Source organism: Ixodes scapularis, unplaced genomic scaffold (genome assembly GCF_016920785.2).
Source record: "Ixodes scapularis isolate PalLabHiFi unplaced genomic scaffold, ASM1692078v2 PGA_scaffold16__2_contigs__length_2301149, whole genome shotgun sequence".
NCBI lineage: Eukaryota > Metazoa > Arthropoda > Arachnida > Ixodida > Ixodidae > Ixodes > Ixodes scapularis.
Genome location: NW_024609842.1, coordinates 1795179 through 1867267, shown reverse-complemented (window position 1 = coordinate 1867267; position 72089 = coordinate 1795179). Strand labels below are relative to the sequence as shown.

General features: G+C 44.8%; 1 protein-coding gene across 2 annotated transcripts; it reads left to right on the top strand.

Annotated features, from left to right (window-relative positions):
* The first annotated feature begins 13222 nt into the window (after positions 1 to 13222).
* On the top strand, positions 13223 to 61809 carry LOC121835642. Of its 2 annotated transcripts, XM_042290071.1 has the most exons (15): positions 13223 to 13300; positions 13498 to 13549; positions 18933 to 19215; positions 32904 to 32999; positions 39025 to 39098; positions 39864 to 40011; positions 42589 to 42657; positions 46313 to 46415; positions 49022 to 49179; positions 51446 to 51544; positions 54022 to 54110; positions 56365 to 56460; positions 60262 to 60336; positions 60430 to 60523; positions 61219 to 61809. In XM_042290071.1, exons 2-15 carry the CDS (start codon positions 13506 to 13508, stop codon positions 61306 to 61308), a joined length of 1518 nt encoding a protein of 505 aa, XP_042146005.1. In that variant the 5' UTR covers positions 13223 to 13300; positions 13498 to 13505; the 3' UTR covers positions 61309 to 61809. The 2 variants fall into 2 exon arrangements, with proteins under 2 accessions (XP_042146005.1, XP_042146004.1); XM_042290070.1 differs by lacking the exon at positions 13223 to 13300 and having other exon boundaries at positions 13426 to 13549.
* The last annotated feature ends 10280 nt before the right edge of the window (positions 61810 to 72089 follow it).

Sequence of the window (72089 nt, the reverse complement as noted above, 5' to 3'; positions counted from 1 at the left end):
TGTGTACCTTTTAAGTGACCAATGTTCGGGATACAAGGGTGCGTTCGATGTCTGGTAACAAGTTCCTTTGTTGTAACTCTAGGTCTCTGTGAAAGTTCAGTGATGGCTATAGTCGGCATTATATTTCTAGGTGTATCAGGATTAGCGGATGCAAAGAAATTAACTGAGTTTAACACGTCCCTGTTTCTGTGTCTTTTCGTTTGACTAAAAGTTTTGCTTTTTGTACCGCAATCTTGAGCATTGAAAAAAAAGTGAAAGCTGCTTACAACTCCCTGTAACGCCGAATTAGAGCGCAGCTCTTGAGGAGGAGGAGGGAAGGGCACTGGGGGGGGGGTTAAACTAACCAGGGGGGTCACGTGACCTTGGAGGTCACGTGACCCCCAATGCCGATGATGTCATCACTGACGTCACTGATGATGTCATCAGTGACGATGACGATGCGGGTACCGATGACGTCATTAGTGACGTCACTGATGACTTCACCAGTGATGATGACGATGACGATGCGAATGTCGGTGACGTCATCAGTGACGTCGCTGATGACGTCATCAGTGATGATGACGATGCGGATGTCGGTAACGTCATCAGCGATGATGACGATGACGATGCGGATGCCGGTGACGTCATCAGTGATGATGACGATGACGATGCGGATGCCGGTGACGTCATCAGTGACGATGACGATGACGATGTGGATGCCGGTGACGACATCAGTGACGTCACTGATGACGTCATCAGTGATGATGACGATGACGATGCGGATGTCGGTAACGTCATCAGTGATGATGACGATGACGATGCGGATGCCGGTGACGTCATCAGTGATGATGACGATGACGATGTGGATGCCGGTGACGTCATCAGTGATGAAGACGATGACGATGTGGATGCCGGTGACGTCATCAGTGATTATGACGTCATCAGTGATGATGACGATGACGATGTGGATGCCGGTGACGTCATCAGTGACGATGACGTCATTGGGGGTCACGCGACATCGGTGGGGGTCACGTGACCTCAGGGGAGTCACGTGACTTCGGGGGGTCACGTGACCTCGGGGGGGTCACGTGCCCCCCCCCCCCCCCCGAGGTCACGTGACCCCGGTGGGGGGCTCGCGCGGTGCATTATGGAACATTTCCCATGATGCACCGGGGTCACGTGACCTCGGGGGGGTCACGTGCCCCCCACGAGGTCACGTGACCCCGGTGGGGGGCTCGCGCGGTGCATTATGGGACATTTCCCATGATGCACCGCGCAATTACGCCGACGCCGACGCCGACGCCGACGCCGACGCCAACGCCGACGCCGACGGCGACGGCGACGCCGACGCCGCTCAAGCCGGAAACGGGCCCCTAAGAGCTGCGCTCTAAAAAGCAAAAACAAACAACCACATTGTCCACTAGCTTTACTGCACCATGCAGACTGTTACTAAACGTGGACCGCACAAAATACGCCCTAAGATAATTAACTAAGAAGTTAACAAGATTCTGCTCTTCGTAGAGATATGGTTTTTCTACTTTTAGAATTTTTCGCTTGCAACTTTAAAAAAATACCCCACTGGACGAAAAAAGGAACACCGCTACTTTTTCCGTTCCAGTAAAAATGTAACGAGTACCCGTTCCACTTCCACCTATGCAAAATGGAACGTCGGCGTTCCTCCATTCCTCCTGAAAGAAACGTGTTCCAGGAACGTCGTTCCTTGGAACGCCGTTCCGTACAACACTGGGGCGTTTTAGCCTGACGGTCTGCAGCTGCTGATTCACGCGCCCCAGTGATACTGGCGCAACGTCACCTCGAATCCCCGTGAACGAGGGGGAGGGGGGGGGGTAGGTTAAAACGCGTCCCAGTGATACACACGCAACGCCTACCGGCCGGCGCAGCAACCGCGTGTTGCTGTCTGTGACGACGCAGCGTTCTTTTGGAGGAGCAGCCAATCCGGCGCGAGCGGCGTTGGCCTGGCCGCGTGTCGCCCACCGTTTGCAAATTCGCAAGTTCCAGCGAATATAGACCTTTGCAAAAATAGCTCTACGGCCGCCGCCAATTTGCGCCTCGGGCGACCCCTATCAGCCAGAACATTCTCCCACCCGCCTGAGCTGTCGAAACCCGTTCAGCACGACTATTGTGCCTTTGGAGTTCGCTGGTTTTTCTTGAAAGATTTTACTTTATTTGCTTGTTCATGGTACTTAACATTTCTTTGTTATCTTCCACTTTGAGAACCAGGGAATACCAGGGCTCGTAGCTTGCTCGGACTTCGCGGGAAACAAACGAGAGCGAACATAATTGAAAACGAGCGTGTTGGGGAATAGAGACGAATACTTGGAAAGATACGACATCAAGGACGAACACTGAGACAGGATTTATTTTCAAGCATGCCGCGACGCGGGCCGCTCGAAGTCCTTCGGTGACTATTTCTGCAGAGATAATGGGGAGTTTTCCTAGATCGCTTTCGCCGTCCCGCAAAGCTCTCCGCAACACGCTACGCTACCTGGAACTCTGCAGTCAAGGCCATCGGCGGGCAGGCGCATTAGTGGCTGATTCCTTGCGGAGGCCTTAGCGGAGTGGGAAACGCGGTCTATGAAAACTCCCTATACTCCGAAAAATCTTCTCGGCTATGTTCCCGGTCTTTGCTAATATTAGCTGATAGGGTCTAGACTATGGAGACGGAATAGACACGTTCGTTCATTTGCTTTGGTGTTGTGCTAAAATAACAGCTCTCGCCAATACGTGCTAAAGACAAGCCGGATTCTCTCCGATTGTCGTGAAGTGACTCGTTGACACTGCATGTGGGATATACAGTGTTATTTGAGATCATTCTGAAATAAATCCGGTTCGGATAACGCTGTACCTTTGGGTACGTACAATATATTGTTTCACTAATGAGACTCGTAGAATGTCATGTTTTGAGCGGGGACTACCCATGCATTTCGACTATCATATGTGGTCAAATCTTTTCGACAGTGAAGACTTCTGTAGAATGATACGCTGATTGTATGTCGTAGAAAAAAGTCAGTGGGAAACAAACATTCCTGTTGCATTCGTTCTATCGCGCACAGACTCACAAAAAATCGCCTTTATTGTTTTTGTTCCCAAAACGTATCGCAATCCTGTCTTAAAAAGCTCGAGAAATTCTATTCTCTAAAGAGCACAAAAGAAACAATAAAACGTTGCAATTTAGATGCCACCAGCGTTAAGAATCGTGCTAACGCAGGCTGCCAGAGCCCACTGACGAGAAACCCCACAGCCCAGCACAATCGGGCAACACTGACGTACACTCCCAAAGCCAGAGATGCGCGCTGTAAAACGCTTCGTTCGAAACTACTGCTGGAAATGCCTATAAAAATCGCTGTGAAAATGAAAAAAAAAATGGCGGTCAAAAAGAGAATGGGTTCGTTATGGGCATAATCATTCATCTGATTCGAAGCGTTTTGTGCGGTCGACTTCAGTATTTCATTGGTCTTTTAAGATGAACGGGCAGCTAGTCAAACATTTGAAAACACATTGTAGCTGCAGGCCACGAAACGCAAGGATGAAAAATATCGTCACCGGCGAGGTCGTTTCGCCATAGGCTCTGCGTTTCAGCAAGATTAGCCTTCCGACAGAAAGTGTGACGCGATGGCAGTCGACTTTTTTGTTTTATGACACACGAGCAGCTAGAACATTTGAGGACATTAATCGTTGACTGGTCGCGCAATGTACGCATGTAAACATTAGCGCCGCGACCACTTTGATAAGCTGCTATGCAGCAGTACGTTTCGTGGATACTAAACGAGGCGCCGCTGGGTTAAACACGATATAAGTTATGTCACGATTTGTTTGATATGGCAAGCGTTGATCGCCAACAAGCAGTACAGTACACACTGTTAGCAAAAATAATACGCCTAGACGTGTAAACCGTTGTCCAATAGCGGACCCGTCAAAACGTGTTCGGTTTACACGCACCCAGGTATGTTGTTCGTCTACACATGAGGTGCCGTGTAAACTTAGCACGATACACCGTGTTTTCCTTCCGCGAAACACGGCTGAGCGTGTTGGCTGAACGTGCTCCTCATAAAACATGGCGGCCAGCCGCCGAGAACAGGCGAGAGACGAGCCCCGCGAGCTGCGCGCCTTTTTGCCAAGTGAGGGCACACAGGACACGCTTGTTCTCGTTCGATGTCTTTTATACACAGTAAAAAGTCTACAAGCGGCGGACATAGCTACCCGCAAAGGTATGTACGTGCGTCGGCGGCGTCGGTAGCCACGACGGGACGCCTAGACAGTTTAACAAATGCCGAACGTTTTATAATAGATAAATGACACGAAGAAGCGAAATATTAGAATCGGGCGACGACTCGCGCCACCTAGGCGTAGCGACGTTGGGCAGCTACAACGCAATTGCTAGACAGACAAACGAATATCGAATTATACATGAATAAATAACTCGAGCAAAATATTTCTAATCGGGCGGTAACTTGAGCCACCTAATAAGAATTTTAGCAGCCTATGAAAAAAAAAAAAAACGCGTCCGTTTGTACGCTGCGAACAATCACGAGTAGACAGTGATCCTACATACATCGCAGACAACACCAGCATCACATATTACACAGCAGCGACATAGCGATATACACAAACACTACAACCGACACTGCACCCGACACTTCCTCCTCGACATTCATTCTCTCACCGCGGCGCATATAAGCTTGACATGTGCGGATGAGCTCTTTGGTTCCTGACCGTAGAAGACACAAAATACGGCGCAATGGACAGACGTGTGTAAGAACTGTTTGCATTTAAAAAAGTATGGAGGCAAAATCTATAATGTTAGTCCGTGGCGACAAATAACGATGTATTAACAATAAGTCTTAAACCGGTCATGAGAAAGTTCAAACTTTTGTTATTTTCTTGCTTGACCAGTGTTTTGAGCAGTCCGACGAGCTTGAATAAGATTGAAAAACAAATTATTGGAATTTTGTCATTATGTGTTTAATAATAAATGGAAATGAACCTTGCACAAAGCATTTTTTTATATATTCTTGTGAAGGACATCTGCCCAACACTTCACTTCCGCTAGTTGCAGTATACGCGTACGGCAGCAGACGCCTACACTTTTGGGCCATTTTAATGCAGTTTGTTGTCGTATGTCCTGTCGGTGTCGAGTGGAGCGGTGGGGCTTGGGAGTTTGTGACCGATGTTATTCATTATCACTGGTGTGGCGTTGATGCGTTTTTTCTTATACCGCCACCACCCCGGAATTTGAAGCTTCACGGGCGCGTGGCACTGCATTATGCTGAATCGCGAGCTCCTTCTCTGTTGACGTCGCTTTCCTGGTACCACTCGTGGATACTGCGAGCGTTTAAACAGTCTGCACCGTCTAGCCTATATCCCAGGGGACGTGCTCGTCCTGTTGAAACTTATTGCTTCCGTCATTTTGGAGTACGCAAGGCAGTTATCTTCCTGCTCTGGTTTCGGTTACAAAAACAAGGCAAAACGCTCGTAGTTCCCGCCCTCAATACACGTTGGAAATCTTCCACACTTTGACACTGGATGAACGAGGATTTACATTTACTTCATAGGTCGCTCTCGCCGCTTCCTCACCGTCGAACAGCAGCATCAGATGGCGAAAAGCCCCGGATGAAAGGCTTGAGCATCAACAGCCCAAGTGCACTCGGTGCCGATGCGAGCAATGCGGCTTTCTGTCAACCGGTAGGCCAGCACAAAACGTGACCGTTTCAACTCCTCGTCGTGACAAGGTGTTGCAGAGAGCAGGGTAAAATACAGCTACACGGACCATCGAAGTAAACGCACTGTTATCGTAAAATCTTGGCTTGTCATTGCGCCTTTGTAAATCATCTTATTCGTTTTGCTGGAGAGACGCAAACGACGGGCATAACAAAATCGTTTGCCTATTCCGCGTATCTCACAAAAGCACTTTCCAAATCACCTAGCGAAAAGTGCGGAATAGGAAGTACGTACCATCCTGACTTCCCAGTCTTTTACCGGCTTTAGAGCAGTTTGTACCTGCTAGTAGTAATGCCGACTGAAACTGATATTTGAAACTAGGGGCAGTGCCAGAGAGAAAAGATATAAAGTTGGGAAAGCTCACTCGCTTTCCCCAGTTTCTCAGCTGTCAAGTGATTGTACCCTAATAAACGCACCGACGCCTCTTCCTAATATAAAGACAAAGCTCTATGTTCACTACGTAAAAAATAATCTAAGTTGATGCATCTGTTGGCAGGTAGGAAATCTTGCCCTAATTTATTCACACCGCATGATGAGCGCAACAAACTCACACGAGATTTACAGAAAAATATCGGTTTTGACTTAAGTTTCCCTGAAATTCAGTATAACCGGTAGTTTGCAGGTCCGAATCATTTACTCGAGCGGTGTGCGTCGCTGTGCAACCTCAGTCCAACAACACGAAGCATAAAAACGGCAGATTTAGGACAACAATCCGGAGTCAATTGTTAAAATAAAACTACGTAATTTTGTTGAAAACGACCGCAGCTTTTTACTCACGTTATGCATCGGGAATGTTCCACATTTTGAAACGGAACGAAGGAAGATCTACTTTTAAAAACCCTGGCTGCGCCGTCCCGGAGCAGCTGAACCGGATCAGCTGACGACCACGGAACTGAACCCGTTGAACCTCTACGCTACAACCAATTTGCGCTCCGTGTTAGTGTGGGTTTCTGTACCTCAAAGCACTGTACCACCGCACGAACGTTTCAGCTCTTTGTCGCATCGCCGTGTTGCACCAAACAGAACGAGATCGCCGAAGCCAACGCAGCGCTGTCGTGAACCTTGGATTGTGGCTGCGCAATCGTGGACCCTCTGACTCCCTGCGCTTTCAAAGCACACACGACGATTACGAATAATACTTTCCATCTTCCGGGAACATCACAGGGGCACTTCTCCCGGTTACGTCTTCGCTACATATGATCGTAAACCGCGGAGCTTCTCGTGTCCTTTCAAACCAAAACAATACCGGCGCCATGTGAAAACGTGCGTTGTCAAGGTTTTCTCTGACCAAACAAAAACAACGAAAGCAAAACCGGCTCTAGCTTCCAGCGTACATCGGCGTTGCGCCGTGGCCAGATTTTTTTTGTCAGCTCTAACTTAAAGATGACCTACAGATGCAGCAGCACTGGTATAATGGTTTAATATGGCGGCCACCACGGAGCGCCGTAAATTCTGAGGAGGGCGCAGAAAAAGCAGCGGCACCTTCCTTCCCCCCCCTCCCCCCTCTGGTGTTACACGGCCGGTTCGCTTGCAGTTGAAGTGTTGAAGACAAGACGAAACCAACTGCAATGTCACGTGAACAAATCGAGGACGCGCTTTTTATATCCATTTTAACTGTTTTGAACGAGTAATTAGACCGATATTTTATTTGTGGTGAAAAAGAAACTATTCTAAAGAGCCGTAAAATAAATACAAACATGGGCGACACGAGGGAAGCAGCATTGCCATCGACCAGAATCAATGGCAGCACGCGACAAGCGAGGCTTCGCCCCGTCCAGCGACAAGGCGTAATTGCTTTCGGCGCATATCTGTCTCCGAGGCATGTTTTTTCCGTGGCATTTGTCTCCACGGTCCTTTCTAGGTGTGTCCCCAAGCATTCCGGTGCTTCGATAGCCGGCAATGGTGCGGTCGTCGCCGGGGTTGATGCGTGTTTTCGAGGTCGGCTACACGGTTATGTGTGTATGATCGAACCATAACACGTGTTTTGACCTCGCATGATTTTTGAATGAATTATCCATTACTCAACGTGTAAATTTATGCCAAAGTGTGTAAACAGCGTGTTTTTTACCGAAAATATTCACCATATACAAAGGACTTGCTAACAGTGCAGGAGACGATAAACGTTCATAGACATTGCGCGAGACGAGGGAACGAACCTTGATCAATGTCCTCATTGGGAAAGCGCCAAAACGTTCAGAAACACAGTGTTGTACCCGTTACTGAAAATAAGTAACGAAATAGCGTTATTCTTTAGCGTGGAAAATATCTAACGCGTTACAGGGCTCCGCTACCAGTTTGCAAATGCAACGAAATGCTGGTAACATTACTTGCCATGACTAACGGACGTTACTTTTACGTTAGTTCGTCGTTACTTTGCGTTTCACTGTTAGTATGTGATAGCTGTTTATAATAAACCGACTTTGTAAACTTCGGCAACGACACACGTGTTCCGAGTAATTACTATTTATTTATTTATTGGTACTCTGCAACGCCGAAGCATTACAGCCAGAGTGGGGTACAGATCACATTTACACGTTGGAAACTCGCACAAACAGCGCAGCCAGCAAACAGTACTATAAATAAATAATTCAAAACGTCACACAATAATAAAATTTTTAATTTCAAAAACTTCAACAATACTAACAAAGAAATTCACATTGCAATCATCAGGTTACTAAAAGATTCACTGTCGGCAGGATGTTGCAACGTATGTCCTCGAAAACCTGACGCTTCGCGAGCGCGATTCGGAAAACTGTCATGTATTTCCTCAACACGTTTATCTAGTCCAGCTTATTAGTCTCGCTTTGGCAGGATGTGTAATGTATATCCACGAAATGTGACGCTTCGCGAGCAAGATTCGGAGAACTCATCCTTGCCCATAGAACCTGCCTGGGAGGAAGAAACCGCTCTGAAAAGAACGACAGGATGCACGCCACCAAGGGACGCAAAATAGACATCTTCATGCAATCAAAGTTAATCTGGTTAAGCAAACATTATTTTAATCCTTCAAAAAGCAACGCCGCATTTCCAGTTAACGACACGTCAGCACTCTCCAACCGCTGGCACAATTGTTTTAGTTCAAAGCGTGGGAACGTCAACACTTTCGAGCATGGCCAGCTTTCTGGGACACGCTGTTTTAGTTCCTGATTTTCACGACACGTGACTTATCAACATTGAGCAAGATAAACGGAGCATTCGAAGCGCGCGACCGTTATCTGAATATCCTCTCCTGTGCATCTCTCCTTTCTGTTGCTGAGAGAAGGAAAATTTATTTGTTTTGATGAGAAGGATGTGACCAGCTGGGGGGGGGGGGGGGGGGGGGGGGGGGGAGAAGGCAAAATCGGAGCGTCGGCAGATTGTTGCCTTCTGAAGGGAAGACTTTTTCCAGCGAGACGGCTGTTCCTTCATGGTACTGCTGCGGTGATCTTAGGACACTTAGGGGGTTCCGCGCAGCGACAGTCTCGCAACTTTTGGGCCATATCGTGGCAACGTTAAAAGTTTCTTCTGGAGAAGTTTGAAATGACGTTACTTAAAGGGATGCTGAACCGAAATCTGGATTCCCCAAAACACGCGGCAAAAGCGTGCGACGAGATGCTACAAACACCAAAACATCACTCATACAGCGATATCTCGAACGGACGACCGTATTTTTCAAAACAAGAGGCGCATTTGGCAGGAATGTTGACGTCATGTTTCTCCGAGAAGGAGAGGGAACGGCCTCGCGTCTTCTCCTCCTCGCCGCCTTGTAGGTGCGAAGCAAAGAGAGGAGGTAACAAGATGTCTTGACGTCACGCGCCTCGTCGTCCTGCTTCAATCTCGACCTCTTTTTTAAAAAATACCGTCGTCCATTTGAGATATCGCCTTACGAGTAGTGTTGTAGGGATTGTAGCGTCCCGCCTACATCTCCTGCTTTGTTTTTTTTAAATCCGAATTTCGGTTCACCATCCCTTTAAAAATAGCTTTGTTCGGGTTCCTCTGCCACTTTTACGTAGTGTACAGAATAAAAATTATTTTGTTTTGAAACAATCATGCGGCCATTTTTAATCAAAAATTAACGAGTAACGGGTAACGCAATTTGATAGAAGACACCTAAACAAAGAACAACATTACTTTACTTGTAAGTCATTTGGGATTCTAACGAGCACGTTAGTACGTCAGTAAAAAAAAATGATGAGCAATTCCCTTCTGTGAAGGTGGATGATCAGCGAAGCTGCTTAGCACACGACACACGTGAGACACAGAATTTAGCGTATGCTCCATTAAAGTTGTCCAATTTAGCAGCGTGGTACCTGCGTCGTTTTGATGCGTTCTCAGCCCCGCGACGTTCGTCGTCTTTTCTGTTTTGCCGCAAGCACTAAAGGTTTTGTGCACGATCTTCATCGGTGGCGTTTTCCGCCCGCCACCGCCGCTGCCATTCTCGGAACCGTTCCCGCCGTTGCTCTTCGTAGGCACGTTGCTCTTCGGGAGTCCGGACTATACCCGACCTCCCCATTATGACGAGATAAGCGAAATAGACCTATCGCTAAATTACCCAGCCATCAAGGAGAATGCGGGGAATGGTGTTCCACGCGCCGCACGTGCCGGCGCCTACAGCAGTAACTGTTCTAAAGCAAAAGCCCAAAAACAAACGGCATCTTGCACGCGCGTTCATCAACGCTTTACTTTGGTCATTTACTTCGGATCTTTTACACGGGGAAGGCGTGCGTGTGCGGCGTGTGCGGCGTGTGCGGCGGTGCGAACGCAGAGTTTTTGGTCACACACAAGAACCATTCATGGAACCTTAGCCATAAACAGCTTCGCTGTAAAACTAACGCGTTACCAGTCTTTGTTACTTGTAACGCGTTGGTTTTAACACTCGGAAACAAGTAACCAGACAAGCAGGCTAAAATTATTTCAGTTTCGTGAATATTATTCAAATCTTTATTTTGTTTATGCGCATATTACAATTCCATGGGCCTAAATCGGGTCTCTGCATTGTCATTTTGCAAAAACGAATATATGGAGAGAAACTCCAAATCGTTCACGTATATTTTGCTCGGTACCAGAAACGTTATATTCACTACGCACGGGCGAAAACTGCGCTCATATGATTGTCCTTTTACATTGGTCCCAAAATAAAGAGGAATCAGTCCATGAAACAGAATACTTTATTTTATGTCAAACTGCGTAATTTTAACTGTTTTTATGCTATGTTTGAAATCGAGAGAACTCAAGATGAAGCAGCGATAGCTCTTCGACCAATACGTTGCGGCACCCCCACGCAATAAAAACAAAACCCTAATAAAACAAAGGTCTTCATCGCGAAATGCATTCGAAGAAACACGCCGGACACAAAGGTAACCATGCAACGCTTTCGGAAAAAAAACGCTGGAGCAGAATTGGCGGAGTCGTTACGCGTACGCACTAACCCCGCGATTAAGTCTCCCTAATGCACACAGTGTAGCTCGTTCTATCCAAAATAAAGCAAAGTTTAACCCACCCCTGTTTACACTGAAGAGCGCTGTGGGTAAATAACGCTGTCGCTGTGGGTAAGTGAATAAATAAATACGGGGTAGTGCTGTCTCGGCAAGCGGGGGGCACTGACAATCATCAGATCGGGTTTTGCGCTTTTACGGCCACTGTGAAGACTAAAGACTGCCCTATGAGAATGATCCAACCATCAAGCACACAGTCCGTGAACAAGATGTTCTCGGTGTCAAGTAGGAGCGAAGCTTCTTGGAGGGGCCAACTTACACCAGTTGGCCTGCCGAACGATCACTGTCGAGCGTTGGATCCTGTGACGAGCGGACGCTGGCCGGGCTTTTTTCGACGTCTTGTTGCCGCTCGGGGTTTAGTGGCCTATCACGTTGCCCGTTCCCCTGTAGAATCCCCGCGTAATATCAGTTCTCGCGATGTTTGTGAGCCTCCGTTCGGCACCTACATTGCGAAACTGCACAGCAAAACAATCCACCTTATATTCGTTTCTGAGGTTGGCCGCAAGGGCGGCGACACGCTAGGTGGAGCTTGCGAATACGCTGCTCGGCGGGCACTGTTTTACTGACCATGCATGACAATGCATGTTATCTAGTTATGAACGACCCGTGAAATTTGTCGGCGGACCGCCGAAAATGGCTCGCGTCGGTATGGAGTGCGGTCGACGGCGCAAAACCGCAAAATGTTCCACTAACAACTATCAAAGTAAAAAAGAAAAAGAAACGATTTAGATTTGGAAATAAAGTTTACAACGCAAAAGTGATCACGACGCGAAGATGTAAAAAAAGGAAATCGGTGTCTAGCCGTCAACGTCATTAAAGCATCTAAGGCTTGTTTCTTAATATTCAATGCGTTATTTCTGATGTCTTGACATTTTCAGATGAGGGCATCACAAAAAGGCGTCACTCAAATAAAAATTACAATATGACGGATGGTGGTCCCCTAAATGTGGCGGGCAATCTCTCGGCCATTGAATTTAGCGGAGTTTGTTGACTTGGTAGATTCCCAATTCCCATTGGCTAGAGTATACAAGCGATCGCGTGACCGTAACGATGATAATCAATGGCGTTCCCGCTGCAAGCCGCGTAGCAAATATCGGTGCATAAACGACTCCTCAAATATTTGCAGTTCCAAAACACGTATATCCGTTTCGACGATTTTTACAGATAAGATTACAATATTTGTGTTTATTACCTAGCCGTGTCAATCGCCCAGCTTTCTTTGTAAATCGCAGTTCCTTAACCTACTACCTTGTGCGCAGTAAGCCTGGTGGCTTTCTTTCTAGAATACATACAGTGATCGGCACACTTATGCGGAACAAGCGAACGGTGTCTTGCATCGCGGGAGTGCTCTCCAGGCGGCAGCAGAACGGCAAGCAATGGAATAGCTCGAGCAGGCAGTGACACAGAAATAGTCAATTATGGTATGGCTGATCGAGTAGAAACATGAAAGGCCTCCTGATTGAGCAACATTATGTTTTCCCACACCACCGAAAGTTGGACTCTTCAAGATGACGACATCCACGAAGTTCTATAGTGTAAAAGCGTTGCGGAGGACAAACCCACAAAATCAAGCAACCCCGGAAGTGCAACGTCACGGCTTACCTTCTCTTCCCAGGGTGCCTTCTTCGCGGCTAATCCAAATAAACCGAGAAAGTGCACCGTCATAATCAGCTTTTTGGTCAGGTTGCCTTCTTTTAGTGTATGTTTGAGCGTTGGCCGGCACTTCGACCCAAGTTCATACTACAGGAGTGCATGCTGCCTGCTATCTCGGCACAATTTATATGATGCTCAAGTGTGAGAGAGAAAAGAGAATAAAAACAAAACAAAAAAACCGATGCAGGCCTGAGGTGGAGAAAGAAGGTGTTATTATCTTGTTTTATCTAGCGCCTCTAACGCTGAGCTTAGATCGCCTAGCCGGCACAATTGCACCCGTGTCCCAGGTCGAGTCTCGCTTTCGGTTCCCCTTTGTCAGGCTCTTTCATTGTGCTGCGTGAAGCAGCCGTTGTCCGTCGGTTACCGGGATAGCGACCCCATGAGATAAGACACGTTTCGCGTGTTGCGCACGTATGTTCTAACTGGACAAAAGAAACGAAGTACGCGACGCATAGGTATGAAAGGTCAACCTGAATCTAAATATTTATCTTTAGCAGCTTATTGTATGTCTTTGTTTCGTATCCAGCTGGCAGTCACCCAAAGTTCGATTCGCTTCTTTTTCCCCCCTTAGATTGGTGCATGCGTTAGACCCCAATGCCTCTGACATGTCCACGATTGTAGAGTTGTTGTTGTTTTGTCTTTCTTCCGGCAGTCTCTCTGATGACGTCGTCGTCGCCGCCTGCAAAGTGGAGACCGCTGGAGTGGTAAGTCCCACTTTTTTTTACGTTTTAAATAAATTACGATAAAAGGTAGTTATGCCGGCTATACTTCTGAGCTAAGTCTTCTGTAGAATTTATATTTTGATTATGCGCGTTTACTACTACTCAAAATACGCATTGAAACAATCGCCTTGACACTCGCCAATGTCTGGCACGTAATCTGTTGGACGAGAGGCACAAAAGGGTCTACTTTCCTAGTAGCGACACTTATATTTCCCTCCCTCTCTTTTTGGTAAAGTCACTACAGTCGAGCGACGGACTAATCTTTGCGATTTACCTGTAGCGTTTCACTGATAAATTGTTGCAGGGTATGCGTCCATAGGCATTTCATTTTTGTATTCATTCATTTATAATTCCTTATGAACCCCGGCATGAAGATGAGGAAAAATATTAAAACATAGTATAAAAATAATGTAAAAAATATTGACATTGGCAAACAGAAAAAAAAAAACAGAAAAATAGTGAAAAAGATTTAGGATGTAAACCAAGCGGCGGCCATATATGAGAGCAAGACTGCTTACAAAATATAATAATAATAATAATAATAATAATAATGTTTATTTTTTGCATGTATCATACTTGGTAGAAATACGGGTCTGTCAAAGCCAGTTGAATGACTTGTGGGACAGCACCCTTCACTTCATGAGTACAAAATGTCCCTCTGATTTGTAGTTCCCGACTCAAGCACTGTTACCACGCTATGGTACTGACAATGATAATTAAAGAAAGAAAAGAGAGAAAAAGATCACGTTTGTTAGCGTTCACGCAAAACACACACAGGGTCACGCACACACAGGCACACAAATTCACGATGTTTTGCTGAGATCTTGAAGTGCTCGTTTTAGTTTCTTCAGGGAGTCCGAATCATAAACGTCGTCTGGTAGGCTGTTGAAAATCGCTGGTACATAAAAGGCCCGAACCTTCTTCCCATATTTTGTTGTGACAAAAGGTACCTTAAATCGTTCTGTGTGTCTAAGTGATCTAGTAGCCACATGGGGTATCTTATATATATCGTTCCAAAAGTACTTAAGGACTACAGTCTGAACCAAAAAAGCCCTGAAGAAGGGCAAACCTAAGTTGGCGAGGTTTTCCTCTTCGGTTTGCAACGCTGGTCCATAGACAATGCTTCTAAAAATGCCTTTTAAAATTGTGTCTAATTTTTTGTACCAGACTTCAGAGCTGTGTCCAAAAATTGTTATACCATACCGCAAAATTCCGTATACTAATGCTTGAGCTATTGTTTTTTTTGTCGAACTAGGTATTAAGGATCGTGTATTGTACAGCAAACAGGACACACTTCGCAGTCTTCTGCAAAGCTGTGAGAGATGACTGTTCCATGACAAATCACTATCAAATTCTATCCCAAGATATTTAACCCTATCAACGTAAGTTACAGGACTGCAGTTGCAAGAAATACACCCAGACGTGTGCATGAAAAGCGGATGGTTGGACGTTAGAATTTTCAGGGGATTATGAAAACAGGCAAGCTTGGTTTTTGATACATTTATCGTTAGACAATTTGCTTTAAACCAGTCGTGTAAACGGCAAGTGTCGTTTTGCAGCGAAGAGATTGCAGTAGCCGGATTAAGGTGGACCGAGAGCAAAACCGTGTCATCCGCGTATTGGAAAAGGCTACAACCGGAGATTGCTTTGGACATGTCATTAACAAAGATGTTGAAAAGGAGAGGCGATAAAACAGATCCTTGTGGAACCCCGGCCTTTAAGTCAATTTTGGAGCTTCGGTTATTGGCTGTAGAAACTACTTGTGTCCGACCAGTTAAAAAATTTTGTAGTAAAGAAAAGAAAGGACCGCGGAATCCAAGGTTGGATAATTTTTTCAGCAGAATGCTATGACTTACAGTATCAAATGCCTTGGAAACATCAATAAAGAGCGCGCAGGCGACTTGATTCTTCTCGAAAGCGAGATGCAATTCATCTGTGAAGTTCTCTAACAGCGGTTGGGTGCCACGCCCACTAACGAAGCCATATTGTCTAGGCGAAATATTGTCAAACCTATCAAGGAATGCCGTCATAGTTTCGAGAATATGTTTTTCCAATATTTGTATTCTGCAAGGTAAAATTGAAATTGGGCGATAGTTGTCAAGTTTGTTGCGTTCTCCTCCTTTAAATAGAGGCTTCACTAGTGCGCTCTTCAAAGTGTCGGGGATGGATCCGGAAGAAATAAAACCATTTAGCATATAGAGGACCACATGTTTTATGGAATCATAATTCCTTTTTAGATCCTCCGCACTGATGCGATCTACTCCAGGCGCCTTGTTTGCCTTGAAGCTGAAAAGCTGGGATCGAAGGTCAGGCTCGGTCATTTGGGGAAGGAAAGCCGAGGCGGAGTTTGAATCTGAAGCACATGTTGCAAATAGAGAAGTGTCACGGGCTACTCCAGAGAACGTAGCAAAGAATTTATTAAAATCTTCTACCAATTTCTTAGTATCGTGGCCAAAAACTGTTTCAAGTATGTCATCAATCGACCTCTTCACACCTTTGCCTCGCAACTGGTTTACCAAACACCATGTCTGTGAAATATTTGATCGGGCTTTAAAAAACGCTTTACGGAAGTATATTCTTTTCGCTGAACGAATAAGCGCGTTTACGCGGTTTCGCATAATGCGGAATTCTTCCTTCAACTGGGCATTTCTTGGAGACCGGCGACAACGAGCCCAAAGAGCATCTTTCAGTTTTATAGATGACAGAATATCATCCGTTAACCAATCATGGTCGTTTCGACGCCGCCTTACAGTAATAATTTTTCTAGCTTGCCACCTAAAAAGGCGGAACTGCTCACTAAACCTAGTGTAGACGTCGTTGAAGTCTTGAATATGCAATAGATTATTCCAATCGTATTTTCGTACCAACTTATCAAATCGTGCGCGATCAATTATTTCTATATTTTGTGTTACAGCCGTCGGCGGCCTAAGAGTGAGCTGTGATACAAGTTGGCAAGCCACATAGTAATGGTCAGCAAGCTTCTGCTCTATTATGGCCGATTTTGTTGCTATGTTCTGAGCGCGTACATTGATATGGTCTAGGCATGATTTGACAATATGATCACCTAAATGTTCTTCTCGTGTGGGGCCAAGCACCCCCCCCCTCCCCGAGGTCACATAATAATAATAATAATAATAATAATAATAATAATCTTTATTTTGGGGTGCCCAAAAACAACCACATTGGTCTTCTTATTGGTGCACCAACACAACAAGCAAAATGAGCAAGCAAGTACATAGGCTCAAAATATTTACTAAAAAGATAAAACATTCAAGACAAACATAATGCTAAGGGGCTAGAATAATATCATCTAAATCGCGACGGTACATAGAAATTGATGCAGATATATCAAGGTGGCGTGGAGCGAAGGTATTATATAATGACTGAATCCGTAAGAGAGGTGAGGTGTTACATGGCGAGCGAACATCAAAACAAACAAAGTGTCTAGTTATTCAGACTCGGATGAGCAGTGATAGAGTGCAGGTGAGTTGGTAATGAATCGACATCTTGTAGACCCTGAGTCGAAGTGAACATTTGGTTGTCTTCGTCCGTTTTTTAGAGCGCAGCTCTTAGGCGCCCGTTTCTGGCTTGAGCGGCGTCGGCGTCGCCGTCGGCGTAACCGCGCGGTGCATTATGAGTAAATGACCCCGCTAAATTTAGCGGAAAAATTTTCCCGCTATATGTAGCGGAACAATTTCCGCTCTAAATCTAGAGGAAAAATTCCCCCGCTAAATCTAATGGAAAGATTTCTCTGCTAGATCTAGTGGAACATTTTCCCCGCTAAATCTAGCGGAAAAATTTCTCCGCTAAATCTAGCAGAAAAAATTTTCTGGGGGGTCACGTGACTCCCCAACGCGAGCTCACGTGACACGTCCTAAGGTCACGTGACCCCCCCACCCCCTCCCCGAGGTCACATAACCCCCCCCCCCCCCTCAGTACCCTTCCCTCCTCCTCCTCAGGAGCTGCGCTCTAATTCGGCATTACAGGGAGTAAAACGGCTTTCACTTTTTTTATTCTTCCCTATCTCAGGGGCTCATGTCAAAATATTATGAAATAGTACAGCATTTAAAAAACAAATATATTCTAACTCGAGACTCATGTGATAGTATGCTAGCTGCAATGCCACTTTCTGTTCGGTTTATGAGAGGGAGATTTGTTAGAACGATCCAAAAACCATGCGGCCTAAGTGGTGGGAAAAAAAAGGAAAGCGGTTTACAACTCCCTGTAACGCCGAGTTAGAGTGCAGCTCTTGAGGAGGAGGAGGGAAGGGTACTGAGTATCGCGTGTTCTTGGGGGAGGGGGGTCACGTGACCTTGGTGGGGTCATGTGACCTCGGGGGGGGGGGGGGGTTACGTGACCCCCCAGGTCACGTGGGGGGTCATGTGACCTGGGGAAGGTCACGTGACCTCGGCGGGGGGTCACATGACCCCCAGTTTACGTGACCCCCAGAGACATTTTCCCGCTAGATTTAGCGGGAAAACTTTTCCGCTAGATGTAGCGGGGAAATATTTCCGCTAAATTTAGCGAGGAAAATTTTCCGCTAGATGTAGCGGGGAAATATTTCCGCTAAATTTAGCGAGGAAAATTTTCCGCTAGATTTAGCGAGGAAAATTTTCCGCTAGATTTAGCGGGTCAATCTCCCCCCCCCCCCCTCCCACACACACACACACAGTACGTGCGACAGCGGATAGAAATCAAGGATCTACGTCTTCAGTGCACTCCGCGTGCACCATATTCAAAAGGACCGAGCACCGAGCGAGTTTGTTCAGCTTGATTCACTCGAAGCAGGTCTCGGCAGAGTTAACTCCGTACAGGGAATGAGCTAAAAGCGGCGCCGCACCCCTGACTTCGGAGTCTCCAACAATATGTTTTCTTCCGAGTCACCCACGCTTTGGTAAAGCGTTGATGCAAGTGATTTGAACGCGGGGTATCTCATGCCGAAAATCAGGAAGTTGATTTTAATTTTGTCGCCACTATTATGCGAATAAAAACATATTGCGGTTACCTTTTTGCCTCTGCCTTGTATATAGTTCCTGACAGCCTAAGGAGCTTAGGGTGCGGTGTGTCTCGTGCACCTTGTTATCGGTCCGTAGTCGATCAGGTTAGGCCATTAGGAGATAAAAACTTGGAAGGACGAAGCACATATCAATGACCCTGAGCATATCAAGCCGCACCCTTTGCTTCTTGAGCTCTCCGTGAAAGATAAGTGTTCGGAGGACAACTGATAATCTACGGGTAAGTAAGCTCAGGCCGATTAAACTTAGCCAACAATATATACTTCAGATGAGATATTGTTACACACAAACAAATTTACTTTGCACAACTTCTGCCTCACAAGCTTTCACTAATCCTAAGCTTACCGCAGTCTGGAAAAGAAGACACGGGAGAAAGACGTGCCACCCAATCCCCAGCTGGACAGGCTTTTGGAAAGGATGGACCCGAATCCCACTGGTATAACGACGTCAGCCGCGCAAAATGGGACGTTCGTAGGACTCCAACGAGACGTCGACACCCATTTCATGACTGGCTCCAAGATGTACGAAGTTCTTGCTGCACTCAAGAGGATGGCTTGGATTGTACCGTTAGCGTACACTTATCTGTGGACAGCCGCCATCTTTGCCATGTTCCCGCCATTTTATCCGGGGTTGGTGAGTAAACGAACTATTTTTATGTCGACTTAAGAGGGTAGTGCAACGATGTTGGGTTGTGATGTTGGTCACTTTACGCAAGCTTGCTAGCACTAGTGTGACCCAAATAACGAGTTTCACCGAGAAAAAAATAGTAGTACAGATGTAGCGTTAGCGCTCCGTTCAAGATGCCAAAGTTTTAGGACTAACCTGTATCTTGTTCAAACGTTATGAGCAATAGTATAAACGTTTGAATGAGAAATAATGGCCGACGAGGTCCACGAATACCTGGGGCTGAATGGCGTCAACAATAGAGAGCAGGCCCCGCTGCAGGATTATTACTTTTGAATAAGATAACGTTTTTTTCTGAAACTTTGGCGATTGATCCCGACCGCGAGCACTACATTTGGGCAAACTGAGCGTTTGGCGATGGGTATTTTACTTTGACCATGAAATAAAAACCTTGCAATTATTATCGGGGTCGCGCTATTCTACATCGCATGCAACGCCCGTGAGCAAGAACCTTTGTTTTCACAGTGTAATTTTAAGAATAAAAGCGGACCCTTCCTTTCAGTCTCTCCTTCACGGCGCTTGATGACGTAGTCATGGGAATTGCACTGTTGGCGTATTCACGGGGAGTACCTTATGGTAACAGTATTTTACAGCGGCTCATATATACTACAATAGCACTGCGTGAGCACTCTATTTGGGCTCGCGAGAAAGAATGGCACGACTAGCATTCGGGTGGTGGTTTGTGTCCCATCGCCGCATGCCATTAAGAAAATAGTGAAATCCAAGACTTTCAGAAATTCAACACGTTCCTTGTGCTCTGCTAAAGTGTGTTCATCGTAGGCAGTATTTATCGTAGCCAGCGGGTGGCTACGATGAACATTGGCGGTGAATAATCGGTTGCAGGCCACGCGACCACCTGTTCTGGATGGAAGTTTGCCGGGGAGGAGGGGGGGGGGGGTGTTACGCTGCTCGTTTTTTATAATACTTTCTTCGCGAGTGCCATTGAGTTGAGAAAAAAAAACTAACTAGTGTGTGTTCTAGGTTATTGACGTCAAGAAATATTTCTAAGTTGTATTTACGTAAAGTACAAAAGTCGTTGCCCCTCCGCTTTGAGCTTGCATCGTATATGTAGTCCTCGGCTAAACAACATACATAAAAAAATCCACTTATCTAAGGTTATCTTTGGATGGCAGAAAGCCGTCTGACAGTAACGTCTTTTTAGCTTTGGGTGTGCCTGACAATGGACGACATTAGATAAGACAAATGTTCTTGCTTTTTGTGATATTGATTAAACCTTGTGAGTAAGGAACACACTAAAAAAAAGGTGGGTGTAGCCCTTACACTCCTTGTCACATATACGACACCCCTAAACTTCGGTTGGGCGTAAAGCGCACTGACGTTCAACCGACGCAAATAACTTTCAGAAGCGGCTTGATAGCTGAGTTGTGCAACTTACTAAAATATTACGCAAGTGTACCTGACTGTAAAAAAAGTTATAGGCGTTTTCTTGGCCCTACTGTAAAACCTCAGCGTTTTCTTTCTATACTCTTTGATGCTTACTTTAGTTGTTTAATGTCTTATATCTCACCGTCATCAAACCTCTCGTAAAAGTTATGGCCGTCAGCTTGATGTCAGTGCGCTGTACGGCGAACTGAAGTTTTGGGGTGTCGTATATGTGACAAGGGGTGTAAGGGCTGCACCCTTTTTTGTTAGAGTGAAGGGCAGAGTTTTACATCTATGGCTGATATATTTCCCCGTATATTAGGTACAATCTAAATGTGCAGTTTATGAATTGTATGTTGTGTCTGTGTGTTTTTTCTATTCCGCACCCTCTTAAGCAGGGCACAGTACATTCTGACGACCTCCTGCATTCGTGCTGCCCTGCTAAGCTTTCGCAGCTCCAATAATCTGCCTTCATGTACTCAACTAAACCAATAAACCAATAAGAAGTGCGATCGGTATCATCAAAAATCTACCCATTTCACTGCGAAGAAAAGAAAAAAGTGAACTCCCATTCGCTATTGACATCATTGGGGCGCAGTTCAGCTGCCCAAATGTAATGGCTGAGCTGCTAATAGGAAGGTAAACGATTGATTCTTGAAAAGCATCTCAGCGTGTGGTGTGCACTCAAGACGTCCTGAGCGCGCGACACAAAAAAAAAAAAAAAAAAAAAAAATTAACCTCGATTGTTTACTTTCCCGCAAAACACTAAAGAGAGTCAATCACTTTAAGGATGAAACGGAGCGAATGACCAAAGTGGCAATGTGTTCATAGTTAACGAAAAGCAGTCTTCGCCGTGATGTTGAACATGGTGAAACGCCATGCTCAGTGCGACAGCGCAGGCATCTTTTCTTATTTGTTTTCTAAGTGTAACGACATTATCAGCTTCAGATTGTAAGAGTGCTTGGCAAACAGTCAAGTGAACATCTTTCACAAAGTCCAGGCAAACTAGGCCGGGTTTTCTTTTGTTTGTTCCAGATAAAGTTTATTACGTTTGTGACCATAAAAAGGGGGAGCATGTTAATGACCACGTGGCGCCTACCTCTGCCTAGGTAACCAGGACTGCTCAGCTAGGCCTGCCACTGCATTCCTCTGCTCCAAGTTGTTATCTGCTAAAACATTTAGACGTTTTATTTGCATAGGATGGATACGTTTTTTGTTTTTTTTTTATGACGCCGCAGCAGCTCTGTAGAAGGCGTTTTACGTTACGGGTCAGATTAAGGGCTGCAGCAGGTCACATCACCGTTGCAAAAACTTCACGGTGGTTTGTAATTCATGTTGTCAACGACAGCAGCCGTCGGCACGTGTGCGCGAAAACTGCGAACGCATGTCGCAACCGGTCCACGCCCATCGGCGTGTGACGTCGCCTAGGTAGGCTGCGTGGACACAAACAAGAAAAAGAAGGAGACTCGAGATGAAGGAGTTTCGGTGGAAGATACCCGTCTTGGTGACGGGCGGCTGTCAAATTGATAAACTGCTAGTTTTTTTTGTTTTTATTTTAGGAAAATGGGAGACGAGATTTTGTTTGACTACAAACAAGCTCAGAAATGGGACCGAGATGCCCCGACTTGAGAAGCAGTTCGGATTGAAGGCTACAACTTAAGTAGCATTCTAGGAATGCTCGCTTAACTCGACATCCTCAACGACAGCTTGTTCCACATAAATCACGAAGTCGAAAAGACGTAAGCTAACGACAGGAGGACAAGGGCAGGGGACCACACAACAGGATGATCCGACGACCACATATGTTTTTAGTTGTGCGGAGGTGCGCGACGAACACCCCAACCACGACGATCACCAACACGACAATTTTACGACGGAGGCCTGGGACACCGCGACATCGACCGTCCACGGCCTGGTTCCGGACGGTGCAACGTCCGCAGTCGTTGGCTTTCAAGTACTCATGTAGGCCGCGATACAAACTGCGGTATGCGAGGCCTTTCAAGGAGCGGTCCAGCTTTTCCAAATGCCTTAGTCGCCTCAACGTCACCCACCAACGGAGCTTGGAGCGTCAAGGATGTGCGGCTGACTACGACCAGCGCCCGGTTGGTGCCAGTATATGAATTATCATCGAACACCCAGCCTACGGTGGAAGCCTGGCTCAACAAGGTTGACAATCTAGCTGCGGCCTATGAATGGAGTGATCGACAAACGACCTGATTTGTTCTAAGTTTCACGGCGTCGCAGAAACATGGTATGACGGTTTGGCCTCTCTTCAACGAATCCAGGACGAGTGGAAAGTGGAAAGGAAAAAGGCCTTTCCGTCGGCATCGAGTTTTCAACAAGTCTTTAGGGACATAGAGAAAAGATAGAAAAGATGCCACGAGACCATCGAAGCGTACTTTTATGACAAGCTGGCGAAAGCATGACGCTGCAACCTGGATGACGGGACGAGCATCCAGTACCTGATCACTGGACTAGAAGACGAAGATTAAGTGCGGACCCTGAACGTGCGAGATTACGTCACCCCAGACGAGCTACTTCGGTGCATGAAGCGACTGAATGAACGAGTTGATGTCATCAAACAGACCCGGGCCAAAACCTTACATCAACCGCCGACTGATCAACGTCTAAATCGCACTTCAGACAACAACGAGCAGGCGACCAGGGCTCCACGAAAAAAATTCAACGAAACTGGCGAGCCACTTTGTTTTTATTCCTTGACTTACGGGCACTCAGCGAAACCTCGGCGAAAACCGAGATGCGCCAATTGTGGGACATCTGGTCATGAGGCGACGGACTGCTTTAAAATAATTAATTCAACGAACACGAGCGACAAGAAATCAGCCGTTCTAAGCCAACAAGGTAACAAGAGGTGCGACGGCAAGGCACGAAATGAGAAGTATTTCATGCAAGCGATCCTAAACAACAAGCCAATCAAAGCTTTCGTCGACATGGAAAGCCAGTGCGTAACGTTACGAGAAAGCGAAGCGCAGTCGATGAACGTGACCTACGAACCGCTTTATCGTCCATTCAAATCAACGGGTCTAGCTCTGGAAAAACGACGCCTTTAGGCAGTTTCCAAGCAACATTGACTGTCAGCCTAGCCAAGACCAATGTCAAGGTGCACGTGGTGCGCGACGCAGTGCATGTTGTTTCGTTGCTTTAAGACAACCTTTTACTGAATAGTCGCATATTATTGTAGTACGTCGCGAGCACAAACTGCGCATTTTTGAAACTGTGACAGGTCTGATTATGTGGACGGGACTTTGGCCAGTCTTAAGATACCGACCCTGCCTTCACAACGCTTAAGCCTCCGGGTCAAAGAAGCGGTCGTAATTCCTCCTAGCTACGTCGGGATTATTGCAGTCCGCTCCGGAGAAGGGACACAAAAGACTCACGGAGACGTCTCCATTGATGGCACTATCCACTAATCGCTTGGGCATTACGTCCCAGCCTGGGTTTTGAGAAGAAACGAACTGGAAGAACTGTACATCGCCGTAACTAACATATCGGTCACGCCGCTGATCGTCGCTGAAGACGAGCAGATCGCTAGAAGAACATGCTGCACGGAAGGACACGCCAACATCAACCTCGATGCGTACGTAAACTAGAGCGAAAGGAAGCCGACAAGCATGATTGCTACAGAGGACGTAGATGTCGGTCCACCCGTTTTTGACACGCAAAAGAAGCACACTCTTAGAAAAAAGGGTATGGATAGTCCTCCCTTAGGGGAGGAGCGGTCTTGTAACCTATGTTCCTTTAGAAAGGGAGACACGTTCGTCCCTGAAGCAAGTGAGCAAAGTTCCTCCGTCGCTTGCATCTCAATATGGCGGCCGCGAATCGAGCAAATCGAGCCCAATAAGGCTTGACGAGGACGCTACGTCTCTTGTACGGGGCGAGAGCAGCAGCAAATAAAAGCGTAACACGAGCTTTCCGCAAACTGTGTTTATTTCCGAAGCCAGATTCCCCCCACAGGTACAGAAACTTGCGTTTCGAAAGCAGTTACTCACTCTTCTCGTCGACAGCACTGCGATGTTAAACGGAGACAGCCGATAACCAGTTACTTCGCGCACTTTGCGTCTTACCTTTGGTGTTCCTCGAGTCACAATTCCTTCTTCAACCGCATATCACATAGAAGGGCAAACTCCGTCCGCGAAACCAAAAGCCGCTCTCGAAAGAACAAACTCGAAGCCGCTGTTTATCGTGTGGCGTGAAAAGTTAAATCGCTAGCCACCAGATGGCGGGGTCAAGCAGAGTAATTGCTTGAGACTACGGCCTCCATGGCCCACATAGGCCGTCTGTTGAGGCAACAAAGAGACAATTAGAGGACTGGTGGAGAAAGATCTACCTAAGGGGGCAATAACACGCAAATGCACCCAGGCTTGGGCATGCATATTGTTCGAGCCCGCCCGATCTAAAGGGAACAGCCGCATCATCATCATCATCATCATTGCAAGTAGCTAGGCTAGATGGCGCTAGGTACCGCCCAATTCATGTTCTACAAAAAAGAATTTGCTCTCCTTAGGCTACTACTGCGCTTGGGGACCCTCTAGTGTACGCAGTATACACACATTACGCTTATTAGGCTTATTACAAGCATCAGGTGAACATACATGGAGCACATACACGGCACACACAAATATCAATACAACGGAACACCACACTAACCCGAACACTACACCCGTGCTCTGCGTTTTCGTCTTTTATACTGGTCGTTTTGAACGTACGGAACTTTTCGGTGACTCCCTAAGCAATAAAAAATATTCCAAGCATGTTGATTTTTTCCCAGCAATCTCATACCTCTGAGAGTATTTTGAATGGCTCAAGGGATTAATCTCTTATTAAAAAGTAAACGCTCGATCATGCCGTAATTATTTGAAAGCCAATAAATCAAGCCGCTCCAATGCGGTTCGAAGCCATGAGTTTGTTTCCCCACACGGCACGCCGTAGCCTGTATTTCTATTGGTTTTTCTATTTATGATGTTCGCGCAAAGCTGCAATTGCCGTCTTGAGTTAATCTCTGTAGAGCGGATATTCACTCAGCTGGAAGTGATGCTTCACGGGCTCAGAAATCGCTTTTCGATCAACTTGAATGCAGTCAAAGCCGCGACTTGCGGCAGGTGTTAAGTGTACGGAGCTACGCCGTGGCGAGGCCGAAAACTTATAGCGCTCATCCCAGCGCGCCACTTGGAGGGCAGTTTCTCCAGGAACCGTAGTATATTTAAACAGCAAAATAAAGGGTAGTTTTTTTTTTCTCGATTTTACCTACTATTGTTTTTAATGGCGAAATTCCATACTGTAAATATACGTACTTTCCGTCACGATTTCGTACTGTTCAGTCCTTGCCCCAGAGCGCAATCGCTCTCGGGGACGAGACAATTCCCACAGTCACATTGGCCACTGTACGATAGCGATAGGAGCTTCTACAGTTCAGACCAGCGTTCCAACATGACTATCCGCACGTTGATCGATTGCACGTAATCCCTCAAGTGGTATTAAACTTTTTAATGTAAAGCGGAATGTCAACCTGCGACACCCCGCCCCCTCCGATCACGGTCCGACCAACGGCATCAATGCCCGACAGTTTACGTCATCTCATCTTGTTGTTACACCACTGATACGTGAACACACGGTCACATCGGCGATAATTCCAGTCTTCTGTTCACAACCCACAACACTGCCATCACGATGTTGCAGCTATGTTGCTGACACGCACAAATACAGAACCACGTTGAACGCCGGTTGCACTCGGCATCGGAAAACAGAACCGAACTCAGGACGCAAGGCACCCAGGCAGCCGGCAGCAAAACCTGCCTGTCTTGGACGCAGTTCCTGCGGTTTCCATAACGTCGAAAACGTCGACACAGTTCCCCGTGGTTTCGCTACTGTCGTTCCGCACCGCGCGAGTCCCGCAATCCGGAGACGGCCATCCTGGCCATACCCCAGTGTACGTGGCGCTGCTGGCACTGCTCCGGAACTTCGCTGTTTCTAGCGGCTTCGTTTGCTTGTTTGACAAAATAAGTGGTAAAAACGTCAATGCTACCGAAATGTTTAACACGCTTGGACTAGAAGACGGAATTACAGGCGGCCTTCGCTGCCACTGAATTTTAATCAACTCAACATTAATTTATTAAACAACGTGCGCGACGTGCTCGAAAAACGAAACCGGAAGGAAGATGCGTCGGGAGGGCGAAAGCTTTCTCCTGTCTGCCTGGAGAAGGAGGAAAACGTCTCGTTCCTCCCTTCTTCTCCTGTCCGCTTGGGGGCGCGTCATTAGAAGGGAGGAAGAGGCGCCGTTGCTACTTTTTTCCTACATTTTTTCTTAGAGTGCACTCGTCACCACGATTAATGAGTACCGCGACTGCTTCGCTACATCCCTATCGGAAGTTGGGTGCGCGATGGGAACAGGAATGAAAATAGGGTTGACAGCAGACACTCCGCTGACGTACCGCTCATACCGTCTACCGTACTCTGAGAGGGAGACTGTTCGGGCAGTGATCGATAAACTAAAAGAGACTGAAGTTGTAATGGACTCTACTTCTGACTACGCGAGTCCCTTCCTAGTGGTCACGAAAAAGAACGGAGAGAGGCGACTACGTGTTGACATTCGCGCTCTCAAGAAAATCACCACGAAAAACAGGTATACGATTCCTCTCATTGACGCGCAACTCGACAGGCTTCACGAAAATGGTTAACTATCCTGGATCTTTCATCTGGGTATTATCAAGTGCCCATCTCCGAGGGAACCCGAGAGAAGGAAGGGTTCATCACTCCGGATGGCCACCAAGAATTGACTTGCTTGCCTTTCGGTCTCGTCAACGCACCAAGCGTATTTCAGCGCTTGATAAACACGGCTTTCGGCCCACTCATGAACACGAAAATTATGGCTTATCTGGACGACCTGTTGATTTCATTGATTGCGTTGAAGAAAGGATGGTCGTTCTACGCAAATTGTTCGATGTATTAAGAGACTCTGGCCTCACGCTGCGCTTGAAGAAGTGTTCTTTTTTCCCCAAAAAGGTAAGTTACCTGGAATATGAGATTTTGGCTTCGTCCATCAACCATAACCAAGTCAAGTTGAAGGGCCTGTCTGATTTTCCGACGCCAACAAACGTCCATGATCTCCGCCGATTTCTCGGCCTTTGTAGCTATTTTGAACGCTTTGTGGCCGGATTCGCCATGATGGCGAAACCACTCACCACGTCGCTTAGTAAGCCAGAAGATTGGCACTGGACGAAAGATTCAGAAGTGCATTCCAAAAGCTGCAAGGCAGTTTAATAAGCAAGCCCACGCTGGCACTCTACGCACACGGTGGTAAAACAGAGGTACACACAGATGCATCCAAGTTCGGTATCAGAGGCGTACTGTTGCAAGAACAAAAATACGGTTTAATGCATCCGGTCATGTATGTCAGTAGACGCACGGCGCGAGAAGAACGCTGCCACTTGTGCGAGCTTGAAGCGTTAGCTGTTGTTTGGACGGTTGAGAAACTTCTGCCGTACTTGTACGGGATCGAGTTCACACTCGTAACGGATTCTAGCTCACTAAGAACCACACTGTCTGAGCGAGATTTGATGCCACGCATAGGAAGGTGGTATCTGTAGCTGTAGGACTATACGTTTGACGTGGAACACAGCCCAGGAAACAAGATGAACCACGTCGACGCGCTCAGTAAGGGCTCCTGCTTCGGGACCCGAAGAAATGTATGTCACCACGTGCGTCAGCGTTTCCGCTACAGAGCTTTCTGACGATGACTGATTTGTATTGGCCCAAAAGACCGATCCAACGTATCAAGGAATCAAAGACTACTTACGGGGGTTTCCAAGAACAAAAGTGTCGCAGAGTCTCAAGAGCGAGTATGTGCTAGCAGAGGGCAAGATTTTCAAGAGAACCCATGACGACGGAGAAGACCGTCCGCTATGGGTTGTGCCCAGAAGAGCACGTTGGTAGTAGCACGACGATGCCATGATGACGTTGGTAACTGCTGTTGAGAAGACCATGGCACTACTCACCAAGAAGTATTGGTTTCCAAGAATCCGTCGGTACCTCAAGCGACACATTGCGTGCTGTCTGGAGTGCTTATATCGCATGGTTCCACCCGGGAAAAAGCCAGGCAAACAACACAGTATTGAAAAAGGCGCCGTGCTCTTTGACACCGTTCATACGGAGAAATTAGGCCCATTCTTCTGCAGCGCAAGTGGCAATACATACTTAATAATGACAGTAGATGGTTTCAAAAGTTCGTTGTCATTCTAGCCGTGAATATCAGCACTTCGTCAGGCTACGCAAAAACTTTCTAAGGGACCTCGTCAGCATTTTTGGCACTTCATGAAGATTGGTCACAGATCAGGGCACCGCTTTTACCAGGCGACAGTTCGAGCAGTACTGAAGTCTGTCAACGTCGCCAACGTGACAAACGCCGCCTGGACACCCCGAGATAACTGGCAAGTCGAGAGATACAGCAGAATCATAACACCCGCCATGGCCAGTCTGTCAAAAAGGAGTGATGGAAGTCCAATGGGGAATGAGGAACATGGTAAACCGAGCAACTAAAGCAACACCCTTCACTCTGCTTTTACTTTCGTTCCCCAAGCGTGACAGGTGACAAAGTCGACAACGCTGTTGCACAAATTTCGGACGCTACTGTGCTCAAACAGTGAGAAAAGACAATAGAAAATATACGTCAAGATCAAGAGAAGCAGAGGAAATATCACGATAAGAAACGAGGAGTCGCGCCAAGTTACAATCTAGGTGATATTGTGATGCTCCAGAGAGAGCCAAGGTCAACGGGCGAGTCGCGTAAGCTGTTCCCCAAATACCAAGGCCCGTATATCGTTGTGAAAAAGCAACCTCACGATAAGTATATAGTTCAAGATCTACCGGAGACCCAACGGTCGCGACGCTTCTACGAAGGTATTGCCGCTGTTGACATGATGAAGCGCTTCACGGTCAGCGCTGAGAGCAACGTGGACGGCCTGTCAACGGAAGTGTAGAGCGACACGGATATAGTAGAGGTAGAACCTCAGCAAGAGGCAGCGTAAGTCGGATGATCATTTCACCGAAACATTCCAAGTTCCAGGGACAAGGAGTCTCAGCCGGGCCGACTGGGATGGAGGCTAGCGGTGTTGTAAACGGCAGGAGACGTCGGCACGTGTGTGCGAGAACCGCGAACGCATGCCGCAACGGGTCCACGCGATAGTGAATCATCGGCGTGTTACGTCACCTAGAAAGGCTGTGTGTAGACACAGAAGAAAAAGGAGACTCGAGATGAACGAGATCTGGAGGTAGGTACCCGTTTCGGTGACGAGGGGGTATCGTCTTGGTAAACCGTTTGTTTTTTTTTTGTTTTTTTTTTTAGAAAGGGGATGACGAAACGTGTGTTTCACTACATTCGTATCAGCTGCAATGTTGTTTTCTCCTGCCACCATATGGTACCGAGACCGTGAGTTTTGTCGCCTACCATATACTACAAACGTTGTTTTTTTTCGCCTACCAACATAGTGATTGTCTCACTTTCAACTTCCACTGTCTGTTTCCAGCTCAGAAAGAATCCTACGTACAACTGTACTTTCTGGTCTATATATCGCGGTGGCGTAAAAATCGCGCTCCCTGTAAACCTGTGTCTTGTCAACAAAGTTGTTGTATAAGTCCAACATTTGTATAAGTCCCATCATTAGTATATTGGCATATTCGGCGCGATTTAGTCGCACCGAAGAATTCATATATATATGCACCGTGATCATGATATATCCGCAAGTGGAAACAAGTTTCAACAGTTTGGTCAACGAATTTAACAAAAAATAAAAACCACGCGGCTGGCTTGCATAGTTTCGACCCACACATCAAGAAACAAACGCAGATATGTCGCATCGTTGTATGAGACGCATCGATGGAAAGATTGAAAAAAATACGCGACATATACACAAAAAATGCCATAATTTCACAAATTACCGTAGCACTCATGGGATATCTTGACATATTCCATTTCAACCGCATGTAAACTAACGCTTTTAAGGCCATTTGGACGGCCCGCAAAATTTGGATTATCAACTTTTTGCGCTGTAATTTACTACTGAGGAGCAAGCAGGTGGTAAAAGCTTACCGTGAAGTAAATAAATCATAAAAAGACTTAACTGGTTAAAAAAAGAACAAAGAAACCTTTTCTGTGCAATCTACTCCTCCACTTCGCTGACAATGCACGCGTAGTGAGAAGTGCTGCGGGCAGATGGCGTACCCCGCGCCGAGGGAGCGCCGGCCCATTCGGGTTCTTCACCGGGATTGCTGCTATTATAACTCGAATCGGCCGACGCACCCAAGAGAGCCTAGAATAAAGTGGCTTCCATTTCAAACTACAGGAGCGTTGGATAATTAATTGTGAACACTTCGCAAATCGCCAGTGCGCATGTGCTGCGTTTTCGCATGGAAAGGAGGGAAGAGGTACAAAAGACGGGGACGTTTGCAGACTATCAACTCTTTCCTTTCCTCCTCGCAGCTCGTATAAAAAATGGGCCCATGAACCACGCGAAGCCTATCCAGCAGTTGGGTACTCTCTGTAATGCAGGCTCTTTAGCGCTCCCTTGACGCGGCGTACACCATCTGTCGGCAGCACTTCTCACTACGCGTGCATCGTCTGCGAAAGGGCGGCGGCGTTGATTGCCCAGAATAAGTTTCAGTCTTTTTTTTTTAAATTTGAACGTGGTAATTTGATCTCTTGATTTTTTCACATAAGCTTCCATCTCCTGCTTGCTCCTACGTAGTAAATCGCAACGCGATCCGTGGATAAAACGATATTTTCGGGCCGTACATAAATTATGGCGAATCTTTTATCTTAAAACTTCCAGACGCTTTATTTATACGCCTACTCATATTTCGTACGGATTCTATATTTGTAGAGTGACATACATAACTGCATAAAACACATGGAAACTGACCAGCACACAGCACTGCGAGCAACGATTTTAATCAATAGGAGTGAAAGCGCTAAATTTGATTATACAATTTTCTGAACATGTTACCAATTGATTAGTGCCTCAAATGCCATAAAACATATACATACAGCCTGCACGATTAATCACCGTGTTTTCTGTCTATATGTCCTGCTGTCTTTAGTACACGCTCATCATCCGCCACAGACACATACCTCGTGCACACGCGTACATATACGCCTTTTACCCTCCTCATCTGCACACATATACGTTTTTTGCCCCCCTTTTATGTGCTTCTGTCGATCTGCAATCATGTCGCGGATATTGTAGTTTACATGTGATCTTTAACGTTGTATAACTGCGTATATTTTCTTTTTGTTCTGTTTTTTTATCTTTAGGTGTGTGCTTCATTCTGATTCAATGTTATGCATTACGATACTAATAATTCCTGATAAAGCGGTTCCCCTTGCCCATGGAATATTATTCTCATTATTCTTGTCCAGCTCGCTTGCACCTCTGCATTAATTGCATTATCAGCATAACCTTCAAGTTCAGGCCGTTCACACTTGGTACTAGACTGGTGGCAGCTGTTAAAACCCGTTTGCTCCAGTGACGTCTAACTCCTGGTTAGCTCATTCGTGGAACGCTCCTCTGGAAATGGAGAGGTCCCTGGTTCGATACCAGGACCAGGCGGATATTTTCAGTCGCGTACTAGTCACGTAGCTTTGTTTGGAGATTTCTGTTTGTGGTTGGTCCGCTTCGGTCCCTTTCTCCGGGGATTATTAAGATCGTTATTCTTGCCCAGCTCGCTTGCACCTACGCATTACATGCACTAGCATCGTTCTCGCAGTTTTTTTCCCTAAAGTTTCTTAACTTTTTTAAAGTTTTTATATCGACAGGTTTATTTGTTTCTAATTTTGGATTTGGATTGTTTATTGTTCATGTTTATTGCTTTGCAGTTAGTTTTATATTTGTATCGTTTATGGGCCACTCATGTTCTTTTCGTTTGTGCAACTTGGTTCTCATTTATATACGTTGTTGTTCTTTTGATGGACGCTAAATGCTGGGCCAACATTTTATTGCAAACTAACCCTTTATTACCAAAGGGTCCCATCAACAGTTTTCTTTTAACATTTTAAGACACCTGCCTGAATACATATCTTATGAATACCTTCTTTGAAAGTGAAAACATATTTTTGTTTGTCTTGAAGTGGTTAACGTGATATAATATTATTTAAATATTTACATAATGAAGACCTAACGTTTTAAAAGATGGAGGCGAATAATCAAGAATTAACATTCTTGTTTTTTCCATGATTTCCCCCAAAGGCTACATCTCGAGGTCTGGAGGCCTGGAAGTTTGGCTTCGTGTTTTCCGCGCTCAAGTGCGGAATGAGTTTGGGATCGTTTTCAATAAGAAAAATGGTATGTACTTGAAATTTATTCCTTGAAATATAAAACTGTACATTTGCAATAGACGTGAATATGGAATAGCCGCAAAAACAATATTGACTCGGTTTGTGCAGCAGTGTCTCTGACCCGCGAAGTGCGGATTTAAACGCTCCATCTTTTATTTTTTGTGTTTTATTATTATTATTCAGCTTGAGGAGTTTCCTTTCTGTCACGTTATTTAATGTCAGAAAATGCACTTTCAAAAGCTCCTGAGGGAGCGCTCAATTAAAAAACATGTCCGTAAGTTCACTTCCCTCTAGAAAATGGGGACAGCTCATCACAGCGAGCAATGGCAGGATCCCAGGGGATTACGAAGCTCACAATAATATTAGACCTCAAAACCTGCGATGTGCCCAGAGACAATGCGCTTGACTGGAGTCATTAAATAAGCTACGCCTCAGAGTAGCTACCCTTCAGACATCTTGGTGTTTAAGATCATGGTCGCCAGTTATCTGAAGCTTTATTTGAAATTGTAGGAAACGCTTTCCCGTCCTCCCGAAATGTTAAAACAGTTCGCGACAAAGCAAAACATTCTAACCTAAGCTTCCTGCCACCATTTCTGAAGCTTATGAAGTAAAATTCTTGATATGTGACAGTCGACAGTTGCGTCTGCTCTGCACTAAGCACCAAGATGGCGACGCTCACTGCTCACTGTCACTGCGAACATCGCATTTAACAGGTCTAAGCGTTTTCTGAACTTCTTTTTTGACGGGATTATTTTATTGTGCACCGTCTTTGTGTTCTGCGGGAAGTAAACTCACAGACTTTCTTCAGACTGTTCTACACCAAGATGCAATCGAAACAAAAATACAACAACAAAAAAAGTCTTCCTGTTAAATCGGTTTAATCAATAGGAAGAAAGATCATTATGACGGTCCGATGGTTATGTCGTTGCTTTGACAAGGGACTGAAAATGCAGTTTTACCACAGTGCCTGTGACCGTTGAAGGGTGATTACGATCGACCTCTTGATTTACGCATTCAAATAAAGAAACCAACATTGATTTACGTTTTCAATGCATCGCGGGTCAGTGTACACACAGAAGCTTTTGAGGACGCATAATCACAGGACAGCCTAAACTTCTCGGGGGCGCGGTCAGTCACGAGCACCCGATTATCAGTGTGCAGTCATTGCGAAGTGAGAAGGAAGGTGCGTGACCATAATACTGTTTGCGTTTCATTAAGCTGTCCGTGCCTGTGAAGTCGCCGACTTTGACAAGCCGCAAAAGACGACTCGTGCGGCTCGTGCGAGCTCCGGTGCCGCAGGTGCGAGCGCGAGGAAAAGAAATAAAAATAAAAATAAATTAGGAAAGTTCTGCATAGAATCACGGAGGTTGACCTGTCTGTCTTGAGCTCAGAGCCCATTTCTCTTGACGACGACAACCAATCGTCACATATGGCGCCCGAACGGGGACCCGAGTCTTCAGAAAATTGAAGTAAACAACATGGGGGGGGGGGGGGGGGAGGCTTTGCTCACTTCGACCACGTCTCCATCAACCCCTGTCGCTTGACGGCCAAGGTTTCAAGGTAGCTCCAAGATGGCGGAACGTTCCATCGAAGCTTTCCGAAAGCTGGATGACGACGCCAAGGACGCCGCATATTAATCATTTGTCAGCGACACAGAGATCCTGAAAGACGAGGCAAAGCAGCTACGCTCACAGCTAGCAGAGCTCAAGAACGTGACCTCTGCGCAACCGATCGACCGGCAGGAGGACATATCGCGCCCTTTTGACGACGCCACCAAGAGACAGCTGCCGGCAATAGAGAATTTAATCTGCGAACGGCTGGCACCTGTCGTGGGTCGTCTTGATCAGCTCGAGGCAAAGATGGGGAGGACATCATCGGCTGAATTGCAAAAGCGGCGTGATCTCCATTCAGAAAGTTTCCGAGAACAAAACCGTCAAAAAAAAAAAGAGGCTCAACGCACCCAAGAAGAAACATTCTGTTCAAGCTGAGTCAGCCACAGACATTGCAGTCGCATCCGATCGGCCGGCAAGGTTGTAGACCAAAGTGGCTGTCAGCTGGGTTCCTCAGTTAGGCAAGGACATCACCGCCTGGTTTCACCAGATTAATTTCTGGTTCCAGACGTTCAAAGTCGCACCAAGTGAGGCCATCTCATTGATTGTATCCAAGTTACCATCTAAGGACCTCATGTGGGTGAGGTACACACGCAGCCGATATGAAGAAAACCCGTCATCTCGACCAGTGGCTCTACCCTCTGATGCTACTGTCGGAGTCACTATGGGGGTCAGAAGTGCCGAAGACATCAAGCTTAGCGACGACGAAACTGCGTTCATTTTAAGTTGCCCAAGCCTGCCTTCACCGGAGGACTTGGATGGTCCCTAATGCTTTGGAAATCGTCAGCCCTCAACATAAACTGTTATCGGTTGAGGGTGTCGCGTTCAACATTAGTTCAACGCTGGCACCTGAAGAGCTTCAAAAAATTCAAGAGCTTCTTGCGAAAAATATGGCTTGCTTCGCGCGAACCAGCACTGACGTTGGAAACTGTCAGCTTGAACAGCACTCCATTCCGACAGCCAATCCGAGACCTATTTCCCAGAGACTACGTCGACCGTCGTTGGCGCAGCGTGATCATGTCAAGGCGATGATCGAGGATCTCAGTGACGCCAAGGTTGTGCAGCTATCGCGCAGTCTGTGGGCATCCCCCTTGGTCTTAGTCACGAACGAGGAGAGATCAACACGAATTTGCGTCGGCTTCACAAAGATCAACGCGGTCACTGAAGTCACTGTGTACCCCTTTCCGCGAATTGAAGACGCCCTGCAGACACTGACGGGGAGCAAGTTTTTCTCTGTGATGTACCTAGTTTCTGTTTTTTATCGAATTGCCATGCGGCCAGAAGATGTCGAAAACGGCCTTTGTTTCTCTGTGGGGCCAGTATGAGTTCTTGAGGGTGCCGTTTGCACTCAAGGGTGCTCCGTTTAGCTGTGAGCGTGCGGTAGACAGTATCATCGATAATGCAAAGTCGATAACACACTTGTCTACAGGGACGATTCTGTTGTCTACAGGAAGACATAGGACGAGCATACGACGCACCTGCAGAACATTTTTTCGAGGTTCCACGAAGCGAACCTGAAGATAAAACCACAAAAGTGTTTTTTCTTTCTTTTGCACGTCAGTCATGTACCTTGGAGACATTGACAAGAAGCATGGAGTTTCTCCAGGCCCGTCAAATTGGCAGCTGTTCATAGGTTTCCGCCTCCCCGCAACATCCAGGAACTTCAATGCTTCATAGGCCTGACATTTTACTTCCGGAAGTTTATTCTGAATTATAGTGTTTACGCTGCTCCTTTGCGTGAAATTCTCAAGAAAGAAACGAACTTCCTCTGAAATAAAGAACAATATACAGCGTTTGGGGCCCTCAAGGATGCCCTGTGTGAGCCACCGCTTCTTAAGCTTTTTTTCGGAAGACGTACGCTTTGCCGTCCAAGTTCACACACACGCTTCCAAGCTTCGGCTGGAAGCATTGCTATTGCAAAAGGACGAAGACGGAAACTTCAGAGCTGTAGCGTACTTGAGTTGCTTCCTCAAAGATTCCGAGTCCAACTACACTTTGACAGAGATGGAAGCTCTTGCCGTCTAGTAGGCTTTAGATGAGCTTCGCCCTTATCTCATAGGTCGTACGTTTCAAGTTGTTACCGACCACCATGCTCTTTGCTGGGTGATGCTGCGGTACAAGGAGGGGAACCAGCGCATACTGCGCTGGTTGCGCCTCCCGCAGGAGTTCGATTTCGAGGTCATCTACAAGTCAGGAGCTCTACACAGAGCGACGGATTGCCTCTGTCGGACTCCGCAGTCAACACGGGAGCTAGTTGACAAAGTTCTATGTGTCACATCTCCGGCCTTCCTGCAAAGGGCTGAGGATCTTTCACGTGACCAACATGAGGATTCGTATTGCCAGGACATTTTCAATCTTCTGGACGGTAGTACCGGTGCACGTAGACAGCAGAGGCGAGCACAGAACAAGTCCGTCGTTCATGACGGAGTCCCTTACAGGAGAGATCAAGGCCCTGCCAATCAACGTTTTTTGGTCTGACTTTTAGACTCCAAGAAAGCCGAAGGTTTGCGCGAATTCCACGGAGGAAAGTACGGCGCATACAATAGCATCAGACGCACCTTCGGAGCTATTCGGACAAAATAAATTTGGCCGAAATTCTTCAGGGACGTAAAGAACTTTGTCACTCATTGCGATTTCTGCCAACATATAAAAATGTCTTCTGCTGCACCCCTTGGACTGCTACAACCGATTGAAGCCTACTGCCTGTTTCACACGGAAGGGCTGGATATTGTTGGACCGTTTAGGACATCTCGAGGCTAAAAATACACCATCGTTGCCATCGACTGCCTCACAAGATATGTTGACGTTAAGCCTGTGCGGAACATTGAAGTGGTTACAGTACAGAAATTCATCGAGCGTCGAATCATTCTAAAGCACGGTTGCCCAGCAGGGATTAACACTGATTGCGGCACTTAGATGATAACACGCTCGACTTCGGCGTACCTTGAACACCGTGGCATCCAGCACTCGCCTACGACAGCCTAACATTCTGCTGCGAACGGCCTCTTGGAACTGGCGAAAAAGACGGCCAAGCAGACGATCAATTTGACTACAGCCGGAGGCGACAAGTGGGCTGACGTCCTTCCCTAAGTTGTCTTCTGCTATCATACCGGATTCCAGGACACCGTCCATCAGTCACATATTTTTCTTGTCTACGGCTGTGATCCTGTGCTCCCCCTTGATATCGTTTATGGCCGCCAGGAGCTCGCTGAACTACGTGATACATCGGACTATTTAGTCGTTGTTCAGGAGAGACTGAACTAAGCTCGAAAGCTATCCGTTAAGCACATCAAATTCGCTAAAAAAAAACAAATAGCTACTTCGACAGGGGACGCAAGAACGTCCCCTTCGAGAAGGGCCAGCTTGTGCTGTTAAAGACACCACCCGTGGGGCTCAAGGCAGCAAGACGGTTCACTCGCCCCTACCGCATTGCGAGCCGGCTTTCTCCTGTGAACTACGAGATTGAGCTCATGGACGGTAATGGCCGAAAAGTAGTGCACGTGGAGAAACTGAAGCCCTATCTTACACCAATCGCTGATTTTTCACAGTCTTTACCCGATGACTGAAGTTTTGAAATTTATAGTGTGTGCACTTGTTTATAGGGTGCCTTCTCATTTAGCACCTTGTATGCACATCTTTATTCACTCGCGTGCCTATCTCAGAGTGCGTTATTCGTTTTAATCTTGTTTTCTCTTTGTTTCATTAAAGCGCGCTGTGGGTAGACAGTTTCTAAAACCCGGGCATGTGACGAGCCACTAAAGACGACTCGTGCGGCTCGTGCAAGCTGCGGTGCCGCGTGTGCAAGCGCGAGTAAAATAAATGAAATGAAAAAGAAAACAGGAAAATTCTGCATGGAATCACGGAGGTTGACGTGTCCTTCCTGAGTTCGGAGCCCATTTCTCTTGACGACCACAACCAACCGTTGAAGGATGATTACGATCGCCCTCTTGATTGACTCATTTAGATAAATAAAACAATGTTGATTGGCGTTTCGAATGCATCGCGGTGCAGTGTACATGCGGAATCTTTCGAGGACGTATAATCCCAGGACAGCCTAAACATCCCCGTGGCGCGTTCAGTCACGAGCACCCAATTATCGCTGTGCCGTCATTTCGAAGCGAGAAGCAAGGCGTGTGACCCATTATACTGCTCGCGTTTCATTAAGTTGTCCGTGACTCTGGAGTCACCGATAGTTTAAGAAACGCAAGATTTTCTCATTACGTTCGCGCTTCTTGCGTCGTGAACTGTTCTTCGGAATCCTTATAAATGAATCCCACAGTTCTCATTGGTTGGGAAGCAATGATAACGTGCCTAGGTTTACATTGCTGTCAGTGCCAATAGTGGATGTACAGTTTGTGTTACCATGCACACGAAACAACACTGTTCTTCAAGTAACCCGTGTTCCTACACTCATGCTTGCAGATGACCTGGCTCTCTCCAACAAAGACCTACCTACTCGGCCAAGCTGGGGCGCTGCTATTTTGCCTGTGTTTCGGGTATTTTAACGCATTTTCGTTTTCAAGAGCACTAAACGTAAATCTATGTCTAAAGCAAACACATCTTCAACTGTTTTTTTTTTTTTTAAATAATAATTCAGACGATTACCGATACATCTTCCTCTACGTGGTAATTCAATTTTATGAGTTGTTTTCCGTGATAAAACGTTAACTGTTTTACAGTTATGATAACTTTCAGACCCGAGTTAAGTTATACTTTAAGGGCGATCTCGAAGGTAGGTAATTATCAGGTCATCATTTTTAACGCAATATCGTTAAGGAAGGAGCTCGTGTCACAGAAAGGCCGGTGTCGGTGGCGTGACGCTAAAATCCTTATTCGTCGATAGGTTAATTATGTCAGAGCCGCATGACCTCGAGCGGAACTTTCAAGCAACCCACAAGAATCACGTGAAACGTGACGTTACGCGTGCAATGAAAATGTTTAAAACATGACATAAAATGCAAATATAAAAGTCGCTGCATGTCTCAAATGTTTTCACTTTATGACAAAATTCACCTGCCATAAAGAAAAAAAAAATTGAAGAATTTAAGACGGGATTCGGACCCACAACCCTTGGGTTGCAAGCGAGACACGCTACTGACTATTCCAGGCAAGGTACGCTCTTAAAGCCAATGTCAAGGCGATGCGAACGGGTTCGATAAAGCTATAACGTTCCACTCTTAAAGGTGAAGCTTAAGCGTTTTCTAAATTGTTTGCAACTCTTTATCTGAAAGATTAATAACAATTTGTTTCTGTGTGCGCAGGTCGCTGTATTGGGCTCCGAGTGCCAATACCCTGCTGTGGCTATCGCTCTTTACATTTATATTAGGAGGGATTTTTCTCATGATTCTAATTGTTACCATGTATGCCGCCGCAAACAGCGTCTGCTCTAGCAACCCTGGTGTCTTAGCTGTGAGTTATTGAAGAACATTTCTCCTCTACTAGGCATTTTCGGTTGACAAACCTCGTTTTTCGTGCGGTATAGAAACGGTTTTTTTATCAATAGCGAAACTGTCCGAAAAGTTACCGAGCTGTGAGGTATTGAGCAACATTTCTCATCTGTTATGCATTTTCGGTTGACAAACCTCGTTTGGTGCACGGTATAAAAACGGCTTCTTATTAATAGCGAAAATGTCTGAAAAGTCAACGTACCTATCGTGGAACCACCAACTGCACTGAAAATGACGGCAATAAAAAATAGCTTCTATTTGACCTATTATCCTATCATGTTTTCTGAAAGCGAATTGGTTATTTTTAATATTAGTTGATTGGGATGCTTATAATTGGATTCATGAACACAATAACAAAAAGACGTTGCTTTCAGAAAGGCATTTCACCTGACACGGAAAGAATTTTCTGCTGTTTCAGCAGTGATTTCTTGCGTCTATTACTTCTAGAAATAAGAAAACCTAAATAAAAAAATGAAAGACGTTAGGACACTGTAACGCCGAAGTAGAGTACAGCTCTTGAGAAGGAGGACGGGAGGGGTACTGAGGGGAGGGTACACCCCTCCTCCTCCCTTCTTTTCCTCCTCCTCGTCCTCCTCTTCCCTTCTCATCTCGCCCAGCCCTCTTTCCGTCAAGGGCGCCTCCTGATTTGCCTGCAACACTTCCGAATGAATGACCATATTCTGTATATATACGGCTCTGGGTTGGCCTACAGCTAGCTGCCTTTATCTCCGCTGAAATTCTCGAACGTGTTAAAACGCGGAATGGCGGCGTTCCGCGTTTGGTTGTCACATTTGAACGCGTTCGACGGGTGCAGTGGAGACAAAGTCAGCTAGCTTTAGGTCTACCCGCTAATCATTCGAACCAGAGCTCGGCGTTCTGACGTCCCCTCGCGCTCTCGTCTCCTAGTCTCCCTCAGTTTCTCGGTGCCTTATTTTCATTATTTCAAGCCATACAGTGAAGGTGCAGTTAATAGATTATGATTCAATTCCCACACTTAGTTGAAAGAAGCTTGTAAATGGGTCTTCGTATGTGGACTTAGAGGCTACTGGAGGACCTCGCAGCACCCATGCTTTTAACTGAACTTTTTTTCCGTGCGTGCTCGAGAACAAAACAAATTTGTTTTCATCACACTTCTTTTTAATTTTAGGAGATAAATAGGAAAAAACATCGACGATCACCTATTGGCTCTAATTCTCACATTAAGTATATTGAGCGACACTGCTACTGCAAACAAGCAATCTCCGTTTATTTATGGTTGGTATTTTTCAAATCAAGCAGACCATGTGGATACATCTAGTGTGTTAAAATGGGAATATTTGGGTCAATAACTTAAGTGGTATAATTTGACATCTGTCAAAACGCTTCAAAAGTAAAATGGCAATGTGTGCCAGTGTTCCGTTCGCGCTACCAATGATGCGCAGTACGTCATGCCCCGCAATGAACTCGAACAAATGAAGTCAGTGGACGGCATCGTACGTGCACTAGTGGTGCAAAACTATCGATAGTACTATGGATTTATCGATAGTCGCGAGAAATCTGATTATCGATAGTAAAAAATAACTCTCGATAGTACTATCGATAGTCGAGTATCAAAAGCTATCGATAGTACCATCGATAGCCGAATATCGAAAAACTATCGGTAGTCGACTATCGTAAACCTATTGATGGTACTGTCGACGATATACTATCGATGGTTTTGCGACACTAGTAGTTTGCGTCGCTCCCTCTTCTCTTTTTATCGCTTAATTTTTTCAAATGGGACACCAACTAGCCCAGGCACTTGCCATCCCAACTTTGGTTCAGCTTTCTGTGATGACGAAGACGGGAGTTTGGGCGAGGACAGGAGAAAGGGAGGCGAGCGGCGGTGCGGCAACTGTGTTCGCTCTATAGTCCGTTGCAACTCAAGAAGGTGGGGCGAGGGTAAGACAGGCCGGGGAGAAAGAAGCAGACAAAACGCTGGAGAAGAGATAGGGAAACCTCCTTCTCTCTTTAGCGTTCCGTCTGCTTCCTCCTCCCCGGCCCGTCTTACCCTCGCCCTACCTTCTTGAGCTGTAACGGACGCAGTGGTGCAAAACTATCGTTAGCCGCCAGAAATCTGACTATCGATAGTAAAAAACAACTATCGAGAGTCGACTATCGACAAGCTATCGATAGTCGACTATCGATAGTTCTGAGACACCGTCGATTGTTTTGGAAAAACATTCGATAGTATCGATAGTCAATGTATCGGTAGTTCTGCATCACTAACGTGCATCCCGAGATTATGCAGCCTCAACGACCACAAACGTGCCTTCCCAAATGGTCAATCTGATTAGGTAATAGAAAATATGTCAACCCGTTCGGCCACCAAAGTTGCGAGAATGTTGGCGCACGACAACGATCGTCCGTCTCATTGATCGAGCTGATCAAGAAAACACTGACGCCTGGTGTTCCGAGTATATTTCGGGGCGGTTGAAACTCGAAAACTTATTAAAGCTTAGTTGCATACAATCTACGTCTTCGAGCGCAAGTGTTTAATACAATTTCGACGCTTTTTCAGGGAACGATGGAGGCAATTTATGGAATAGGAAATATGATTGGATCAGTCACCGGAGGAGCTCTTATTGACGTGAGTAGATAAGCTATAATGTGAAAATCAATATAGAATATATTGTGCAACCTTTATAAACTCAATGGCTGCTTCGCAAACGCAAGGAATGAATTACCATGGTCACGTTTCTTACTTTGAAATATTTTTAGTGTTCTTATTTACTAATTTTACAATCTCATTGATTTAAAGGTGACAAAACGATGCTCGGAATGTGCCTTGCCCTGCGCTTCTGTAGTTGACTAAAGTGGCCGACACCTTAAAAAAGACAGAACGTGGCGATACCCAATCATTTTATTATCTGCGGCTAACCAACTAAATTGTGACATTCACTAAAAAAATGAAATCCGTCTACAACTCCCCGCAACGCCGAATTAGAGCACAGCTCTTGAGGAGGAGGAGGAGGGAAGAGTACTGAGGGGAGGGTATATCCCTCCTCCCTCCTCCTCACGTCCTCATCCTGTCTGCTACTCCTCCCTCCGAGCGGCATCGCCGTCGCCACACGAGGGGCACGTGACCTCACGGGGGTCATGTGACTTCACGGGGGTCACGTGACCCCTATGAGGTCACATGACGTCACTGTTGACGTCATCAGTAACGTCAGCAGTGACGATGACGATGCGAATGCCGATGACGTCGTCAGTGACGATGCCGATGGCGATGCCGTCATCAGTGGCAATGACGATGACGATGCGGATTCCGATGACGTCACTGATGACGTCATTAGTGACGATGCCGATGACGTCACTGATGACATCATCAGTGACGTCACGCGTCTCATAATGCACCGCGCGGTTACGCCGACGGCGACGGCGACGCCGACGCCATTCAAGCCAGAAACGGGCGCCTAACAGCTGTGCTCTAAAAAAACGAAAAACATAGAAAAGATAATTCCGAAGCGAAAAACGGTAAAACATGAAGCCATGTCCGCGTGTTTTAAGCTCTCAGTGTCATTCAAGACAGAACAGTCAGTGTGGATCGCGAGTTCGTCCGCTTCTTCTGCAAGAGGTTGCAGTGCCAACGAACCGTGGGGCTCTAATTGGCTCATATGCAAGAATAGTCGGTAGACCTCACTGCTACCTTCCTTAATGCTGCTTGCATTAAGGCAGGCAGCATTAAGAGGTTGCAGTCACATCATACCTTAGGGATTGGATTGGCTCTTATGCAAAAATAGTCGGTAGGCCTCAATGCTACGTCAATGTTACCTGCCCTACATTTTTAAAACTCACTACACTTTGTAGCGCTATTCAGTACAACGAAATCCATAGCAACTTCGTATTCTTTAAAGTAATTCGATACCTGATATCGTATATATTTTCAAATATACTAGTGAGATCACAGATATTTGTCATGTGATTGTAGAGCCGATTGTTGTAATTTACTCAGTGATTGGCTAACTGGGGGCTCTACGAAAAGAACAAGACCCACGGAAATTTGTTGAAGTGAACCTGTAACCTGCAATTGGTCGGCCGTTTCACTTTGGCTGTCGCCACCATTAAACAAACCGAATGTTCGTCGGATGTGGATACTTCGCAGAAACACGACCATGAACAAGCAAAATATAGACTGGTGTAACATAAAAATACATCGAGGAAATATTGCCGCGCGCGCAGCTGGCCAAGTAGGCAGCGTGTGCGTGGACAAACTATTATCGCGCCTGCCTCCCACGCGAAAAGCCAAGGTTCAATTCCTGGAAGCGACGTGTATTTTGTTCATTCTTGCAATTTAGTGTTCTGAAAACCTCGCGAATCCTGTTGCTTGTTCGAGGTCCGAATGTTCTACGCGTCGAACTTTCTACACCGATTATTCCAGAAGCCCACGCGTGTACGAAAGGGGTTTCGCGTGGTGAGCCAAAGTTAGTCTCGTCCAGGCTGTAAGATAGACAGGTGGGGAAACGGCCCATAGAAGCCTACCGCAGTGCCGTGATCGGATTGTGTATTCGTCTTCTTGCGGTACCCCCGATTTGCGGCAGATGGCGCTGCGGCGAGAGGAAAAAAAATCGGAATCGGATTTTCGTGCGAGCACGGCAGTCCTCCATTGAAAATTCACGAGAAACCATCTCCGTCAGTTCAGCCGGTCGCCACCGGTCGCCCACCCGGAGTGAGAGTTCGCGGTGCTCCACATAGATGGCGCCACAGGAAAAAGAGAAAACCGAGAGGGACACAATCCGGTCGCTCATTTGGCTCTCGTTTCCCCACCTGTCTATCCTACACCCTGGTCTCGCCCCATTAAACGTTTAGTTTACTTCAGTTTTCGTCGCCTCATCACTTGTCATTCGTGACAATATGAGCAAGATATTTTGCAGTTAAAGAAATCATCTGGGAAGCTACTTCATGTCATAATTGAGTAACACGGACAGGCGGTGTACACCATTGCGATAAACTCGCAGCCTCTGGCATTCTTTTTCACCAAATGGCTTGTCGGTTTCTGCAGTTAGTTATTTGTCTAAAGAGGGAAGGCCATTCTGCCATATAAGTGTCGCAATCTATGCGGAACGCCAGTTCGTCTGGTTCTCCCGCAGGGGTTGCGGAGACGCCAGAACCACGCCGAGCTGGGATCGGCTCTGATTGGAGGGATAATGGGCAGACCTTAGCGCTAGCTGCCTTGAGGTTCTACCCACTATCCTTCCAGTCAAAGCCAATCGGAGCTTGGCGTTGTGACGTCACCGCAACCCATGTGCGAGAAGTTCACAAACTTGCGCACCGCATAGTCACCGAAGGCATAGGAAACGCACAGCCTGTCCCGCTATGTTCGATATGTTGCTTTCGTGATTGTTTCGGGATTTCTATGGGCAAATGCTAAAATATCTTTGGCTGCGAAGCAATAACAAGATACTCGAGGCACACCATAGACTGAGTTTCCTTAAGCAATCAGCGACTTCACTCTGAAACATCGAATACATCTACTTTCCCGCCAGAGCGGCTGTTAGAACCAATTGCCCCAGAAAGGGGCTTGGCAAATGACGAGGTTCAAGATATATTAGGTCTCCCAAGCGGACCTTCCGAAGTGAAACATGCCGGAAAAATCGAAGCATGCCCATAGAAAGCTTAAGCTTTTACCGTACGTGCACTGATCAGGTCAGTTTTTACGTGTGAAATTTTAGGCCGTAGTTCTTAGCGATGCTATTCACTTGTGGTACCATCTTCCGTTAGGCACAGCGAGTTAACAACAGAGTGTGTCGTCTGCTCGCTGCACCTATCGGGAGATTGCGCCACAAATGAATAACGTCGCTAACTCGGTCGTCTGCAAACGCGCTCAACCTTAACTTTAGCAATATTTTATACTTTATATTTTTTATGACAAGATATCTACGCTTTGAAGTTTCACACGGTAAAAGCGATGTGCGCAGTGTCAGCATTCCATGTGCAGGCGCCGATTTTTAAGGCTCGCTTAACAGCGGAAGGTTCGCTTGGGACATCTTATATTTAGTTCTAAAACCAGAAGTCTGCACTCCGACGCTTAGCACTTCCTTCGTAGAGAGCTCCGATTGGCTCTCTCAACTGCTTTGAGGGGAAGTAGACGCGCTGGATGTTTTAGAGTAAAAATTACGCGACATTGTTTCTAAGGAGTATACATCGTGTAAGTCCGAGTGTCTAACATTTTACACCGGCCGGCATTGCACCTTTCTTTCTTATGAAATGACATTCACAATTATGATCATGTTTTTCCCCCGCAGCTTTGGGCCTTTCCACTGCCATTTTTTGTGGTGGGTGTGGTTCAAGCTCTGTCTTCGCCATTTGTTGCAATCTATGGAATAATTCCCAAAGAACGGCCGCAAGGTAAACATTATAAAAGCGCGATTAAACAAAACAATATTTCCATTGCAATTGCCTTGCGTCTATCGCAACTAAATTTGGGCCAAGCAATATTCCTTTGTGGTAGTGGCTTAGAGATTTAGGATTTTTTAGGATTTTTAGGATTTTTAGGATTTTTGGGATTAGGACATTTAGGATAAAACCAGGGAGATAGAAAGGTCCTTGCGACATGCGGTGCCGCCTCTCAACAGAAGTAAAGTTGACTGTCAATCCAACTCGGGCTAACGCTTCTAAGCCAAGTACTCAAAGTTCCAATAAGTAAAATTAGAGCAATTCCTTCAAGCTTCACGCAGTAAAACTGAACTTTAAGATACACTTTAAATAACAAATATCTACGTACCACGGGAATGCGCTCAGGTTACAGTTTATACAAAACCCCAAGACTGGTGTAAAGATTAGTGTGTAAAAATTACGCGACATTGTTTCTACAGAGTACGCATCATATGAGTGCTAGTGTCCAAAAATTTCACACCGGCCGGCTTTGCACCTTTCTGTATTCTAAAGTGACATTCACCCTCGTTTCATTTTAAATGTGATTGATCTCTAAGCCACACTACAACAAAGGAAGATTGCTTTCTACTTTAGTGCCAGTCCTTGACCCAAATTCGGTTTCGTCTAAAATGCCAAACATTCACCAGCTTGTTTGCGCCCTAACATTTTGTCACGTTACTGTTGTTTGATGTTCACGCCAGCCTCTATACATGATATATCTTTTTTAGAATGACAGGATTTATTAAGCATGGGGACTTTGATTATTATTTGTTTAGCTCTAGGGCCACTAGAAAAATGTCAAACTTGATTAATTGCCATCCTGAGCCCCTTTTGTTCGCTTAGGTTGGATTTGAAGCCGTGTGCAAGTGTGACATTTTCCGCTCTGTTGCGGCCACTACGAATTGTTTAAACAAACATTTTCTCTAACCACTACACCATAATGAGTTCGATCGTATATTTTTCAGTTATATTCTGCCTCAAAAGATAAGGATTTCAAAAAGTCGGGAGCTCGTTTAGCCAATTAGGCAACTAAAATCATTTTTAGGCCTAGTTCCAGTAGCCCCGATTGCTTCCAGCTAAGCACCTGTGGTGAAATGACCCGACGCATTTTCAAGTCCTCGAAGAAGAAACAAAATGGAACACTTGGCATACACAAGGTCTCCTAATTCACGAGCACAAAGTTTTTTTTTTTTTTTTTAATGAGCATTTTTCGTTTAATGATGCCAACTATATGTGACCATATGGCTTTGGGAAGATGCCTGCGAACTATGTGCCGCTGGTTTCATTCGCGTTGATCGCACCCTGATTATTCTAAAACTTAGTTCATGAAATTGAGGCACTATGCACACTATTGTAGTATAATGATGACGTGCAAGTTCCACATGCGTGATCGGGGGCCTCCTGTAGTAAGACGACGTGTGTAAGATCCCACACGAGAAAGCTCACATTCTGTGCATAATCGTAGACTGAGATTTTTTTTTTTTTCAACGTTAAATTCTTGGTAAATAAGAAGGACCCGGCAGATCTAATTAATTCGCAAACTCTTTCCTCCCTATGCGGGAAATAGTATGAACAACATTCAACTTATGCGGCAGGTAAATTCAGAGGAGAAATCTTTATTTTTTATATTTTACTTCAGACATGTTAGTTGGCGCAGTTAGCTGTAGCTCCAGAATTGAAAAAAAACAAAAACAATAACGATGTGTGAAATATTTGGATACGTCTTGCTCGGCCATTTTGGATTAATATTAGCCTGATGCCACAACAACTGCATTGCACGCCAATTTCTAAATGCATACGAGCTTAGGGAGCTGACAGTATTCGTCTAGATTGGGGGTTTCCAAACCCCTGCCCGCGGGCCAAATCTTGACCGCTGAGGTCTTCCAACCACCCGTGGCTGACGCGGTCCTTCCCATGAACCTGGCCTGCGGCCCGCTTCCATCTAGAAGGCTGGCTGCTAACGGCGCAAAAATAAACGCACGCAGAGAAACGGTGCAACGAGTGTTCTTCTCGCCATATTATTCATTTGACATTTATCACCAGCATCACCATTCTGAGTCCCCTTTTTCGTATCTGAGTAACTATGTTTCTTAAAATTCCTTTATGCTCCCTAGTTAAATTGGGTTTAGGGTGCTGTGTTGTATCTATTCCATATTGTCAACATCCGCTGTCTCCTTCTAATTTATGCTCTGCCATGTGTAAATACGCCAAAGTTCCTATGTGCTTTGACTTATGCCCATGAATTTTCTGAGTCTCAAGTATTGTGTAATGTCATATTTAGCTAAATATAAAGTTTTAAAATGAAGTATAGGTATTTATTCCCCTTAAATATTTTTTTCACTTTTGCTCTATCATGTAATACTGCAATGAAATATTTATCTAGAATTACTTATTAAGTTTTTCAAATTTATATTAACTTACTTATTTTCCCACCCTCGAGATGGCGCAGGTCTCCGATCCGACCATTTAGCCAAAACGTTTGCAGTGCCCTGGTCTTGACGGATGAGCTTCCAGCATGTTTTTTCCATTTAATTTCTAAATAAGAACTAAAACTTACAGAGGACTCTGTGTGTTTTCAGATAGTGCACCGAAAGCCCGGATTATGCAAAAAATCGAAGGCGCAAAATTCTGGTTCTTGCTCACTGACCCCGAGTTTTTGGTTTGCGCCATAAGTTTTGCCTTTAACTGGATTCTTATGGGATTCAACCAAACTACCCTGGAACCACATCTTTCGCAGGTAAGTTATTGATAAGAGATGTGGTAATAAATAATTTTAACCGTTTACTGTATGCGCTTAGATTTTAAATGAGCCATCGGTGTTTTTCAAATTGCGTTTCGTAAAATTGCAGAAATTTTACGCATTTTTATGTAAAATATTATGCATTTTCATGTAAAAAAAAAATTATGCATTTTTTATGTAAAAAATTCTGCATTTTTTAATGTGCATGAACAAGACTGTGGTAGACTTTTGTTATATTACGCAGACACTTGACAATCCAAATTGTTAAAGTGATTAAATTACAGTCAAATATACACTAGATTTACTAGATTAAATACATTATATAGATTAACTCCATTATATCAAGAAGTGACATATTACATGTGTCACATCTCTATAATAGGGCCAAATCTACCAATCCTTCGGGTGCGGAGGAAGTAGAAGCGGCTTAATATTTTTTATAACATAATAAATAACCTGGTTTTTGTAAATAAGCAACAGTATATCAATGGGAGCATGTCGCGTATAACCGCAACAAGCATGCATGTTCGGTATGTGGAAGAGGGAAAGATTTCCAAGGTCTGTCTTAGGTACTCGTTCTTATTGCAAACAGTGCGAGAATGGAACCATCTCCAAGCACATGTCGTGACCGCTGGAACTCGTGAAGAGCTTAGTTCCCTTATTTCAGAGATATCTGCCAGAAGTACCTAGAGTTGTCATTTCATCGTTGTGTTGTATGTGTTATTGACCTGTGCATTTTAAGCGCGTGTTTTTGTGTTCGATAAATCCACTCCTATCTTGGTCCTGTGTAGAACGATAGTATTTCAAATAAATAAACAAAACCATTCAATGACAGCTTAAAAAGGAAGGGTGGGGCGAGCGTCGAGCGCCCCATTATTTTCCTGCAGCCAAAGTGATGGCATCATTAGCTGACGAGAACGCATGATAACAAATCATCAAGCAAAGAATAAGTGGGCCCCCAGTAATTCACTCGTTGGATGGCACGAAAAAAAAATCAACTTTGGATGACGCCATTTCGCGGTTACTGGTGAGCTGCAAGCAGCTGTAGGAGCCTGCGAGTGACACACTCCACAAAAGTGGTCCCAGCAATTCATGGATACGCTACCACAAAGCACGTGCAAGGATATTTGGCTTTATTGGGTTGCAGTAGAAAAGGTGGACACACGCACATACCTCTAAATACCCGTTATTTGCCGCAAAAAAGACCCGTTTAAATTGTAAATCATTCTGGTACGCCGTTCGTATATTCCTATTGTGTAACAATATACAGTGATAAGAAAAGAAAGCATAAATACATTTCTTAAAATGTTAAATGTTTTTTTATTATTATGACGGAGTAACGTTTCAAAAGGGCGTGTCCCCAAACTTTATCTGCATAACATTCAACATTCAGGAATTCACTTTTTTTTTGTCAACGCAGCGGTTCTGAGAGGAAGCAAATGTACTAAACTTTCAGTTTATTTGCTTTGTTTAGCGAAAAGAGCAATTTTTACCCACGATTTTATAAAAATTAAAAAAGAAAATGTTTGGATGTGGTTTCTAGTTACAGATTTAATCTATGACTCTCGTTCGATTTGCCCGGGCCAGACACCTTATACTTCGTTTCACCCTAAGTCGTTGCGTAGCCCGCGCAAGGCCCCGACGTTCGTTATCCTTTTTCGCTTTTGATATCATCGACCAGGCTAATCAACCGAATTTCTTGCGCTTTTAATATATCGATTCGTGTTCGTGTATGCTCTAGTCTAGCCCTTGACTGCGCACTGACGTATTACGAAACGATGTATAGTGTTACGAAAGTAGGACACCCTACTCCATTGCACGTCTCGTATTTTTTATAAATGCCATGTCAAGGTGTTAAAAGGATTCATTTTATATACTCTCCCATAGTGCACTCAGAACACCAGTAATCTTTTTTGGTATAATTATTCTTGTCAAAGATAACGGCGAAGCGTTATTATGTTTTAATGCTCAAACGGTTTTAGAGGTAAAAATTCAGGACGGCTTTCTGACACTGGGAGGGCATAGCCATTGGAGGGCGACAACCCTCAATTTTTCATTAAATAAACTAGTTAAGAGATGCCCAACGATGTGCTTTCTCAGTGCATTTAGGAAACGCATACAGGTGACCCACGATAACGTAACCCTAAACTAAGAATCTAATAGAGGTTTTAGGTTTTTTTTAGTAGTCGTATATAATCAATTTGAGATATCTGTCGCTCATATGGGTAAACGGCATTGAGATATAATAATGATCTGCCTAAAGTTTCAGTTAAGCAGCACTCATCTTGGTGAAATCTACATGGTGCAATCTGCAGGTTACGTCATTGCGTCTGTGCTTTCTGCTATTTTCTGCAACATGCAGGTAAGTGCCCTCTTCTGTACATTTTTATAAAGTTATGTGTGTATTATGGCCTTCAACATATTTCAATGTTAACCCTACAAAAAGCTTAGCGGCTTATGCCATGGTAAAATATTAGTGGTTTCCCTTACTATAATATTTTAAGCACAAAATAATTGTTGCTTCCTTCTGATAGTGTGAAAATCGAGGATGGTATACCGAACAAGGAGTATTGTTTATCACTTGCCAAGAATTGTAACTAAATCTTCAACTTAGAAACTCTAACCAAGCTTTATTAAAAAGCAAAAATCCCGACGTTTCGGAACCAACTCGGTCCCTTGATCACGGGTGACTGTTTTTGTCCCGCGGAACGGCCTGCCCACGAACCCGAACACCCCCGGGTGTTTTCCGGATTATCCCTCTTAACCCCGAAACGTAGCTGCTGGGAAGGGTCCCCGTCGACCGGTTTATGTTGCCACGTGTGCATTGAATGTGCCACGACTCCAACAGGAGGCGCCTCCGCCAGTTTTTCTCCGTTCCGAGGATGGAGCTGTTGTCAAGGTCGATGGAGTGGTTCGTCTTCTCGACGTGTTCGGCCAGCGCGCTTCCCTCCACATTTTTCTTCGCGATGTCGTAGCGGTGGCGCCGCAGGCGCTCTGGATAGTTTTTCGTTTCCCCAACGTACGACGCGGGGCAGTCACCGCAGGGAATTTTATAAACCAGTCCCTGTGCCCTCTCCCTCGGGGGGCGATCCTTTGGCAGGGGGAGAAGGCCGCCGATGGTCGAGACCGGCTTGTGTGATACCGCTATGCCGTACTGTCGCAGTACTCGGGCGAGAACCTCGCTTGTGCCCTTGATGTAGGGTACACACACGCGGGTGGAGGGAGGGGGGGCGTCTTGGGTTGAAGGGGTGCGTCGAATTTTTCTGATCGTGCTTTTTACAAATCCAGCTGGGTAGCCATTCTTCCGCAGGTCTTGTTTGATCGTTTCGATCTCTTTTCGAAGGGTCTCCTCTGATGTGCAGACCGTGATCGCCCGTCTGACGAGTGCCGAAGCCACGGAAGACTTATGTGTCCTAGGGTGGCTTGAGGAAAAGTCCAGGTATCGGCCTGTGTGTGTCGGCTTCCTATACACACGGAAGTCCAGGTGGCCGGACTTTCTCACTGCACAGACGTCTAGGAAAGGGAGACAGCCATCTGATTCGACCGTCTCCACACACATCTCAACTCCATCGAGCCAGCGATTCAATTCACGATTGAGCACGAATCAGATGGCTGTCTCCCTTTCCTAGACGTCTGTGCAGTGAGAAAGTCCGGCCACCTGGACTTCCGTGTGTATAGGAAGCCGACACACACAGGCCGATACCTGGACTTTTCCTCAAGCCACCCTAGGACACATAAGTCTTCCGTGGCTTCGGCACTCGTCAGACGGGCGATCACGGTCTGCACATCAGAGGAGACCCTTCGAAAAGAGATCGAAACGATCAAACAAGACCTGCGGAAGAATGGCTACCCAGCTGGATTTGTAAAAAGCACGATCAGAAAAATTCGACGCACCCCTTCAACCCAAGACGCCCCCCCTCCCTCCACCCGCGTGTGTGTACCCTACATCAAGGGCACAAGCGAGGTTCTCGCCCGAGTACTGCGACAGTACGGCATAGCGGTATCACACAAGCCGGTCTCGACCATCGGCGGCCTTCTCCCCCTGCCAAAGGATCGCCCCCCGAGGGAGAGGGCACAGGGACTGGTTTATAAAATTCCCTGCGGTGACTGCCCCGCGTCGTACGTTGGGGAAACGAAAAACTATCCAGAGCGCCTGCGGCGCCACCGCTACGACATCGCGAAGAAAAATGTGGAGGGAAGCGCGCTGGCCGAACACGTCGAGAAGACGAACCACTCCATCGACCTTGACAACAGCTCCATCCTCGGAACGGAGAAAAACTGGCGGAGGCGCCTCCTGTTGGAGTCGTGGCACATTCAATGCACACGTGGCAACATAAACCGGTCGACGGGGACCCTTCCCAGCAGCTACGTTTCGGGGTTAAGAGGGATAATCCGGAAAACACCCGGGGGTGTTCGGGTTCGTGGGCAGGCCGTTCCGCGGGACAAAAACAGTCACCCGTGATCAAGGGACCGAGTTGGTTCCGAAACGTCGGGATTTTTGCTTTTTAATAAAGCTTGGTTAGAGTTTCTAAGTTGAAGATTTATTAATCATTCCTAACCAGACGGATGTCCGTCGAAAATGTTTACATTTAAGAATTGTAACTGAAACGCCATCAATCATGTTTTGGAGGCTTTCAGCCTCGTTAAGCTTAGTCCTATAGGTGATGGTATATCTAAGGCGAGGAGAGAGCATTTTTAAGGCGCGACAATGTTCAAGTTACCTTTGACGTCGCGCAGATTGGTACGTTTTTTTTTTTTAATGTTTGGTTAGGTGGCATGGTGATTTCATATCCGAATGCGCTAACTTGAAGGGCAATATTTTCCTTATGTTTCTCACAGAAGGAACGATCATTTTTGTTCGTTTGCCACGTCATGGCGGTGGTTGCATACTTGATTGTTGGGCCCATTCCGTATATTCCAATTTCACCGTAAGTTACCGTCTTTCCTAAAACTAATAAAATAGTTTTTCCACAAACAGAAATCGCAAACGCCTGATTTTAGAGTTTTACGCCAAAATAGAAAAATGAGTTTTCACATGTCGCAATAACTATTTGTAAAGTACACAAAGATTACCGGCTGCGCTGAAAGAAAATTAATTTTTATTGAAACAAATAGATCTTACATTTGTGGATGATGCTGCTTGTCAAAATTAAGTTCTTAAACAATGTTTTATTAATAAAATTAATTCGCAAGTATCAAAGTGCCAAATTTTACAAATATTTGTATGTCATAATGCAATATTTGTGTATATAAAAAATATCTCAAAAAAAGAAAGGTTTAATATTCAGATGCTAGATGCTATGCCGGTTACTCGATGACGAAGTATGCATAACGCTCAAAATACCAATAGTCTGACTGGTCATCTTCGTGCACATCTGCCACTCCTTGTTCCGATATCAAGCAATAAGTTGCGTCTCAAACAAACTAAAAAAAAAGAGAAAACAAAGAATATCCTCTTTGTAGAAATGCTTTTTGTCTCTCAAAGGTCACCAAACCTTCATGGCGCACTTTAGCTCAGAATTACCACTATGTTTGTGTGTTTAATCTAATGCAAAACACTCATGAAAAATAACGCTGAGTTCGTTTTTCCGTATTTATGCTGCACTTTATTCTCAGAAACTCTACGCCGGTATCAGAAAAAGAAAAGACGAAAGTCATATGTGCCTGGAAGTGTTTCGTACACACATTGCTTCGACGTTCATTTTTTTTTTTTTTGTTAAAACTAAAAAAAAAAAGCTACGAGAACTACACTGATCTATGTATAAAATCATTTGCAGAAATGCTCGACAAAATTAGTGGAGACTTGTCGCTCGAAGCGTCAGCGCTGCACGGAAGTATTTTTTGGAGTAAAATGATAACTCTCGCATTCTAGAAACCAGGGTGTCGAACCGGAACCGAACCGAACCGAAAACCGGAACCAAACCGGTATTTTTTCCGGAACTGAACCTGAACCCGAACCGTTATATTGTTATCGCGATGAACCCGAACCGGAACTGAACCGGAAAAAAAATAACGGTTACCGGCTCATGTCAAAACGGTTCGGCCACGCGCTGTTGACCATGAATGTGCTATCACTGCCATTTGTTTTTTAAGTGCCGTCAACTGACACACACCTCGCTTACATAGTTTTCTTCTCCACTCAGTCTTAGGAATATAAACGCTGCATCCATGAATCTTGACAAACGCTGCATCCATGAATCTTGACATAGGAGCCAGTATTGCGCTGGTCGCGACTTGCACGGAAGAAAGAAAATTAAAAGGCTGTGCAAAAAAAAAAAAATCGCGTGACGGGATTTCATTTTTCTATAATCTCGTAAATCCTAAATGCTGCTGTGTGCTCATTTCATAACACGTTTCTAGAACGCGCGAGTTCTTGAAGCTTGCTTCCATCGGAATGAGAAAAGAAAAGGCTGTGGAGTTTGATAATAATGCATCCGGTTTCGTATAGGCACTTAGAAGCTAACATATTTGTGAGACAGCGAACTCTTCTATTTTAATATTTATCCTATTACGTCCTTCTGGCGTTTCGTTCGGTGAAGTGTTTTTCGTATTCCGTATCTGGTTTAATGAAAACTTCTTTAAGGGTCTAATTTGAGTTACCGAAGAATAGTTCAAATAAAGAAAGCTGTATTTCCTCCCCACTGTTCCTTCAATTGCTTACACGCCGAGGTGGCTGGATAGTTAGCGAGTTCTACTTGTAAGTGTGTTTGTAAGGAGGTCGCGGATTTTACAGCTACTGCGTCGGACCCAATTAGATGAAGTCCGAATGCGTAAACGTCGGTGAGGTAACCTTTGAGTGCACATAAAAAAACCATTCCTGGTAGAAATCCCTGAGCCTTACACTACGATGTATCCCGTTTCGTATGTGCAGATTTCAGATGTTTTAGTTGTAATTTATTTTGGTGTTGCAATTTGCCGTTTATAATTTCCGAACCGGATCGAATTAATCGAACCGGAACTAAATTAATTTACCTGAACCGTAACCGAATCCGTATTTTTTTCGGTTCGACACACTGGTAGAAGCATAAGAATTAAGTGACGACCAAGGATGACATATAAGGTCCAAAGCATGATACATGTGGGTTGTGTTCGTTAAATCGTTTTAGGCGTGAACTAGTAAATAAATATTTTGCGGCTTGTTTGTTTTCTATTTTCATGTTTAATTTTTTTTCTCTTACCAAGGAATCTATGGATGGCAGGTTCGGCGCAATTGGGCATTGGAATCGCAACGTCTGCATACTTCGTTTGTTCCAGCTGTCTTCTAAATACTACGGCATTGTGAGTTAAAATATTCTTTCCCACGTTACACGAAAAAAGGGGGAGGGCGTAATTACTCCAATTTCCACAACGTTACACAGGGAAGAAAAGAGTGTGTGTGGGGCGGGAGGAGAGGAGGTGGTGGTAATTGACTGTATAATACGAGAGCGCACGACACTAGAGTGCCGACGGGAAAGCGCTCGAGATGATAGCGCCACGACAGCAAAGCGCACGACTGGAGAACGCCACTACATGAGTGCGGGTGTCATTAGAGCGTACGTCACAAGAGAACATGTGCGCGCCTTGGGAATGATCGATAATGGGGTCTTCAGACATATGTTCTTAAGGAGCTGAAAATATGACACCGAAGGAAGTCGTATTTTGAACGTTTGATGTCATTTGACTAGCATGAGTACGCAAATTAAGCTGGGCGAAGTGGCTCACGCGTGTTGAAAGTAGCGGTCTAAAGTCACACCATTTAAGATAAAAAAAACCAAAAACAATTAGGTTATCTATCCTAACTTTATACATTACCGCGCGGCTGTCATGGCTGCCGCTTAAAGAGTTTGTGAAATTGGTGACAATTTTCGATCTTGAGACAATTCTACTTGTCATTTTTGTTCCCCAGAAACAAAAGTTCGATTTGACTTATCAAAATGGGTGAAACATAAATCGGCTTGGAGATGAGTTTTTTTCCGGGAGTAAGCATTTTAGTTCACTACTGAGAGTAACACTACAGGAGCCTACCGTGCATGCAGGTGTTATATTATTACCATATTTTGATTCTGGCAAACCTGGGGATAACGTTGAATTGGAAACGCGCTAGAAATCAATCCGTTCGTTATTATGGAGATTGACGATGTATAAAGCTGCACTCACATATTGTTCAGTGCAGGCTATTGCGTAGCAGTTAGTTCAATGTATAATAACCCAGTTACTATAGAAGGGGATTTGATACTTGAACGTTCTGCCACGATGAAAGGCATTTTAGTGAATGCAGATATTGTTCGTCACTCTCTTGATGCGCGCTCTCGTATCGTGGCGCTCTCCTGTCGCCAGCTCTCTTGTCGCGCGCTTTGCTATCGTGGCGCTCTCCTGTCGTGCGCTCTAAAGCCCTGGGAAAAGTGGCGTCAATCATTGTTGTGGAAATGCTCGAGACACGTGCCGCGCGCCACTTTTTGGACGAACATAGCGTGTGAAATCTAGCCCAGTGCTGCGCTGTGCCGCCGAAATCTTCCAAAGGGCTGCACGTTGCGCGTGTCTTGTGCATCGACGCTCCTTGCGCTACTTTTGAAGCATAAAGGGGCTTTAGTGCACTTTCTTGTCGCGGCGCTCTCTTCTCGCAGCGCTCTCTTGTCGCGCGCTCTGCCGTCGGCGCTCTCGTGCCGTACGCCGTCGTGCGCCATACCCGGGGTAAGTAACTTAATGTAAGCGGCGACTTTCTGAAACAGATCAGGTTTTCGCTTTCTATGTTTTCTTTTAATTTTAATTCAGAGCGTTTCTGAAACGAAATTCTAGCACCCAGTTTACTGCCCAAAGTTTAACCTAAGAAAATATTACCAAACTGCATCTGGTGCATGTTTCCTAAGCTACTGGGAATGTCGTTGCGTCGATCGTCCTAAAAAAGCAGCGTCGCTCCGCGTAAGTACGGCGCCGAGCTCCGAGCGTGCTCAGCCTGTCAAACTTTCAAAGCGGATTTTCCTTCTCTCCCTCGCGTACTTCTGCCACTGGGAAAATTTAAAAGAAAAAAGACAGGGGGTTTGAGACCGAGAGGAAAAGGCCAGTCTAGTCTTGAAACGTAGGTGGCTCGGTCCGCTCGTGTCTACTCGTTTTGTCCAATCTAGTCATGCTAGGGCAAGTGTTTAGGCTGTGATGCGTCAGTGCCACCAAGTGACGGAGCTATACCCACGCCAGCCTCGCCATAGCCTTGCATGTGGAAAAAAAAAAGTTACGTCACGAGTGCCTTGTGGGCACCGGATCTCCCGAGACGCATCGCGTTCTCTGGCGGAGGCTCTTCGAGTGCTTACCAAAAGGGGCAGTTAGAAGAAACAAGTACTGTCATTCGTTCAAACTGCATGTGTGAGATTGTCATTAGCAGATATTGTTGATATTGTGAAACTTATTTCTGGACATGGAAGGTATATTTGAATTTCTATTTGAGTATTCTTTTATCTAACGAGCTGACGACACTGCATGTTCCAAGGAACATATTCAAGGTGACCACCTTAAGGATGTTGTTGTTGATATTGCATTTTGTCAGCAACGTGCTTGCAAATTAGAAGGATCCCTTGATTGTTTTGTAATAAGCTAAACCAAAGTAATGACTAGCAAAGTCTAAATGATGCAGTCTCGCCGGTAAAAAGCCGTTTGCTTTTTTTTACACTGAGACGGCCAGGATAATTAGATAATGAAACCGAGAGCTTTGGCAAAGCTGATTAAAGACCGACTAATACTTGCTACTGTGAGGGCATGTCAGTGAAGCATTTATTTAGGTACTTTGGAGTGAAGGACGAATATTTATAGTCTCAAATGCACACATACCGGGAATGCATCTCAGAGCGCACATTGATTTTACCATAACAAATCGAATGCATTCCAAGCAGCGCATAACGCGAAGTGTTCCTTAGCTTGGTATTTAGAGTAAAAATATACAAACAAGACTGCATACGCCACATGTCACAACTCAGATTGAAGAAAAAAAATATATGAAACTCGAACAATACATTGTCTTTGGTATCGTTACAGCCTTAAAAGTGTATATCATCTACAAAATGAAGTCTCCCTTCAGTTATTCCAACTAAGATTGAAATTCATAGATCTACGAGTCCCAACAACGTTTGTCCGCTTTTATGAGCCAGACACTCGAGAATCCGTCAAACCTATTCATTTAATTTCATTTCATTTTATTTTGTTTAATTTATTTACCCGCAGGCCATAGTGCACTAGAGAGGGGACTGAGGAACAATGAGTCGCTATTGAAATGACATATGGGAAAAAAACAATAAGTAGCAAGATCGCCAAAATCAGGTAAAGGGACTAATTTACGCCTTCTTAAAAAGAACACCGTCAGTCATTAAGGCGATGGAGGCCTGAAGGTGGGTTCATTCAAGGAATGTGCGTGTAATAAAGGAATAGTTGAAAGCATTGCTATTAGTATGAGGGACACGCACCTTATATAGATAATCGACTGGTTATGTAACATAGAAAGGAAGTTCGAAGAACCTATCTATCAGAGTAGGGTTAATGTCATACATTTTGTGAAATAAGCTTAACCGAGTGATATTTTTGCGGACCAATAGGTGTGGGAGTAAAGTATTAGTCTTTATCAAGGAAATACTTGACGTTCGATAGTAGTTGAAGCAAGTGACACGTAGCGATTTGTTTCTTGTTCTTTGAAGTGACGCATTTAGTGAAGAGACAGGACCCCAAATGGACAATGCATACTCTAGTTTCGATCGTAATAGTGTTTTATACAGTACAACCTTTACTGATTCTGGTGTCAATCAGAATTTTGTCTTTAAATATACCAGCCTGCGTTTTGAATCGTTATTAACGTTTCTATGTGAGATTTGGATGTTAGATCCGACGTGATATGGAAACCAAGGTACTTATGTTCTGAAACCGACGGCAGAACATTTCCTTCAATATAATATTCTGTAGGCACTGTCATACATCGGGATACGCGCAAATATTAATATTTATTTAACATTAGGTGCATGGACCAGGAATCGACCTAAAAATACCTCGTAGTCTCTCATAACACCAATGGTTTGTCGATGCAGTATTTAGTGTGGACTTAAATTATAATTTGTGTCGTTACAGAAGCCGTGGATGCCCGGACAATCTTCAAACCACCAGCTTCGTGTCGAGCGTTACATTCGGATGTGCAGTACTTTGGTTGGTGAACACTTCTAAATAAATATCATCACGAGAGTTCTATTCTTAAGATTAATAACCGAAATTTTATATGTGCTGCATTTTTTCACCTAGTGCTTGCATTACGGCGCCAACTGCCGGCTACGTTTCGGGGACTTATGGATACAGAACAGCCAGCATGGTCCTTTTCGGAGTACTTTTTGTCTGGGTAAGGAGAATCCCCCCCTGCCTTTTTAGATTGTGCAGAGACTGTTAGCAAACATACACATTTAGGCCTTCATAGAAGCTTCATGAGTGTGCGAATAAAGTCAGATTATTCTATACTTATCTCTTTATATATTATACCTTTGTTGCACATCATCTTTTTCATGTTTACTTGTTTAGAATAGCTTATAAGAGCCACAAGGTTAATATATCTAAAATAAACCTATAGTGCTGATACGTATGAATTCTGAAATCGTTTCACTGCTATTATTAGCCCAATTTATTCGTTTTTTCTAGTTTGACTGATACTGTAGGATTATGTTATATATCAATCTATCTTTCAGGTACTATGTTTATTTACGTAGGAGTGTAATTAAAAAAAAAGTCATCACGCATTAATATACAGAGTAGAAGACATCTAGAGTAAAGTACTTATGCAAGTCCAACGCAACAAATGCATGAATGGTAATCAAAATGATAGCAAACAATTTATAGCTAAAAACTTGTATTTTCATAGAGACTAATTAATGCCAGAGACATGTGTCTTATATCTATAGTCAAATTTTCTCACGTATGGCATGGGTTCATAAGAACAATGTTGCTTATTAATATAGCCTCCTTGCCGTACCGTCTACAACCATATTTATTTTTGTCTTTTTATATGGACTGTCTTACGCTTTACGTTGTTTTCTGTTCCAGACACCAGTCCTCTTGATCTTGTGGCTACGACCAAGTTTGTTGCGAGGATCAAAAAGATTCCGGTATCCCTCGCAAGAAAACTACATATAATGATTGCATAAGCTATACCCGTAAAAGTTTCTTTTCTGCTAACCGATCTTTCTGGGTCAGCAAAAAGTTCATTCAAATTCCAAAGAAATAACTTTACCGGCTTTTGATCTTTAAAATTTATGCCAGATTGGAAAAGCCTGCTGCAAGAACGATCGGATGTTGGTCCAGGCGCTGTTGCAACTCTTCGTCCCAATCCCCTCTTTTAGAATATAAAACTAAATAAATATAATATTTATATTTATCTATATACAGTGCGGTCTGCACAGGGCTTACGAGAAACCGCAGGTGACTGACTGCCTAGTAAAAACAATTATTTGTAGGGCACGCACCTGGCAACCTTGAGATACCTGTTCGACGAGCTGTCGGACTGCTAAAGCCAATTTTGAGATCTATAGGAATGCACGCACCGGCTGAAACACTTTGGTAGAATACATGACAAACAAGAAACAACAAAAGAAACACTTTCATTGAAGGCCGACGGGAAACCATGAATAAAAGAACTCTCCCTAATTTCGTTGTCTCTATTCGAGAAAGAGGAAGACCCTCTTACTTTCAGCTGGATGGAGCTCAAAGACACGCTCCTGTGGAGGAGATTGAGAGAAGAGAGCGACGCAGGTAATTGGAGAGAAGGAAACTGGGAAGCGGTTTTCTTTCCAGCAGGGGACGATTCCGTAGGTCCGCCTCTAATACTGTATTTGCCATAATTTATTTATACCATAGGTGGTGTTCCGGGTTTTTGCTCTTGTCCGGTTATTCACTTTTGTTTCTTCCTCAATATGTTCTTCCTCTTTGCCCGCTACGCTCGCCTCTCCCCAATGGGGTGCACGTGCAGGTCAGAGCGAGCCTATTATTAAAAATAGCTACAAAAAGTTAATGAAAAAAAAAAAACAACGGTGAGAGGTGAATTTGAGAGTATTTTTTTCCCCGTGAATTTGACTGTTTTTTATTTTTATTTCATTTCATTTCTATTTACATGCCAAAAAACAATCATGCAGGTCTCCTCTTTGGTGCCTACGTATATACATACGAACAGGAAAAAAACAAACACAATTGCAGGTTTCAAACACAAAGCAACAAACACACAATATTTAAAGTTCGGCAACAAGCACTTTCACTTGGTTCCTGAACGCCTTAATGTCACTGTATATATCAAGTTCGGCATTTTCAATATTGATAAACATAGATTGTATCCGTAAAAGAGGAGATGACTTACAGATGATGTGAATGCTGAAAGTACTGCAGGTCCCAGTGCAACTAGGAGGGACATAAATGTTTACATCACGTAAAAGCGAAGCACTCTGAAATACGCTATTTACAATTTTGTACAGAAAAACTAAGTCGCGCTCTGCTCTTCTATTGGTCAATGGTATTAAAGAAATCTTATTAAGCAGAAAAGTGTAGTGAAAATAGAAACGGCGTTGGAAGTAGCGATCATAAGCAATACGCATTAGTTTGTGTTGCACATTTTCGATGGTGATTGCTTGTGTTCTTGATAACGAATTCCAGGCCACAGAACCGAACTCGAGCCTAGACCTAACTAGGGCACAAAATAAACGAATAATGGAGACCGGGCTCTCGAGTGGCTGAGTAATGTCGCATATAATACCCAACATTATCGTCGCCCTACCAACAATAAACGACACGTGTGGAGTAAACTTGAGTGCATTATTCAGATACACGCCAAGGTTTTTTACAACAGATGCACGCTTGATTGTCACTCCGTTTATAATGTAATCATAGTGTACTATACTGCGACGCCTGCAGAAAGTCAATACATTTGTTTTCAGTGGATTCAGTGATAAGCTATTTGCCGAACACCACTGAACAACACGTACATCATCATGTTGCAGAGCATGACAGTCAACAAGAGACTTTGCTCCCATAAAACGCTTGATGTCATCGGCACACATCAGTAACTCAGCACTATCTACACAGGCCGCTAGATTGTTGACGAAGATTGCGAACGAAAGGGGGCCAAGAATATATCCTTGAGGGACAGCAGATGTTGAGAAAAAAGGGTCAGATGAACTGTTACGAATACGAACAATGTTTGGACGAGAGGACAAGTAACTTTCGAGCCAGTTACACAGCTCTGAACAACAACCGTACGGCGATAGTTTGTGTAACAACAGTTCATGATTTACTTAATCGAAAGCTTCTGACATGTCAAAATAAATACAATCAACTTGGCCTCTGTTTAAAACATTGGGGGCAGAATAGTTGAAAAAAGAGCAACGATTGGTTTCAACCGACCGTCCTTTCAGTAAACCATGCTGACAAGTCACAAACTTTTGGCTGAAATAAAAAAGAATTCGGGAATGCACAGTCCGCTCAAAAAACTTTAGAAAACCCCGACAATAAAGATATGGGGCGTTAATTACTTCTGACGGAGCTATCGCCTTCTTTTAAGATAGGTACCACAACCTCTTTGTTTCATAGTGATGGAAAGACACCGGAACTCAGAGAGAGGTTAAAGATGTGTAACAGAATGGGTGTGAAAATGTCACTGCAGCCCTTTATAATAAACGATTGAATACAGTCAGCGCCTGTAGATAACTTTGGTTTTAACTGTTTAATTGCTTCTTCGATTTTTTTCTTATCTACTCTGATACCAGTCAAGAAGTCATGGCAGTTCGTTTTAACTTCTTGAGGCGGAGCAATATCCTGGCTGGTTGAGTAACAGCTACTGAAGTAAGTAGCAAATATATTCGCTACTTTTAAATGAGATGTAACATACCTCACATAGTTATTTGTACGCAAACAAATGCTTTGGTTAGAATTGCGAGTCTGCTTTTTTGCAAATTGCCAAACGGTTTTTGGGTGCCGGTTCAAGCTACACTCTACCTGGTCAAGGTGTAGGCGCTTGACCGTCGAATATAATTTATTCGCTAAGGTTTTCTATATACTCAGCTTTGTGTGATATAAGGAAGAGTCATTTTGTTTGAAAATTCTATGAAAGTGGTCTTTTTTCCGCCTGTAGATTTCCAACTCTTTAGAAAACCACTCAGGATATATTCAAGATTTTGCAATGCACTGCTGCACAAATAGATCAATTCCGTCTTTAACCATTAAAGAAAATGTTTCGGTCACCAGTTCAATATCAGTCATAGTGAGCAGGACGCTCCAGTCACAGTTTTTGAAGTATTTATACATAATCAGGTAATCGCCTTTAGATTAACAGTAAGTAGAGTAGGGATACGTTGCTCGCTTTTTACGAGGAAGACAGAACTGAACTGTGAATGGAGGGAGGAAAAAATCATCCTGCGCAAAGGGGGTTAAACTAGGAGCTACAGGGTCAACCGACATGCTGGACAGAACAAGGTCAGGAACATTTCCAGCGCAATTCTCAATTCTGTTAGGTTGATCCAAGCCACAGAAGCTCATAAAGTCCAATAAAAATAAAGCCTTATTTTTTGTTATGAGGCTGCTGCTATTAACATCTCCAACTGACCAATCTACAGCCGGGAGATTAAAATCGCCATACAGCTGTACCCTGTACCTGCTGAAATCGATGTGTTTTTTTTAGATTAACTACTATTACTATCTTAATCTTAGAGTAGTAGTCATATACATTAACTTCTGTTACTAATCAATGCGTTTTCCCTGAAGACGTCTCTCAACGCCAGAAAACACGGAAAACCTTCGACCAGTTTTTACGTCATACCCAGTTCTTTCCGCCACCAAGCGCGCGTCGCTCGTGTGGGCAGCGTGTACAATTGCAAGCTTGCCAGGTATATTCCCCCGCACTGAAACCAGTCGTGACGTCTTTTTCTTACTTTTTTGAAGAGAGCAAGAGTGGGCGTGCATAACTTTGATAGGCGCTGAAGAAGCACGAGAGCAGAGATTACGAAACCTCCTCCAATGACGTAACGCTCCGGGTAGGAGGACTGCAACGGTACATTGAAAATGATTTCGTGCAGCCTCCGTGCACGACACGGAGGCTGCACGGAGGCAGCCTCCGTGTCGTGCACGGAGGCTGCACGAAATCTGCTCTTTTTATCTAACCAACCTAGCTAGCTTACAGTGTTATAATTGTGTTTACTGTTCTATTTTTTTTTTTGTTCTATTGCCACCCCCTTGTATAATGCCCCACGGGCCCTTAAGGAAAATAAATGATGATTAAGAAATAGTCTCGACATTCGTGATTCTGGAGGCCAAATGAAGATGATACAGGTGTTTCTACTCAAATACAGATCCGCTTAGATTTGCAGACATCCGACGAACTGTGACTGTTTGTGTAGGATGGCGAGTCGAGCCCTTTCGCTTGCTTTACTAAATCGCCCAGATAAATCACAGTCATTATCTTGGGCAGGGGGGGGGGAGGGGGAGGTCCGCGTTATCTCTATTACCCTTTCTCTAGAAAGCGAGGGGAGATTTCCCTAAATAACTTGATAACCAAATGCCACATCGCTCTTCGTTAAGGCGTGTTCAGTGCAAACGCCGCTGTGCAGCTGTACTGGATGGATGGGTGAAGATTTGGCATGCTCAATCCCGTAATATTCAATGGGGCAACCTGAAGGCATAACACACGAATGACGCTTTCCAGACAGAGACCGCCATCTAGGCTTACCAGCGACGCAGTACCCGATGGTTATTTGCGAGACTAACAAGGTCTGCCTCTGACTTTTTGAGAACAGCTTTGACTTCATGCCACTTTGACGAGTTGTTCCTGGCCACAGATGGGTTTGTATAGAGTGTAAATTTTCACGATGAATCGCCAGTGGTATATTACAATTACTTTAGAGGATGGGCTTCCTGGAAAAAATCTTCTTACATTTAGGGTTTTTCTAGTGTTTCTGATGTTTTGCTCGTTTAGCGAATATGCACCACGCAACATGTCGCCGAAGGACACCCCTAAAACACGATCATCAGATCCTTCTAGCGATTGGTTCTATGCATTCACATACTGCGTGTTGTGTCACACGTTTTTTTAATTGATTAGTTATATGATTACGCTGTCTATCAGAAATGGCCGCTTTCACGATCCAATATTTACTTTTTTTATTAGATATAGGTTGTTTAACTTTTGTAGAAACCTTTTTTTCGGCATTCGAGCCAACACGAGTGCTAGAGAAGGCTTTATTATCGACTCCAATAAAAATAGTCACAGACACCTTAATTCCTTCCTATAAGGCCTACCCCACCTTTAAGATAGGAGTAGGCCTACCGCACTTCCCTATCTGCCTCCTTTCAAACGAGCAGCGAAGGTTTATGAAGAGATTACACCCTTTATTTGACATACGACGTGTCGTGATATCGTGATCGGAGGTCCACGTCACAAACACACCCACACACAGACACACAGGCGCGGACGCACACACACACACACACACATACACGCACACACGCATGTTTCTGAGTTACTTCGTGTGTACACGTTGACCGGCTTTACATTCAGTTTCACTACAACTATTTTTCGCAAGAAAAGCAATGTCTCTCAGAATACGAATATTGCTATGTACTTTTTCCTGGCGTTTCATCAAAACAAAATCCTTAATTTTAGCTTTTTTTAGTGATATGCACACCGCTATTACTATCCAATGAGCATGCAGTTTCGGTGAAAACTAAGTGCTCATTTATTTTACCATTGAAGATGTTTCACCGCGGGAAGATTACATCGCTCGCCCATTCAATTGGCTGAGCTCATTAGAGCAAGGTTAGTCATGGGCGTTTCAAGTGAATAGCTGCAATGTATACAACCAGGGACTTATGAGAGTGCAAACTCTGATGAAAAGCTTCTGTACGTCTTTATTCGATAACGACACTTTATTTTTCTTGAATACTTTTAAACCACACCAGCATGGAACTTCCTTTTATATGTATGTGACTCGAGACGGGCATCGTAAAGTAGATGTTCAATCGTTAAAGGGAAGATGGTTCACTTCTGCATTTGAGAAAAAAAAAAAAAAACTTGAATTCTCTTCATTTCGCCTTTAGTATAACAGATATCACAATTATTTTTCAGTGCGACGTGCCGGAGAGCCATAAGAGCAATTTCAACATAGGGCTGAAGCCCCGCCTCCCTAACCTTGGGCAGCCAAAAGATCCGTGGTTGACGTCACGGACAGCGACTGTCTTTCGGGTTTTTTCGGGTCTAACAGTATTTGCGCAGTAAATGGTTTGGGTATTCGGGTTCACGGGGTAAAAATACACTAGAATTCACTTCAAAGTCGTCGCGAGAAAAGGTCCCAGAGGGACCTCGCATGAGAGACCCCGGGTGGAGGAGCTGGCAAAAAGAAAGGAACAGGAAAAAAGGCGAGGGCCGGTTTTGTAATTTGCGTTTGAAACTCTTCGGGGGACCACGTACGGGCACTCGAAAAGAGGGGACAGCATCGTCTTGTTGGGGTGCCAGGCAAACTCTAGGAGGACGAGCTCACCCCTAAGAGGGGTCAGCAGCGACGAAATTTTCTCGTAAAGGATTTCTTTCTTTCGGTGGACTTCTCCGATTTCGTTACGGCTTGCTTCCTGGCTTTCTCATGAGTGAGGACTGTCTTGCAAAGAACCAGCGTCACGTTTAGGGCTGAGCCCCGGACATGAGGGATCCAGGTGAGTATCTGGTGACTTAGTTGTGTGTGTCGCATTCTTCAACGACTTCTTGGAGAAGCTTGGGCCATGGTGTTCTTGGTTGTTTGCTCATCTTGAATTTGAGTTTTGCGCCAATGGTCTGGTTAGTCCTTGCATTAGTTCAGTTGCACTGCTGGCGTTGCGTGAACGTCATGGGTTTAAGCATGCCTTGAATTTTCGAGAATCTTTTGAATTTGTTTCTAATAAGGCCTATTTCTAATAAGTGGTAATGTAGGGAGAGCAGACTTAGCACGTTTTTTATATCCGTAGTCTTGTTACCGTATCCGTAGTCTTTGTGAGTTTTTCTGATTGCTTTTTGGCGTAGCGATTCGGGGACGACTACTTTTTGTAGCCCTTTGCTTTTCATGGCAATGCTGCCCTTGTCTTCGTAGCAGTTTATAAGATCTTGCGGATGTTCGGTTTAAGCTTGCCGAATGTACTCAATGACAATTAGGTCCACGATGGGTGATCTTGAGAGGGCGTCAGCCTCTACGTTGTCAGCACCTTTCAAGTGTTTGATGGAGAAATCGTACATTGAAATCCTTATGGACCGCTGTATAAGATCTTAATAGAGAAGGATAAGAAAATGTTTATGTAGAATATGTACACGAAGACGTGAATTTCGGTGGTGAGCCCATGGTAACCGTTACGCTTCGTCTTCGTCAGTTTTTTTTGTCCATTTTCTTGTGACACAAAAGTTTCTTCTTTGCGTGCTTAGAATCGGGTAAGCGTGCTATACCAAATATTTTCAATCAACATCTGATCCCCTCCCCCCCACACCCACACAATGAGCTGTTTTTTGCTCATTCATTAGGAGACTAGTCGGTACAAGAGTGGGCTAGGTTGATTGCTAATCTTACCGTTTGGTAATCTCTTAGAGCAAGACATTACCTTGCCGTCGCGCCTTGGGAACGTTTGTGCAGCCCGACCAATTTTGCAACACTGTTGGAAAGCGAATGTTCATGCGAAATAACAGAATCACACTCCTTAATACCCCATGATGGGTTAAGGCGAGAATGATGAGCAGATCGTAGTTCGTTAAGGTACCTTCTCCATCTCCGTCAAAAGTAATCGGCACTTTCTGCCTCTTCTATCACTTTCTTTGAATGTCAGCAGAGTTTGAATTTACAGCGATAGGATGTTCGCTGTGGGCCAGCGTTGTCAGTCGCTTTCCTATAAGGACGTGTGCTAAAGTGAGAGGGGATGGTTCTGAAATCTCCCAATAAACGAATGGCAAAGGTCGGGAGTTAAATATGGCCTCAATTATAGTTAATATTGTATCCAATTCTTCAAACTTTAAGAAACGGTGTCCCAATACCTTCTTTAGAGAAGTCTTCACACAGCAAACCATCCTCTCCCAAAAACCTCGGCACCAAGCGGCTTTCTTCAATTATAAAGCGACGCTCAACTCGAAGAGACGCGAACATGCCAGTGACTTCCTCACTGCCTGTTCAGTTTCATAGTCCTGTCAGTTCACGCTTTTCCGTAGAAATGACATTGCGTTATTTGTCATTATTACATGACACACGCCTCTGTCAGAAGTAAATACTCTGAATGCTAGAATGAAACTTTGGGTCGTCAAGTCACTTATGAGTTCCGGATGTGCAGCCCCGGTCGCAGCGCACGTAACTACAACAATGTAGCACTTTGCGACCTTGCTGCCATCTTTAAAGAAGAGAGGACCAGCGAAGTCCATGCCAGAGACTTCGAAAGGACCAGCTTCGTTCACTCTCCAACTCGGTAGAGGGTGGGCTCGCTCGCCGGCTTACAGTGGAATCCTTCACAAGCTACACAGTGGTTGAGTATGTTTTTGGTTGTTTGTCGAGCTCTTATAATTCATTAATATTCTCGGGGACGCGTGAACGTGTCACGAAGACCAGCGTATAGTGGTCGCTCATGAGATCCTTACAAAAAAATTAGTAGTGGCCAGATCTGAATATTTCAGATGGCACATAAAAATGGGCCACATATAACCTAAATTGGTATATGTGGCAGATATAGCCTCATAACGCCAGATATACTCTGATATCCCTGGCTAGGTATGGAAATTCCAGATCTGGACAGGCATATCAAAAGAAGCACACATGCCTTAAATCAGCACTTTACATATTTTAGTTGTCTACAATAGATCATCTACTAAATCCTCCAAGTGCCCCGGCTCGCACTCGAGGAATCACGGGAACGGCGTTCTTTGAGCTCCCTAGGGATTGGCAATTTCGACCATTTCCATAGTACAAATTTAAGTGTAATTCGGAGTCACCCTGAACAAGCGTCCTATAGAGCCTAAGGACCTGTCACTTTTAAATTTCTTGTCAATGCCAGCGTTTATGATACTTTGCATACGATTCACCTTTCAATCTGGCTGAGCCGCAGAATTTTTTTACAATATTAACATTGTCGTGATTGTTGTTTTAGCAGGAATTGATTAAGTAGCCGAGAACTCACAACAATCAAAACGCGGATTTCCCTAGGAGTCAGCGGGGCTGTTTATAGCAGTTTTAGCGTTTCTAACGTAATATAAGCGTCTTTGAAGCTGTACGAGAATGATTATAATGTAAGAGATGCCTGCAGCTCATGCAGGTTGAAGGGTGGACAGCATGCACTATATGAAAAACGCTGACATTGACGAAAAATATTGAAAGTGATATGACAGGTCCTTGGGTTCTATACAGCGCTTGTTCAGGGTGACTCTAAATTACCCTCAGAACTCTGTAATCATGGGATTCGTAGAATTTACCGATCTCTAGGGAGCTGAAAGAACACCGTTCCCACGATTCTTCGAGTACAGTCCGGGGCGCTTGGGGGATTTAGCAAATAGCTTAATGTTAATAATTCAAAATAATTAAGTTACATTGAAATCCTTGTAAAAATTAGCAACAAAAGCCCGAAATCAAGCTTGCCTAAGCTCACGTTTTTTTTTTATTTGTGCGAATATTTAGCTTGCGAACAATGAGTCATTTAAAGTTTGCTAACAAAGCACTTTTTTAGTACTTGTTTTTTTTTACTTTTTTATATATTGAACAGCGGCCGCCAGATAAGGTTGTGTATACGCAAGATAACAAAGTTTATATCTCAGATAAGGCTTTACATTTGCCAAAGAACGGTGTAAATACGCGAGATAAGGCTGTACATAGGGCGTATATAATCATAAAATGTTTGATATTGCCAAATATGCTCCAGATATACGATTTCCATACGGGGTGGAACGAATTAATATTTTGCTGAACATACGTGCGTTAGGAAGACTGATTTAATGTCTTTCTTCCATCGTGCGTTTCGTTTTCTGTAGTCTTCCTCCAACTCCGATGATGCCAATATTGTCGAGAATTGGCAAAAGAGAACGTAGAGGTGAGGTTTGCCCAGGGTCTTTCCCTCTTTAAGAGTGATAAACTCGTGGCCGTACACTTCACCTTGCGTTTGTCTTTTCAAAACAGTTTCGGCATTACTAAGTTCTGCAGCCGTCAAACTTCCTCTTGGTAATTTCTTGAAGTTACTCAAAAAGTGCAGAACCCAGGCTGTTTCACGAAGTAGACAATCAAAATTATTGTGAAGTACAACATGAACTGGTGGTTCAACGATAGGAAGAGCGACGCAAGTCTTGGGCCGTCTTTTTAAAGCTAAGAAAAGCGTCTCGTCCATTTTTTCGGGGTATATCGAGTGTGCAGGGCGTTCATTCTGTGGCCTCGTTAACCACTGACGGCCTGTCGCCCATCTGGTGGCTGACAGAAAGGAAGAAGTGGAATCTTTAGTCAAAACATCCGCAGCGTTTTCACAGCCAGGGCTGTGTCTCCATTGTAAACGTTCCGTTATTTGCTAAATATTTGTGACTCGGTTGGCCACAAAGAGGTTCCATTTTGTCGTTGAGCATTTCATGCAATACAAAATGATGTTTGAGTGTGTCCAAAGAAAAACTGAGTGTATGGAGACGTCGGAGCTGACGATGAGAAATCGTTGTCGTCTTGCAATCTTGGCAGAGTGAGAGTCTGCAGTGTGGCTATACCCTGGTCTTATGCATGATCAAAGATGCCGACACGTGGTTTCCACTTCGGTTTTTGTGGTAGGTCACTTCACCGCATGCTTTAGGACTAGCATCTGCAAATACATGCAACTCGACAACTGCATCATCACAAGCAGCACCTTACGACCGGCTCAAGCTTGAGCCAGACTGGGTAGCCGGGTAAGTTTCACTGGGCCTATATTGTTTTGTCCCATAGCGC

Coding starts and splice junctions, on each gene's coding strand:
- LOC121835642 (XM_042290071.1), top strand. CDS start 13,506: ATGACGTCGTCGTCGCCGCCTGCAAAGTGGAGACCGCTGGAGTG. Junction 54,111..56,364: donor CCGTATATTCCAATTTCACC/GTAAGTTACCGT, acceptor TCTCTTACCAAG/GAATCTATGGATGGCAGGTT. Junction 60,524..61,218: donor TCGGAGTACTTTTTGTCTGG/GTAAGGAGAATC, acceptor TTTCTGTTCCAG/ACACCAGTCCTCTTGATCTT.